Here is a 71,255-nt window from a genome sequence, read left to right on the forward strand (position 1 = left end):
TTGTACACACTGGGCGGAAGTACGCACTGGGGGAATGTTCGCACTGGGGGGATGTGCACACTGGATAGTTGTACACACTGGGGGGAAGTACGCACTGGGGGGAAGTGAGCACTGGGGGAATGTGCGCACTGGGGGGATGTGCATGCTGGGGGGATGTGCACGCTGGGGGATGTACACACTGGTGGCATGTGTGCACTGGGGGGGATGTTTACACTGGGGACATGTGAGCACTGGGGAGAATTTTTCACTGGGGGCATGTGCACACTAAGGGAATGTGCACACTGTGGGGATGTGCACACTGGAGGAACCATGAGTATGTACATGCTGGGGACATGAACACTCAGTTAATCACACCTGAGATGTGCACACTGGCCAAGGCACTTGCGTTCACTGTGACACCCATAGAGCAATGGCATTAGCAGACCTCGATCACCCTCCATGGAAGGGCACCCTTCAAATCTGCGTACCTAGAAAGCCATCATCGGTTGTGGGGTGGTGAGATTGAGATTGCTGAACCACAGAGGCTGGAATGCCCTGTCCTCCTCCTCAGCCTGCTTTGAAATCTCTATTACGTCTTTCCTGCTGCCCCTGCTGCCAGATGATTCCAGCAGAATCTTTTGCTTTTTAGAATTTGAGTGTTTTGTTTTGCACAGTTGAGTGTTCATTGCCTTTTCAGGCAACAGTGAACCCAACCTGGGGCATGCTCTCAGCAAAGCCTCAATGACCAAAATCCACACTGAAGTGCATTTTGCCCCTCTGCTTCTGGGCAGTCAGCATTCCAGCCGCGGCTGCCTCACCATCTTCTATGTTCTCTGCGCTAGAAAAACAGTATTTCAAGAAAACTTCTCGGTGAGCTTTCCAATTTTAATTCAGCCTATTGCTTAACAAGCAGTCATATAGAATAAATACCGGTGCTGAACCCATGCTGAGGCTGCCATAAAGAATGCACAAAGAATTGACATTGTTCTTCTAGACTAAAGTTAAAAAGCACAATTTTATTCAGGGGAGATCTTTATAAGCCATTCATCCAGCAGAGCTTGCACTACTGGATGTAGAGGTGCACACAGAGATACATCCATACATTTTTTGGGGCAGCTTCTTGACAGAAATGCAATGCTAGCAGCTGCCTGCTTCTGTTCCTTCAATGTCTTAATTCCTACAGTGAAGCAACAGGAAGTAGTGCCCTTTGTGCAGCATCCATATTATGGTGTCTTCAAGAGCCACTGCATGCCACAGACAGAATTACATGGACTGTGCCCACACTGGTCATCATCAAATTCTATCCAAAGTGTTTTCTTCTAGATTTCCCTTTTGTAACACAGAGTGTCAAAGTAGTATAAATCTTTTAAGAAAAATTATATAGCACATAACATCTTTTTGTTGTTGTTGTTGTTGTTGAGACAGAGTCTTGCTCTGTCACCAGACTGGAGTGCAGTGGCGTGATCTCAGCCCACTGCAAACTCCACCTCCCAGGTTCAGGCAATTCCCCCGCCTCAGCCTCCCAAGTAGCTGGGACTACAGGTGCGCGCCACCACACTCGGCTAATTTTTTTTGTATTTTAGTAGAGATAGGGTTTCACCACGTTGGCCAGGATGGTCTTGATCTCCTGACCTTGTGATCCGCCCACCTTGGCCTCCTTAAGTGTTGGGATCACAGGCGTGAGCCACCACACCCGGCCCACATAAAATGATATTTAAAAAATTCAATCTCTTGACAATGGTAGGAACCTTTCCATTTGAGAGGAATTCTCTTTCTGTGCTTTCTGTGTCCATTTGCTAGGGCTGCCATAACAAACTGTCACAGACTGAGTGGCTTATACAGCAGAAATTTATTCCAGAAGCCAGAAGTCTGAGATCAAGGCATCGGCAGGGTTGGTTTCTGAGGCTGAGAGGGAGAATCTGACCCAGGCCTCTTTCTAAGCATCTGGTGGTTTGCTGGCCATCATTAGTGTTCCTTAGCTTGTAGATCTCTGCCTGCATGTTCAAATGAAATTCTTCCTGTGTGCCTGTGTCTCAAAATTGCCTTTTTTATAAGGACACCTGAACCAGTCATTTAGGATTAGGGTACACCCTCATGATCTCATTTTACCTTGACTGTGTCTGCAAAGACTCTGTTTCCAAATAAGTACCCAAGAGTTGTCATCAACATCACCAGCATCTCCACCATCTCGATCACCACCACCACCATCACCACCATCATTACCACCATCACCACCATCATCATCACCATCATCACCACCATCTCCACAACCACCACCGCCACCACCACCACCATCATCACGACCATCACCATCATCACCACCATCTCCATCACCACCACCATCACCACCATCATTACCACCATCATCGCCATCATCTCCACCATCTCCACCACCACCACCATCACCACCATCATCACCACCATCATTGCCATCATCATCACTATCTCCACCATCACCACCATCTCCATCACCACCACCACCATCACCACCACCCCCATCACCACCATCATCACCACCAACACCACCATCACCACCATCACCATCACCACCATCATTACCCCATCACCACCATCATCTCCACCATCTCCATCACCATCACCACCATCACCACCATCATCACCACCATCATCACCACCATCTCCATCACCACCACCATCATCACCACAATCATCACCACAATCACCATCATCACCACCATCACCATCATCACCACCATCTCCATCACCACCACCACGATCACCACCATCATCACCACCAAGACCACCATCTTCACCATCTCCACCACCACCATCACCACCATCATTACCACCATCACCACCATCATCTCCACCGCCTCCATCACCATCACCACCATCACCACAATCATTACCACCATCATCACCATCGTGACCACCATCTCCAGCACCACCACCATCATTACCACCATCACCATCATCACCACCATCTCCATCACCACCACCACCATCACCACCATCATTACCACCATCATCACAATCATTACCACCATCTCCACCACCACCACTGTCTCCACCATCATCACCACCATCACCACCATCACCACCATCTCCACCACCACCACCACCATCTCCACCATCATCACCACCATCTCCACCACCACCACTGTCTCCACCATCATCACCACCATCACCACCATCTCCACCACCACCACCACCGTCTCCACCATCATCACCACCATCACCATCATCACCACCATCTCCACCACCACCACTGTCTCCACCATCATCACCACCATCACCACCATCACCACCATCTCCACCACCACCACCACCATCTCCACCATCATCACCACCATCACCATCATCACCACCATCTCCACCACTACCACTGTCTCCACCATCATCACCACCATCACCACCATCACCACTATCATGACTACCACCATTACCATCATTATATCTAAACTTTAAACTAATCCTGTGTGAGGTACCATGTTAAATGCTTTATCTGAATTCACTCTCTTAGTCCTCCTTAGAGCCACCTGGTGCATGTGGTATCATTATCTGCATTTTAAAAAGGATGACTCTGGACCATAGAAGGCCACACAGGCAGGTGCTGGGAGGCAGAATTTGAATCACAGCAGTCACGCTTAGGGACCTGTGCCCTTAAGGGAATATTCAGGTGGCCATTGTTTGCAGTAGCAAAAGCTGTAAACCCTTTGAATAATCCCTACAAGGGAGCACTGTGAAATGATTGACCAGCAGGTATAAGCCTCAACATGCATGCATCTCATGAGCAGAAAAAAGCAAGTCACCAAATTTGTACTGTATAACTTTATTGACAAATGTTCAAAAACAGATAAAGTTTAGCCATCTATTGCTTGACGACTCACACACTTACAGTAAAACTTTAAACAAGACAAGGTAATGATTAACACATAATCCGGGTCAGTGGTTACTGCAATGAAAGTGGAAAAAAAAAGAAGAATGTTATGGGACCATTTAGAGATCTGTGTAACGTTCAAACTGCTAATCTGGGTGTGTCTTCATTTATTATTGCTATTTTCTATGTATATGTAAGTTACAGATACTCTTTTGTGTGTATAGTTCATTTCAGAATTATTTTTCTTTTTCTTTTTTTTTTTTAATTTCCAACTAGGCAAAAAAAAAAAAAAAATCCCAGAAGGGATGATGAGAAGCATCTCTAGAGGCTACTCTGACCAGGGGCTCCTGCCTGTGGCCATCTGCCATCCACAAGTCTGGCCCTAGGTACCTCTGTCTCCACAGAAGGCCTAAAGTGGTGGACGTAGTGATTATAAATCTTAGGCCAAATACATCACATTTTGTTATTCCTGTTTAATTTGATTAAAGCTAAATCTAGAGCTCTTTCTTCCAGGCAGATAGGAAACCCAATCTCAGATTTAGGAGAGCCTTGAGCAGCCCTAACCCTGGAGGCTCCCCTCAGGACTGTAGGTGGGACGATGGATCCCCATAGCCCCGCACACGCAGGATGCAGGACAGCTGGCGCCAGCGTTCTTAGTGACAGGACTCACAGAGCCCTCACATCTGTGGCCTTCTTACCTGCCGGGGTGCTGTGGAGGGAGGCTCCCCTTCTCACCTTCCCCCTTTGCCCCTGTCCCTGAACATGGGCTGCTTGGCCCAGGTCCAGCCTCTACTGGGTCCACTGGGACAAAAGGCAGTGTGACATGGGACAAAGGAGCCACCCCTCTCTTACCCCAGAGCACTTACTGGGCCAAGCAGATGAACTCTTAAGTACTTGGTGCCCACATCAGAGCCACTTTTTTTTTTTTTTTTTCAGACAGAGACTTGCTCTGTCGCCCAGGTTGAAGTGCAGTGGTGCAATCTCAGCTCACTAAGACCTCCTCCTCCCAGGTTCAAGCAACTCCTGCCTCAGCCTCCTGAGTAGCTGGGATTACAGGCGCATGCCACCATGCTTGGCTACTTTTTGTATTTTTTTAATAGAGACAGGAGTTTCACCATGTTGGCCAGATTGGTCTCGAACTCCTGACCTTGTGATCCTCCCACCTCAGCCTCCCAAAGTGCTGGGATTACATGCCTGTGCCACTGTGCCCAGCCCAGAGCCACTTGTCTCTGGTCATTCCTTTGGCTGTCCTGGCTGTTGCCCCCACCCAACCTTCCTGGGGGCTCCAGACTATCCAAGGGGTGATTCACCTCAGCAGAGGCTAGACCTGCTCATCCTCAGGTCGCTCCTGCCCCAGGTCTCTTCCCAGTAGCATCTACCTCTGGTGCTGGCCTTTAGGTCCCCTACCCTGCCCCTGCTTGAGGGCACAGGGCCTATCTGCAAGCAGAGCCAAGTCCTGTGGCCAAGAAGGGGCCTGACTTTTGGGTCAACTGGGTTTGTTCGGTCAACTGAGTTTGTTGACTTTTGCAGGTCTGAAATTGCTAAGCAGTCACTCAAAACCCAATGAACTTTGAGAACTGACCATTATTCCATAATCATTTGGAGGCCAAGCTTGACCTGAATGTCCATGAGTCTTTATTTGCCTGACTTGGTTTCACTGTGAAACACTAACCCATTTACTTACAGGGTGCTCCCCACACCTTGAGGGGTGGTGTAGGGTATGTGGTATCCACACCATAATCCAAAAAATTCCCAGGTCCAAATGCAGTTTTGCTCCAAAGGTGCAGGTGAAGGTCTGTGGGCACAGAAAGTGGGCACAACACCATCCTCAAGGAAGGCTGGGGTCTCCATGAGGCTCCACTGCTCGGCGACCATTGCCAGGGTCTGCTGTCACTGGATGGTGCAAGGAGTTGCCAACACACACAGGAACACATCAAGTTTCATGTGCTCCCATCTCTCAAACTGGAATAGATGTGTCTACAGCTTAACAAAGCTCCTAGAAGACCCAGAGGGAGGCCTCCAAATGCCTCTCAGAGCCAGGCTAGGTCCTATGAATCCTGCCTGCCCACTGCCTGCTGCAAAGGGCTTCTGGGGGCCTGTCTGTCCTCTTCCTACCCCTCTTATGACCCTCCCCAGACACATGAACAGGCATGCACACCCATGCAACACAAACACACAGTTGTACACACATGCTGACAACACACGTACACATGTGGGCACATATACACACAGCACTTAGGCACACATGCACACACGCACCCTCCCTATCCAAGTTTTTCTCAGGACAACAGTCCACGGGACTCCACAGCAACCAGCTGCAGCACGCACTCATGGTTTCCAACTCAGAATAATCCAGAATGTGCACATGGAGTGACCCTGAGCCTGATGTCTCCCCACAGAACCACCAGAACTTACACAACCAAAGTCACGTTGTCTGGGGATGGCCATCCACTTCTTTCCAGGATTTTATTCCAGATAGCTTTGGGTCCCCTCTTCCAGAATTCTTCTCAAAGCTAATTTCAGAATCAACAAAGAAACATGACCCATTGCACACCTGCCATGAGGAAACGGAAGCAGTTGCCCAAGTCAAACGACTACTTCAGATCGGTCCGCTCCCTGGTGCACATCAAAGGCTTTGCCTCTCAAAGGGGGATCCCCAAACCCAACTCAGCTGCCACATGGAAAGCCACAGGGCCTCTGTGAGAAGGTGGGAGGGCATCCTACTGGATGGAGGCAGAAGGGCTTCAGGGAAATGCTTTTAAGTGTTCTAAACCTGGAAAAGGGGAATTAGGAATTTACCCTCGTCATATTCAAAGAGGTCACAGCTCAGTGGTGGTGCCTATTTCATACACACAGTTTCCAGAGTCCTCAAGAAGTGGCTCTGGGCTCCTTTATGTTTTCCTCCCACAATATTGAGACGAACCCAAGGAATCGACCCCAATCTTGGGATCCACAGGCCTCCTGGCTGCCTGCCGGGCAGTGGCAGCCTCCTTCCTCTCTTCCCATCTGACATCTTATCTCCTGTGTCAACACACATTTCCCAGTACTACTGAATGTCCTGAAAGCAAACACTCGGCCACCTCCAGGAACTGGCTGGATGTGATATTCTAAACGGAGCAGGTGCCTCGGCCAGGACAGACTCAGCAACAAATTTCCAGGCAAGTTTGACAGAGGGAGAGACAGAGCCAGGGCTCCCTGGCCTAGGGGATCCAGCCCAGCGCCTGCAGAGCAGAGCAGCAAGGGCATGGTGAGCCTTGGGCAGACCATCTTTCCAAAGGCGGGGGCTCTGTGGAGGGAGGCTGGGCTCTAGGGCCATTCCATCAGCAACTTGTATATGAATGCTAGAATCAAACAGCACCTTTAATCATGAATAATTTTAACATTCTCTGTACTATCCTGAAATGAAACTTTTGGATAATATAATGTGTCTATAACGTGATAGACAGATGATGTTACAGATGGATAGATGATAGAAAAATAAAGATGATATAGATAGATTAGATAGATGATAAGATGATGTAACAGATGATACATAGATAAATAGATAGATCATATATGTAATGCTTTAACGGTAATACAAAAACAACGGAAATAGATGCAATACACAATAACATCTGATAGTAAATGTTTAGGCACAACTACCCTAGATGACAAGTCAAGTCCTCAGATGCGTGCATTGGGGTAAAGTTTCTGAGGATTCCGCCGGACAGTGGGCCTTGCTTTGGTAATTCCAGCATTCACTAGGCCTGTGGTTTTCTGAAATGATGAACAAAGCTTGGCAAAGCTTGGAGCAAAACAAAGTCTGGATCCTCCCTTAGTCTGTGCCATAGCTGCAGCACTGGGAGATCCAGTATCTATCACAGCCATGAGAGAAGTGGGTGGTGTTGACAGAACACAGGCATGGGACTAGACCAGACCCCCAAACACAGATCTGCCACCCAAATGAGAAGCCAAGGGAGTGATGATAGCCACAGTGCCGTCTGTCTATGTGGGGCTTTCTCTGCCTGGCAGAACCTCGAGCGTCCTCAGTCCTGGACCACAAAGCCAGTAGTCCCTATGGTCATCGTTTCCACCAAAAAATGCCCCCACAAATTTCCAGCATGCCCCTTTGAGACCCACTCCCACAGTGAGAGCTGACGCAGGCAGCAGAACCCAGCCCTGCAGTGAGGGTAAGCGAGGGCCAGCCCTTTGCCACCGTCCGTGCCCAACCATGATTCCTAAACTCCATCCTCAGCACAGGCATAGAGCCTTTGGTGGCCCCTCCGAGTCCCCTTTGTCAGCCCCTGGACTATGTGGTCAAACCCGTGCAGAAGCACAAAACCCAGGCCATGCACCAAAAAAAGTCAGCCCTTTTCTGAGTGCCGGGAGGGGGTCCAAGCAGGCAGCTGGTTAGCTCTGCCTCTGACACGCCAGCCTCCCACAGCCAGCAGCGTGGGCCCTAGGCCAGCTCAAAAGCACTGGAGAGTCCCTCACATGTTAGCCCAAACCTGTAAATTACCCATCAACCCTGCATCCACATGTTTTGGATTCTAAAGAGTTGCACTTGGATGACCGGATTCTGAACCAGGAAGCCTCCTCCTCTCCCAGTGGCCCCAGACCTGCTCCCTACACATTGCACCTTTTTTTCTCATTTCTTGCCCACTTTGCTTAGTCCTGAACATCTTCGTTCTAGAGGCCCCTTGGCTTCCAGAATGTCAGTATGCAAATGGGATACGGTGCCCCTGCCCTGTTGGTAATCAACCAACCCACTCTTGCTCCTCTCCTCGGGTGTTCCTCCGTCTAGGTCCCACAGAGAAGACCACAGCTGTGTGGGAAGGTTAGGGAAGCTATGGGGCCAATGATCTTGTGGACAGCCAAAGTCAGCACCTTTGCAAACCAGGATTCATAACTAAATATGCTGGCATTTCTGGCCTTATTCAAACCACTTCCCAACTAAGATCAGCACATAGACAGAATATCAGGTTCTGAACATAAACGTGGGTCTCCTTCCAAACATGAAACAAGCTAATGAACCAGCGAGAGCCCAGTCTTTGACTGGCTCATGAACTCAGTATTTAAAACAGTAACACTAGGCTTTTGTGGGAACTATTGATGCACATTTAAGTCTTTTAATAAGATTAAGTATGAAGAACTCATTCTAAAAATGACTCTGGGGATGTTTTCTAGGCTAGTACTAAAGCGCATGGCCAGAGCTTGCTAACTCGATGCCCAAATCTGGTGTCTGCTGACAGCTATCCTCAATAGTGAGCAAATGTCTTGGGATCTGGTTTTCTCAGTCTTTTAATGAGGCCAGGTGTGGTGGTGCACACCTGTAACCCCAGCACTTTGGGAGGCTGAGGGAGGCAGATCACTTGAGCTCAGGCATTCAAGACCAGCCATGGGCAACATGGAGAAACCCTATCTCTACCAAAAAATGCAAAAAATTAGCTGGTCATCGTGGTGTGTACCTGTGGTCCCAGCTACTCAGGAGGCTGAGGTGGGAGGATCACTTGAGCTCCCAGAGGTGGAGGTTGCAGTGAGCCGAGATGGTGCCACTGCACTCCAGCCTGGGTGATGGAGTGAGACCCTGTCTCAAAAATAAATAAATAAATGAGGCTAGGAATGGTGTGGACACACCTATCCAGGAGATAATGAGGACAGTGATGGTCAGGGGCTAGGTGATGTGACAGCAGGAGGCTCCAGAGCTGCCGAGAGCCCCTCAGGTTGGGAGGCACGATGGGCACAGCAGCCTAGATGCTGCTGCAGGGCCACCCCAGTGTGCTATGCTGGGCAGGGCCCTCCCAGGTCTCAGCAGCAGGGAGGAAGCAGCAGTGGGGTGTTCATGGACCAGCTCTGTTCTCCTGAGCCGGGCTGGCTCCCGTCATCTGGACCTAAAGTGGTCAAACAGGTTTTCCCGGTGGCAGCTGAGCTCCTGCAGTGCCGGGAACACTTTGTTCCTAGTAGTGTCCAGGACGGCTGTGTTCACAAGCCAGGTTCAACGTGCGCGATGGGAGCCTGACAAGGAGGGCGTATCCTTCATGTGTCCCCAAGCGTGACCCGGAGCACTCCAGAGAAGAAAGTCACCCTCTGTCGGGTTAAACAGGGCTGTGTTTTTAGAGCAAAGGACAGAGGGAAAGGCCAGAGGCTCTCTCCTTCGTGCCCTTCTCAGGAGGACTCTGAGCTCCCACCAAAGAAGAGACCTAGACAGGTGACACATCTCTAGCAGGGCCCCAGAAAATTACATTTTGGAGAAAAGAATGCCTTACCTCATTCTTTGCTTAATTGTCTATGGTAGTGGTTCCAAATCTGGGGAGGTATTTTTATACAGATTCCCAGGCTCCAACTCAACTAGAATCTCTGCAAGGTGAACCTGGGAATCCATGATTCTGATGTTAAGGTGTACGGGACTAATGTTCGGGTGCTGTGACCCACACTCCCAAGATTTCTGGGATACTCACTCCCCAGTGCTGAGATGACAAAGCCTGAGGCATTTCTAAAAATATCAGTCAACTGGTTGAATTTCATCTCTGGTCATGACCACTAAAATTCAACTGAGTCCTAGAGCAAAATTCAGAGATAGCGCATTTTTCATTGTTTTCTTGCCAGAAACTTTGGCTCCATATTCCGATGACATCCATTACCATTAGCTGTGTGCTCACCTGCCAGGGCCGGCCCTGCATTCGGGGGGCTCACACACCCTCCAGCCCTGGACTTCTGGGCCTGGCCAGGGGCACCTATAGTCAATAAGCCACTCACATTGGTAAACCTGGTTTAACTCAACTCTCCTGGTTTCTGTGTTTCAAAATCAGAAATTGGCCAAATGTCACTCCCAACCTGGATGGCCAGATCTGGAGGAAGGGCTGTCAGGTCTGGGTGTCTGCAGCTCAGCTCGGCACCCGAGGGTGCCAGGAAGAAGCCAGTGGGTACATGAAGGACAGCTTGTTTCTCTTTCTTACTGCTGGCCCTCAGCCAGGGTCCGAGGATTCTCATAGCCCCTACTGCCTCTCCTCTTCTAGGCCTCCACTCCCTCTCCTCTTCTCCAAGCTGCCATTTCTGAAGACTGCTTTCATCTGCCTTCCTTCTTCAATAAGGGAGAAAGGAACTAATAGCAGTTGAATTGTACTGTGCCCGGTGCTTTCATTCTATGTTATCTCTGAAAGCATCCCATTTCTCAAGCAGCCCTTTTGTAATATTATCCTGATAAGAAAGTAAGGCCCAGAGAACTTAAGGACTTTTTGCAAGGTCACACAGCAGGTAGCAGAGCGAACATTCAGGCTCCAGCCTGCATAAGGCAAAGTTGGCCCTTGAGCCAACCTCCCTGGAATTCAGAGGAAATGCTCTTGTTTCAGAAATTGTCATCTCTACAGGGCCAAGTGCCACGAGGTAGAAGAACAGTCCTGTGCCCATCAAGGCCCACACGCAGAGCCCGGGGCAGGAAACCCACACAGGAGAGCCATGGCACCCACAGAAGCCACTCCCATCAGCCCTGCAGGACCTGACAACACCCGGCCACTGCTCCCACCCTGGGGAGCCAGTGGAATAGAACATTCAGGGAGAAGGGGGTGCTGATGGGAATCCTGGGGCTTCCCCAAGGTGCCCAGATGGCCCACAGAAGCACCAGGAGGGTGAGCCACAGCAATTGCTGGTGACCAGCAAGGGGACAGTGTGAATGTCAGAGTCCAGTTCTGGGGATTCTTGGGCCCATTTTCTTTGTGCACCGTCTGGGGGCAGTGGAGGGGTCAGTTCCTCTTAGATCCTTTCAAAAGTCTTCTCAAGGACGCCATCCGAGTATTGTTCTTCTTCTCATCCCCCACTCCTAACACCCCCGGCGACACCTCAGGGGGACGTTTGTGCTTGGACTTGTCGTCTTAGTCCAAGCAATGACCTCCCACTGGACGTCTCAAGCATCAACCGCGGCACTGAAAGTGTGTGCTTTGCCACACAGGGGCAGATTCCTGAGGTCCTGCTGTCACTCCTTGGTCAGCTGAAGAACGGTGTGGGAGCAGGGAGCAGGAAGCAACTCCGGCAGCCTCCATCCAGCAACTGCGCCCTGAGCTCTGCGAGCAGAAGGAAGACAACGGGAGGGCCTGGCTGACCCAGTCACCATGCAGCCCACCGGACACCTTGCTTAACTGCCTCGCACAGAACAGCAGCCGCTGCTGACCTTCATCACAGCCTCGGCTACAGGCCAGGGCAGCCATGGGCAGGGCGACAATCGGCAGCCACCCAGCTGCTCTCCCATCTGTAAAATGAGAGAGAACGTGCTGCTGAAACTATAGGACACAGCACAGGCGCCTGCCCGGTAGAGTACCCCAGGTGGCTGCTAATCACTGCATGCTGACCCCCCGCACCCCCCCATGCGCCCTTGGCAGATGGAGAAACTGAGGCTGGCAGCAGCAGTGACATTGGTGGTGTCCGGATAGCACCCCCAAGGCTGGCGTACACACCCGGAGCCCTCGGGCCCTGACGGTGGCTTCCAGATGGCCTCTTCGCACAGTCAGCTGCCTCTGTTTTCTTAGGAATCTTCAGCAAAGGGGACAGATGACCCGGTTGTGTTGTGCAATTTATGTAGTGCTCCGGGCCTGCCTCTCTGGGGTCACTGTCTGCTGCCGTGGCCAAAACAGCATGTGCTGATTTGTAAATAAACACAGTGAGGAGCTCCCTGAGCCCGCAGGAGATGATGATGGCGCTGGGGGCTGAATTTCACAACGGCGTCCCTTTTTGTTTTCAATTAGCTGGGGAGGTGGCTGCCTGCAGGAGGGCAGGAGGCGAGGAGGACAGGCTGTTTTCCCTCCTGTTCTCGGGGTTGCCCCCAGGAAGAAGCCATTCCACAGACAGGCAGGGCGTCCCTCCACTAAGATCTCGCTCCTCCTGGGCTGCCCTCCGGATTGGTGGATCGGTGGATTGGTCGCTCCAGGCCCAGCCCAGTTGCACTTGGCAGGAGCCCAGCAAGAAGCGTCGTCCTAGAGCCAGGCAGAAGCAGGTTCCTCTGTTGAATGCAAAGGGCAGCTCTGCATTAGCAGGCTATTCAGACGTGCAGATGCAATTTTAAGAGCCCTTTAGTAATGACAAACATCGTGGGTAGCACAACGAAAGATAAACAGGGATCATGACAGGGAGAGGCCCTTAGATCTCAGTGTTCCACGCTCCAGAGCAGGAGTGGCCCAGCCCAGAATGAAGGCAGCAGCCGCTGAGTCCTATTGCAGGGCTCGTGTGTAGAGAAAAAGAGAATGGTCGGAAAGAAAGATGACTTCTTTCTGCACTATGGGCCGTCTCCCCAAGAGGTGGCCTGATCTTTGCATGCTCGCCCTGAACAGCACACTGCACTACTCTTCTGCCTGTCACATATCCACCTGGGGCGTGTCCCCTCGTCCCCGCTAACTATGGAATGCTGTGTGCAAAGCTCCCTGGCATGCACCACGGAGAAGAACATTTGGTGGCCATACCGGAGTGGCAGATGCTCGCAGAAGACAAAAGGCATGCAGGATCTGTTCTCCACAGCCATGAAGGCCTGGACAAAGCTGCCCAGGGAGGGCTCAGCTGGTAAGAAATCAGCCAGCCTCCTGCAGGTTCCGCAGCTTCCTTCTTTCTGCCCCTCCCCCAGTGCATGGGCAGAGTATGGCCCCTCTTGCTAAAGAAGAAAAGTATTACCTTTTAGAAGTTTTTCTTCTTGCAAATTCAAATTAGCTATGTACTTTGATTCCCAAATATCATCACTAAACACTACAGAAAGCATTAAGAAAACAATGCAGAGAGAGCATTAATGCTCCCAAAATTGTCCTTCTAGAGAGCACAAGACTTTGCTGAGACATGATGCTTCCTAAGTGATATCCCATCATTGTTGGATGATTCCATTCAAGAATAAGTAACAGGGTTTTTCTAAAACCCTGGTGGACATGTGACAGGGTTGTCTATCAAATACGTGAAAGAGTCTGGGGGCCACACATGTCTTGGTACAAGAGGAGCGAGTCTGCAAAGCATTCCAGTACTGCACCTTCAGCTTCTTGTCCCGAGGCTTTGCTTCTCCCATCCCGACACGGCACTCACGGGCTCCCCTCGCCCTCTGGAGGTCACCCAGCTTTCTCCTCCCTGTGCCCAGCACCTCAAGAACATGGAGGGCCCAGAATGCAGAGGAAGGAAAGAGCCTGCACCCCACAACCCCCGTCCCCACCCCTCCAACGCCGCCCTGCTGAGGAACACAGAGGGTTTGAAAGAGGCATAGATGGTGAAGTGACAGCACTGATGCCAACGGGAGTCTGAATTTGGCCAGAAGACCTGAAGGAGGCCTAGGGGCATGCCGGGGACCCAGTCTTTTGGCGCAGGGAGAGACAACAGCCCTGAGTATGGCCGTGAGGAGCTCTTGTTCTCAGGAAGTGGTCAGTCCCATGTGGGTTGCAGGCCAGAGTTGCCTGGTCTGGGCAGACAAACTCCTTGCCCACAGCCTCATGTGACCTCAGATGTCTTTTCCAGTGTTAGGGGCATGACATAGCACGAGGCCAAAGTTTCTCTGCTGCATTTTCACAGTGGAGTTCTACATGGAGCTGCCTGGGGATATGGTGTCAAGGGGAGAGCGGCCTCCAGGGTGAGCAATGGCCCTTCATTTGTCAGATACTTGGAGAAGTAGAAACTGCTAAGAAGAGGAACCAAAGCCTTTCAATGTCATGGCCTGAAGAGAAGAGACACTTATAGGGATGACATGGATGGAGGCAGCAAGGCCAGCCAGGTCCACCGGCTCCTGGGCCATGCAGCCTTGGGTCAGGGCACTGTCAGAGAAGGTGCCCTCAAGTAGAACCAGTCAATATAACGATTTATTCATTTCCAAGAAGGAAGCCCGCGCTTCCCCTAGAAGGAAGTGGTTCTGCATCTGTTCTCACTACGAAGCCACTTTTCCTCCTCCTTAGCTTCCCTCCCTTCACCGTGATGCCTCTGAATTAGACCCACTGGTCCCGGGGCTTGCCTCCCCTGCCCCTGCACCCCACTTCAGTATTGCAGACTAAGGAGGTCCAAGTCAGCCCTTCACCTTGCATGGCCCAGCTTCAGTGAGCGGTGGGGGGCAGGGATGGGCTCATGTGAACGTCCTGGTGTAAAGGTCACAGCAGTAGCAGAAACCCGGAGGGGCATTTGCAGACATGAGGAGCAGGAGGAGCTGCAAGGAAGAATGCTCATTCCTTCCTTCTTGGTTCATCTTCCCACCCCCTGGGTTTCCCCACATTCCAGGATACTCTCCAGCCTGCCTCCCCTACCCCGCATCTCTGCATCCATCAGGGTCTCAGTGAGGAGCTCAGTGGGCACAGCCTGGCCCGGGGCTCACTGGAGCTCCAGACCGGCCTTGTCTCTCCTGGGCCAGCCAAGGGCTCTGGGTACAAGACATAACACCCCCGTCTCCATTTCCTCACTGTACACTTGAGGTGCTCACAGCCACATGACCCTGCTGGCAGGCTGCAGTGAGGATCAAATCAGAAGCATCAGTGCTGCCTTCTGAATACAGGCGTGAAGGAACCCAGGCACCTCAAACTCTCCCCAAACGCAGTGTGCACTCAGCCTCACCACCCTCACCACCCACACCCAACATAGGACTCAGAATTCTGTGTTTTTCTTCAAGAAAATATGAGGGCAAGCCCCGTGAGCCCGGGCCCTCTCACCCACCCTCCTGAAGCAACAGGATCACAGAGGGGAGCTGGCATTTATTAACCACCAAGAGTATGCTGAAGTCTCCTCTTCTGGGGGCTGCCCAGTGGAATCGCTTTCTGCAGATAGCAGGCATCTCGAGATGGGGGGAGCGCGTCTCACATGTGGCCTTCTGCTACCGCCTGCAGGCCACACCCCATGCCATGCCTCCCAAGGTGGATGGAGGGTGCCCAATGCACCCAGGAGACAAGCCAAGCGGAGTGCCTCACGCTACCTGGGCAGCAGGGCAGACGTATGATCTCCTGCTGGAGATCAGGGGTTCTCCCGGGCCTGGTATCTGTAAGGTGGAGCAAACACTTCTGCATAAGTGAGGTGGAGCAAACACTTCTGCATATTGTCAGTTCCAGAAGAGCCTTGATAACCCCTCAGACACTCCAAAGAAGGAAAATCTTCCAAGTTACTTTTTAGTATGTATCATTTTATTACAAATTGATCATGTAATTTTTGTCATTTTTTTATTGTAAAAATATGATTAATTCTTTTTGAACATGCCTTTGGGGTCAGGCCCATGTTGAAAACAGATGGCACGGGCACAGGGTTGACAGAAGAGGGACTCAGGAAGGGAGGTGTGCACAAGGGCAGTGCAGCAGGTATGGCCTAGGGGCAGGGGTGAGGAGCAAGGGAGAGGAAGATGTTGTTGCTAAGGGCCAGCCTTGAGGGCCATGGAGTTGGCAGAGAGGCCACAGAGCAATGCGGAGGGGCCTGGCAGAGAAGCAAGCACATAGGCTCAACCCTGCCTCCTCAGCGGGAAGGGCTGGTTCTCCCTTCTCCACGGCACACTGCACTCATCTCAGGGCCCGTCAGTCTGTACAGATGAAGGGTGGCTGCAAAGCCTCTGCTCCTGCTCTCATGGAGAAGTGGAGCCAGTTCCCAGTCCCATGAATCTGGGCTAGCTCCATTGACTTTTCCAGGGGACGTACCAGGAGAGACACACATTGGAGGCTCACTCACAGAAGCCTGGCAGCTTCTACCTCCTCTCTTGCAACCTTCTCCCTCTGGGAGAAAGTCCACAGACCCCAACACAATTGAGATGGAGACACGTGTGGGTGCTCTGGTCAATGGCCCCTGCCAAGCTCAGCCTCTTGGCCACCCCCATAGAGGCCCCAGCATGGGAGTGAATCTGTCTTGGACTTCTCCGAACAACCCGTGTGCCAGATGTGGTATCACAAGTAACCTCCGTCAGCTCTGTGGGGCAGGGAACAACTGTTCAAATTCCTGATCCACACAATTAGGTGATACAATAAAGTGATGGTTGTTCTCAGTGTCTACATGGGGGTGGTGTGTATGCAGCAACATTACCAGGACCCGAGTCTCTGTTTCACTTTCAGTCCCCTCTATGAGCTCATTCCATGTCTCCTGCAGCACCAACCAGTCACAGCAGTGACATGGCACGGTCGTGGGCTCTCTGTGCTGCATCCTGGTGCATGCAACCTGGTCAAAGCAACACTACCTGGTTTTGACAGTAGTGACATATCGGTGTGCAAATGCACTTTCACACACACCTCAATACATGCAGGACTCATGCTTGGGTTAATGTGCTTGGACAAAGAGGCATTATTAGCAAAGACAAGCATTTAACTGATTTTTTAAAATTTCAGTGAATACCTACTGAGGCTTTAATAGATCCCAGGTACTGTTTCTGGGATGCCAGTGATGGAAAACTGCTTTCCACTCAAGGAGATCGTCTGTCTTCATTATAGGAAGCACATGTGGATGCCTGGAAACCTGATCTCGCTCAGCGTGGTCCCAAGAGTGTGACATTCTGAAGCAGAAATGCATTGTCAGCCCTATGGGTGATGGAGCCAGTGACTGATACTCTACAACTCCGGTTCTGATGGAAATAAAGAGAACAGCTGGCCCTGCTCCTGCTTGCATCACCAACTGTGGACACTTGAGCCAGCCTCAGTGTTTTCAGGTAGAAGCAGGCACAGCCTCCCTCATGTGGGCTTCTCCCTGGAGGCTGGAGGACCACACGGGGAATGCATATGATCACATGCATAGTGCGCCACGTGCTGTGAGCAAAATCAGCTCCTCACAGCCATGCTTGTTAGAACCTGTAACATCAGCCACCTACACAATCCCTCAGCGGGAGCCCCAGAATGCGGTGTCCTCAAGCTGCGCATGTGCCCCCCACCAGTCCACAGGGCCCAGTGGCCCACAAGGCATGCCTTGGAATGCTGTGCTGCACACGGATGGGGTGTCGTTCACCTTCTCTGTGCTTCTGTGTCCTCATCCTCTGTATCAGTTCATTCTCACACGGCTATAAGGAAATACCCGAGACTAAGTAATTGATAAAGGGAGGTTGAATTCGTTCATGGTTCCACAGGCTGCACCAGAAGCATGGGGAGGCCTCAGGAAGCTTTCAGTCATGGCGGAAGGCAAGGGGCAAGCGAGCAGGAGGAAGCAAGGGTGGGGGCAGGGGTTACACAGTTTTAAACAACCAGATCTCGTGAGCACTCACTGTCACAAGAGCAGCACCAAGAAGCACTATCACAAGAAGCATCCCCATGATCCAGTCCCTCCTACCAGGTCCCACCTTCAATATTGGGGATTACAAAGGGATTTGGGTGGAGAGACAGAACCAAACCATGCCATCCTCCAAATAAGAGAGTTGAACTAGAAGCCCCACGGCGCCCCTGACCCCATTGCCAACCATCTGTGATGATCACTGTGGACATGGTCAGGGTTTTCCCTCGAGCTACTACAGGCACCTTCAGAGGTGTCTCATCACTGCCCCGGCAGCACACACGGTCTGCAGTGCTCATTTCACATGGTGGTTCTCCTCCAGTGGAGAACCTCAGAAGGATTCTGAGGCTATGTTCAGACACAGCCTGTGGTGAGTTCATGGTGGCTGCCCAAGAGGAAGGAAGTGGTGGCAACTTACATATTGATGCTTTGCCAACCCAGGTTTAAAGGAAGTCCGGTGGGGAGAGGACTGCATGTCACGTACATGGACTGACAGAGAAGGGACAGCTAAACTCTCCTCATCAGGGGCAGGGTCTGCACCCCACTGCTAGCCAACTTCTGAGGCTGAAAAGCAGCTGGTCCTCCTCAGTCACTCCGTGCTGAGACGACGAAAGGCCAAGGTGACCCAGCCTGTGACCAGACCTGAGCTCCAGCCAGGTCAGAGTGTGTGCTTGGACGCAGCAGCCAGCCCTCCAGATGACTCCACACTCAGGGCCTGGAAAGCCTCTTGCTGAAGGCAGTGGAGGGCAGCATCGCTTTCACTCCAGGGGCTTTAGGGAAGTGCGTCCAGTGGTGTGTGTGCCCACACAGGCAGGGCCCGCCTGACCCCGCGGGAGATCCCAGTTCCAAGACGTCTTTGCAGTCATCACTCCCTCTGAGGGGTGTTGGGGGCCTTGTGCACAGCAGGGTAGTTCTACGAGGACTGGGTGAGGCTTTGGAATGTGAAGAACAAAATGTGTGCTTTTAAAAAGAAGTTTCGAGTAAACTGGGCAGGCTCCCAGCCGTGGACCCTCCCTGTTGTGACGCTGCAGCTGAATGGACAGACAGGGCCGTGCAGGCCTGAGCTCCCACAGCAGTGCGTGGGGTGGCTGGCTACTTACTCTTGCTGCCAAGGCCCACCTGACCTATACAGGGACAGCCCCTGCCCTCCTCGCCTTCCAAGACCATCTGTTTCACAGCTTTATTCTCATCAGGGCCCCGCCACTGCGAGGCACCAGGCACTGGGAGCCGAGGGCGGGAGGACTGGGGCTCTGGCCTCCAGGAGCTCAAGGTCTCATCGACAACTGACAGTGAGTTGGCACGCCAGAGCCTCAGGCCAAGCTCGGCGTGCGCAGGCTCTGCCGGATTGTGAAGTGGCAGAGAGGAAGGCCCAGTCACTTGGCAGGTCAGGGGATATTGCAGAGGGTGTAGATTAAACTGGGCTGCAAGGAAACAGGCATTTGCCAGAAAGGGAGCTGGAGGAAGAGTTCTGCACAGAAGACATGGCCCCTGCAAAGCCACGGAGCTATGGGGTGTCAGGATGCCAGAAGCGCAGGCAGCTCCATGGTCTGGAGCAGGAGTCCTTGAGTAGGAAGAAGCTGGAAGGTCACTGGAAACAAGGTCTAGGCTGGGAGGAGGGATCGTCTGGGTCAGCCATATGGCCAGAGTGGAGGGGACCTGTCGTGATGAGAGGGGAAGACAGAAGTGCCTAGGGTCTGTCGGTGAGGGGATGAGAAAGAGGCAGGTGTCCAGAGAGGGGAGGTGTGTGGGCACCTGCAGGGGGCTAGCCAGCGGCATACAGACCACAGTGGCTGACAGGAGACAGAGGCATGAAACCAGCTCTGGGGCTCCTGGGGAGGGCTCTCCAGCTAGGCTGGAGGAAGGGTAATGAAGCAAGCGGGGAGCCAAGGAGGATCTTGGAAGAAGCAGTTGCAGCAGAAGGATGGAAATCAGGGTCGGGGGCCTCTGTTGAAACCCAGGAAGGAACTGCGAGAAAGGAGCGGGCATCGCAGCCAGCAGCCTCACAGGCAAGGCAAGGGAGCAGGAAACACAACCCTGAGATCCGGTCCCTCAGAGGCCAGCAGTGTCCTAGTGACAAGGGATTCAGCAGGGTGAAGAGAGCTGCCCCGAAACTCCCACACCCTCGCAATGTACATGAAAACAGATGCCAGTTGGGTTAAATATATCAATACGCTTTAAAAACTATCAACTTAATAGAAACATGTGGAAGGAGATGTCATAACCTTGGCACAGGACAACCCCCCTAAGCAAAACATGAAAATCCAGAAGCTCTCAGAATATTGCTACCTGGAAACACATAAAGCCGAAACATGTGTGTAGGGCGAAAGAGAACACAGAGTTTTAAAACAAACAATAAAGTGGGAGGAAATATTTAAGCCCCCCATGACAAAACTAAGGGTTATGGTCCATCATACATCAAAAGCCTTTACAAATTAGTAAAAGAAAAAGACAAACCAATAAAAACACTGGCAAAGCAAAACTTTGCCAAACATTGCCAAACTTTGCAAAACTTTGCAAAACAAAGACAAACTTTGGTGACAGCAAGAGTTTCTCAACTTCCCTGGCAGGGGACAGACCCACCAGTCTGGCGAAGGAGACAGGGCATCAGGTGACAAGAACCCCGGCAGAGCTGAGGCAGACTGGGTGCGTGGACTCCTGTGCCCCTCCCTTCCCTGCTTCAGCCACCCTGAGTCCAAGGGCAGGGCTTCAGACAGAGTAAGCTAGAAAATACAACCTGATCGTGTTAGCTCATTCGATCATGGAGTCTGTCTACTGTAAGAGTTAGCATTCATTTGGGTTGAATTAAGTTGGGTTAAATGTATGAGGATTAAAGCAACTTTGAACTACTGTACTACTTTTGACCCATCCTCAATATTTTTAAAATATTGCTAGCATCCGGCATTGGAGAAGGCATGAGGAAAGAGGCCTTCCAGTACTCTCTTGGTGGAAGTGTACATTCGTGCAATGTTATTGGAGCTTGGCAACAACGACAGAACATTTAAAATACATACCTACCAATTCTACTTCTAAGGATCTATTCTACAAACATATTGCTGGTGATGTAAATATATATGTATATATTTCTACTGATTTCTTTCTATATTTATGTATATTTCATTGCAGCACTCTTTGTATAAGCAAAAAAAGTTCAAAAACTTAAATAGCCACCAAAAAGGCGTGAAGTTAATAAAAGAGGACTCATTCTAAGGAATATAATGGAACTGACAAAATCAGTGGGAAAAAAAAATCTCTATGTGTTAACATGGAGGACGTCCATAATTTATCACATAAGGAGCCAAATACTGATTGAGCATCCTAAATCTGAGAATCCAAAGTGCTCCAAAATCCAAAACTTTTTGAGTGCTGACATGATGCTCAAAGGAAATGCTCACTGGAGCATTTTGGATTTTGGATTTTCAGATTAGGAATGCTCAACCCCTGAGTATAATGACAATATTCCAAAATCCAAAAGAATTCAAAATCTGAAATACTTCTGGTCCCAAGCATTTCATATAAGGGATACTCAACCTGTAGCGGGATATTTATATTGTGATTCTAAATATGGGTTTTATTCAAAGCACACTATGTGACTATAAGATAGATTATAAGCAGTTATTTTGTATGTATACATGAACCCCCCCAACACACACACAGATACACACACATAATTTAAAAATACCTGGAGGATAAATCAGAACACCTGAGGGAGAATAATCCAGTAAGACAGGGATAAATTGGGACTTTCTCTTTGATTTCATTTTTTCTGCATTATATTACTTTTGTAATACAAAAGAAAAAATAAGAAGAAGGTAGTTAATAAAATGGAATAAGACAGTGCATGTAAAAACTGGGTGTGAGAAGAGAAAGAACAGGTGGCCCGTGTACCTGTGGACCTTTCAGGTTAACTGGAAAATCTCACATATGTATGCATACATTCCTTTTTCATTTCTAAAAGATGTTCTGTCACTTTTATCAATTCTTAAGAGCGATCCACCAGGCACAGTGGCTCAGGCCTGTAATCCCAGCACTTTGGGAGGCCTAGGGGGGCAGATCACAAGGTCAGGAGTTCAAACCAGCCTGGTGAAACACCATCTCTACTAAAATTACAAAAATTAGCTGGGCGTGGTGGCACATGCCAGTAGTCCCAGCTACCCTGGAGGCTGAGGCAGAAGAATTGCTTGAACCCAGGAGGCGGAGGTTGCAGTGAGCCAAGATCCTGCCATTGCACTCCAGCCCGGGCGACAGTGCTAGACTGTGTCCAAAAAAAAAAAAAAAAAAAGAGGTCCAAAAAAGTTAGAAGCACTGATGTATACTATGTTTTTGAGAAGTTTGACCATAAAGGAAAACAGACATGGGAGCCACTTGGAGGGAAAAGCATGTCAGGAAGGTAGCTGTAAATTTGGGATAAACACCATACCAGATGAGGCTGCAGAGCTTTCAGAATCTTCTGAAAGATTCTGTGTGAATCTAAACCAAGGAAAATGTGGACACTTTCATAAGCAAACAGTCAAATTTTCTAGCAGCAAATTCACTCATTGAGCTTTGCACCTTACTGAAAGTTTGTCTGAGTATGAAATTCTAGGATGCATGTCATTTCCCCTCAGGGTGTGGAAGGCATCCTTCCACTGGTGTTCGATTCCCATGGCTGTTGAGCAGGAGTCTGAGGTCAAGTTCATCTTAAACCCTTTGCATAGGATCGATTCTCTCTCGCTGTCTCTCAGTCTCTCTCTCTCTCTCTCTCTCTCTCTCTCTCTCTCCCTTCCTTCTTTTTTCCCACCCCTCCACAACATGCCTTTAATATCTTCTCATTATCCCTGGTGTCCTGAGTTTCATGATGATATGCATTGATGTGGGGGGTTTTTTGTCCACCATTGTGCTAAGCACTTCATGGTTCTTCAAGCCTAAAATATTCCCCTCCTTTCATTTTGGTAAATGTCTGTAATGATTTCCTCTCTCTGTGTTTTCTATTTCTGGAACTCCTCTTTTGTCAGATGTATCTCCTTGATTAGTCCTTGAATTTTCTTCTTGTATGTCTCTTTGGTTTTCTGTTCCATTTTCTGGAAGATTTCCTCAACACTGTTTCCCAAACTCATATTGAGTTTTTTACTTCTGCCACATTTTTTTTTTTATTTTCTAAGAGCTCTTTCACATACCCTAAAAGTTCTCTTTTTAACATCTCACCATTGGCTATTTCTTGCATTGTCTTTGAGTTGTCTTTGTTTTTCTAATGTATTGTACTTCTTTCCCTGAGTTCCTTTTTTCTGTTTGTTGCTGTTTCATTTGTTTGTGTGTTTGTGTCTTCCCAACAGCGGTTTTCCCCAGCTGCTCAGGTCTAGGGCCATCTCTTTCACTAATTAAGGCCCCAGTCGGCTGGCTGGAAGCTCAGTGCGGATGAGTGGAGCTTGTCATAGGATCACTTCACTGTAGGTTTATCAGGTGGGTGCCTGGTGGTCTTATGTCAATTAATAGATCATTTTTCTTTGGTTTCTCAGTTTCACCAAAGAAGAATCCTTTGACATTCTGGGTAACGGGCATAATCCTGGTGGCAATGTTCCCAAAACTGAATGGAGGGCTGAGTGGGAGGGGTCTGACTCTTCAGAAAGCAAGTTTTCACTTAATTCATCTGTTCTCCATCTGGGTTCTGTGTCCTCAACTCTGACCGGAATCTCCAAGTTCAGAGCCTCCCTGGTCAGTGTCTCCAAGGAGTAACTTTCCTGCCTTCTGCAGCATGGCTGTGCCACATCCCGGCCTTTGGTGCTTCTGATTGCAAGTCTCCTGGGGTTCTGTGTGACCATTGTTGCAGTTGTAAAACATGGTTCCACAGTTCTCTGCTACTCTCCTTTTGAGAGGTAGGGGTCTACAGACCCTTCAATCTGGTAGGCTTGTGACTGCTTCAAACAATTGATTGTGGTTAAAAGAAGGGCAATGTGACATCTGCAACTAAGTCAGAAAAGGCCAAGCAGCTGTCACCTAGAGACTTGGAATGTGCCCACTGTGCACTTAGCCACCATGCTGTGAGGAAGCCCTGCACATAAGAGGCCACGTGGAGGTGCTCCCTTGACAGCTCCAGCTGAGTCCAGCTTTTGAGTATTCCCAGCCAGGGCTCCTGACACAGTGGATCAGACATAAGGTAGCCTTGCTCTGCTCTGTCTGAATTCCTGACCCACAGAATCTGTGGGGATGACAAAACGACCTTTGTGTACTCTCATTTGGGTTAGTTTGTTGTGCACCAACAGTAACTGGAACAACCATAAGTTTTCTTTTTTGTTATACTAGTACCTCTCTCACACACACACATACACACACACACATACACAAACTTGCTAGTACATAGGTTTTAGTTAATACCTGTGTATTAACTAAATACACAGGTATTAACTAAGCTAAGCCATATATTTTCCGTTTTCCAAAATTGTGTTGACATGTCTGATCTGCTGGTATCCACACCCCTTTGGATTGATATCTTTTCCTATTCATTTACTATAATTTTGTGATGATTCAGAGGGAATGCAGAAAAACACACATGATTGATGGGCCAATTTTAACCAGAAATTGCAGCAAACCTTTCCTTAGTGCTTCTAAGTGAGTAAACCCAGAGCCAAATTAAAATCACTTCAGGTAAACTGAGGCAGTAACTTGGGAAACAGGTGTGCCCCACGGTCACCCTCAGCCACAGCAAAATCACTGCCATATCTGTACAGTCATTCTGAGCCCAGGCAGGGTTCACCTTCCATTGCTTCGTGTACATGTAAAATATCAAGAACAAAGGGGGAAGCTTCCTGCATTGATCTCCACGATGCTTAGAGCTCACCACTAATTTAAAATAAAAGCTTGATCCAAAACGAGGCAAGAAATCTCCCCAAAGAAAAAATATCTCTCAGTGGAAAGTAGCTGAATGTCCCGTGAGTTGGGCTGGGTCTTACTGTAGGGGAGGGATGGCTGGGTTCCCACAGAAACACAGGCTTGACATTGGAAAGAGTGAGGTCCCCTCGGCCACTGGAGCAGTCACAGTGCAACCCCCACTCCCCCAATGAGTGTGTGGCATTGACAGTGACTTAACCACAAATGGTAAATCTGGTTGACCGACTTTAATTGTGAGCTCCAGCTAGGAACAGGTGGAGTCTCAGGTTTAATACTACTTAGATCAGTAACTTTAGATTTAAAAACATCGTTTCAAGGTCACAGGCTGCATCCATAAACCCGGCAGCCCTATCAGATACTTCTCTGTTGTGTGTGAATCAGCAGGACCTGTCACCGTTCCTGGAAAAACAACTCCAAACATGCACCACCCCGCCTCCCCCATAGTTTCATGAACTTGAAGAGAAAGCACGGCCATGGTGATTTTCAGTACATTCAGTGGTACCCAGAGCAGAGAACTGCTACCATTCCCTAAACGACTGGCTCAAGCACCACTTGGTTTTATAAGAAGAAAGAGAATGAACAAAGAGTCCAACCAGGGACTCAGGCTCCCAGGATCTAGGTTGCAGCGGCCACTCCCATGCTGTGTACCCTCCCCAGGGCAGGCTGCCCTCCCTGGGCCTTCCAGGCCTAGACTAGTGCTTGTCGACCTGGGGTGGTACTGCCTCATCTGCCCTGTCTGGCCTTGTCTCAGTGACTGAGGGCTTCTCCCAGGAGTCAGTGCCTGGGGCCAGGGCTGCTGACTGGCCTGCAGGAGGCAGCTTGTCCTCCACCACAGGGTACCCTTCCCAAGAATACATGCACTACCAAAGGGCAGATGTCCCATCTCCAGTACTGTGCTCTGACAGTGCGATCAATGCAGAATAGAGACATGAGTGGGTGACCCTAAGGGGCCTCATCACTCTGAGATCACCCAGTGTTTCACTGTGAACATTTCTAATCTCTAGAAAAGTGGAAAGAATTGCACCCTCAACCCCACGGTGTGCATGCACCATGAACATTTTGCCATACCTGCTTTCTCTCAAATCTGTCCACCCACTCCTCAGTCCATCGTGCTGTGTACCTACGTCAAAGACAAGGGCAGGCATCCGGACCTTTGCCCTAAGCACATGGTGTAAGTGTCATGAACTCAGCTCGACGTTTGCTTGATTTTTTTTTTTTTTTTTTTGTAACATGTGGGTAGTGCAGCAGGAACACGTGCTCCTCCGTTCCTAGACAGAGAAGGGAAACATCCGGCCAGACTCATTTTGGAAGGAGTGATTAGCTCACCATACAAAGAACTTTGTTAAAAGTTCGCTTCAAGGAGATGGCTGCGGGCACTGGGTCCCACACAGCAAGGAAAGTAGCCCCCCAGTGCTGACTCTCCCAAAACTATCCCTCCAGCTCTCCACAGCCCCACTCCACTACCCAGACAGAGTTTCACACCAGCAACCACACTCACAAAGGTACAGCATGAAGGACCCACAGCACAGACAAGGGGGACCCAGCGATGGAAAGTGGGGCCTCCCGGATACTTCTATCAGGGAGTCTCAACCAGCAAGAGTTCTGTTCCCAACCCTGTATTTGCACAGGACGGTCCATCCTGCTCTGGCCTCACACCCAAGTTCTGCCTTGGTGTGTCCCCGACTAGACGCCTTCTCAGACTCAGGGCTATGATAGGTCACTTCCCCGTGACTGGAGTTGAGTCTCCTGGTTTCTCTCACGTGTGAGGACAGTTTGCTCGCTTCTTCCAAACAGACAGCCTTGCTCTCCGTGTTACCATATCCCATGAAAACAGACACTGAGCTGGAGGCCACCCAGAGCCCTGAACTCGGTGCCTCCTTTTCCTTAGAGGAAGCTCCAGAGCCCCCAACCCTGCAGCCACTCCATGTTTCCCAGCCTGCAACAGCAGCAGTGGCCCCAGGCTCGCATCGCAAACACAGAGTCACAAATTCCCAAGCAAAAGGCATTTGTCAGACCACCTCCCTACACAAGAGACGGATGAGCTTCCAGGAGCTGAGCCACCCAGGAAAAGAAAACACTGTGGGGTTTGCAACTCCGTCTGGCTGTGTTGTCCACAAACACAGACAGAAGGAGTCCTAGGTGGGGATGCTTGGCTGGGTCTGGGGTGGGCGGCTCTCTACTCAGTGTCCTTTCCTCCTGACTTCCCATGTCTCTTCCTTCCCTCACCTGAGAACTGTCCATCTGATGTTTATACCCCTAATGACAGAGAGAAACCTCAGCCTCCCAGCAGGACAAGGCTTTAACCAAGGAGATGATTCCAGGTCAGAGTCACGAGAGCCACGGACCAAGCCGGGCCTCAGCCCACTCTCCCTGTGCTTGGCTGCTGTGGAGTCATGGGGTTACCAACCGTGAAGGGCTTAGAGAGGGGGACCCCATCTCTCAACTGGAGGAGTATCACAGAATTCAGGCTATGTTTTAAAGCCACAACCCACCACACGTGTCCCTGAAATCAGTCCCTGTGGGTGCGCACCCCAGTGACGTCTCAGGACCTTTGCTCTGAGGCATCTTGCCTAGGCCGTGAGGTTTTGCATTTTTGCTCAGTTTAACTCAGGTTTTATGACTCCCACATCTTGGGAGGAGACAGGGAGGAGGAAAAGTTGGGACAACACAACCCCTCTAGCATCATCACCACTACCCCCGCCTCCCAAACCTCAGAAAAACAAGTCTATCCACCAGAAAGGGTAACGCATTCCCCCACAGGCAAATCTGCCCCACAAATGCGGAAGGCGCTAATAAACACGATCATAAACTTGGAATCCACAATCCACAACATGTCAAAGGATTTGGAAGAAAACCTTAACTCCTGTGAACTACATTAAATTCTAATCTCCGAGACATTCAGAATGAAAATGCAGCTTGCTACAGCTGGGCTTCCGCTCTGTCCTTTGCAGACTCAAACATCCACAGCATGGTGTTTGTGCAATAAAAACTTTAAGTCGAAGCCTGTACACTGACCAGATGGAAGGACATGACCAAGATTGTGCTGGTAGTTCAAAATAAATACACATGCATGCTTTTGGACTCCATCCATAGGGGATTTTAGCCCTATTTTTCAAAGAGCCTTGTAATCTACTCATGAAAATTGGGTGTTTGTAGCCACTAAATGTAGTAAAATCCATCCAAGGGTAGGCAAGTACAAATGTGTTGACCACAGCACATAGCCAGGTCTGCAATGAAGGAAAATGTAATAACCTATGGAAGTAATTGAGCCTATCAATGTCTCCGTTTAAAACTCCCTCTTTGACATGAAGATCCATAATAAAGTTATTTAAGGAGTCGAAAATCTACTTGGTATGTTCTAATAAGAAACACACGAGTTTCTAAAAACATATTCCAGTCCTTGCGTACCATGGGGCATTTTGCATGTTTCTCTTCCTATATTTTTTCAGTAAAGCATGGTGGTTGTTGGCTGTCCATGAAAGCCACCTGTGATGTGTGGAGTTGAAGATGGAGGATGTTCGTGGGTTGTATGATTCTGAGCAGGCTCATGTAGGCTGGAGGTGAAAGTACCTGGAGTTACATTTTTATGCATGGGAGAGGGACAATTCAGTACCTTTTTGGAAATATACACACAAAATATTCAATGATATGTGATATGGTTTGACTGTGTCCCCACCCAAATCTCATCATGAATTGTAGCTCCCATAATTCCCAAGTGTCATGAGAGGGACATTGAATCATGGGAGGTAATTAAATGATGGAGGCACGTCTTTCCCGCGCTATTCTTGTGACAGTGAATAAGTCTCCTGAGATCTGATGGTTTTATTAAGGGGAGTTTCCCTGCACATGCTTTCTTGCCTGCTGCTATGTAAGACATGACTTTGCTCCTCACTCACTTTCTGCCATGATTGTGAGGCCTCTCCAACCATGTGGAATGTGAGTTAATTAAACCACTTTCCTTTATAAATTACCCAGACTTGGATATGTCTTTATTAGTAATGTGAGAACAGACTAACACAATATGCTTGTGTTCGCCTCAAGTTTGCAAATTTAACACTAATGTGGAATTTCGTTTTGACCTAGGCTCTTTCCCGGTGTAATAGGATTTTTGTCTGCAATTCTGAACAACCAGAGTTTCCAAGAACACAGTCAACTAAAGGACATTATTATATAAAACTTTCTGACTCAGTTATTCTTTTCCTACTAAATATGATTATTTATGAAAACAATTAGGCATAACTGTTAAGATGATACCACTCTGACCATCAGATGCATCTACAGGATAGATTTGAAGAAAGGTAAACATAAGGAAAACAAGTTCCTGTTCTCTTGGTCCCTCCAGGGCAGTGCTGGCATCAATAACTCTTGATGACTTTATTCTTCTGTAAACAAGTAAGAAGAAGCTAAGAGCTAGGAAGTTTCCGTGTTTTCTATTTAGAGTGCTGTATTAGTCCATTTAGGCTGCTATTACAAAATACCATCAACTAGGTGATTCTTAAATAATAGAAATGTATTTCTCACAGTTCTGGAGGCTGGGAAGTCCCACAGCAAGGCACTGATAGATTCAGTGACTGGTGAAGGCCCTTTCCTCATAGACCATGACTTCTCACTGTGTCTTCACATGGTAGAGTGGGGAAGGCAGTGCTGTGGCCTCTTTCACAAGGGCACTAATCCCATGCATAAGGGCATCATCCCCCATGACTTCATCACTTCCGAAATGCCCTACCTCCTAACACCATCACTTTGGGGGTTAGAATTTCATCATATAAATTTTAGGGTGCACACCATCAGACCATAGCAATGTTTGACCTCAGCACTTTCTTCTTCCATCATCTTGTGAAAACAAAAGGAAAGAAAAGCAGAGCACCATGCTGCCCTAAGTAAAAATACATTTATCTCTCACTTATTCATTCCGTAAACATCCTTGTGCCGGTTACCAGCTAGACTCTGCAAAGACAAGGAGCACTAACAAGTGTCCCTGTCCCCAAGGTGTTTGTAGGTATATTAGCCAAGATGAGTTAACACCTATGAAAATGACTCTTAACTCTCAGTGACCTAGTAAGCTATAAGTTTGTTTATCCCTTTGTCCCAGTCTACCATAGATTGGGGGAAATAGTACTCCACACAAACCTTCAGGGACCCAGGCTTTCCCTCCTCAGTGGCCCTATCACCACCCTGGCCTCGGAGGTCTCCAGACCCTCTTTGTCTGTCCAGCAAATGAGAGGAGAGAACGCGAAGGAGACACAGAGAATTTAAAAAGCTGCCACATCCACCCACATCCCCTGTGCAGGACTCCATCCCAGAGCCACGATGGCCTTCAGCAGAAGCTGGAAGTGTGGTGCCCATGAGGAAGAGGGTAAAGAGTGAACACACGCTCTGGTACTATGGATGAACACACACTCACCATGGTCAAGTCACCCCAAATCAGGAAATAGAAGTCCCTTTTCCACCTGCACTTAGCACCAAACTCCTTTCTGCCCAGAGATGTGCAAGCAACTGGAAGTTTGCATCTAGCACTTACATTCTTTTGTTGGAGCTCCAAATCCAAGAACATCCTTCCTTTTCAACCCCTTCGTTTTCTTCTGACAATTTCCTTTAACAAGCATAAGTGTTCCTTTCTACCACATTTAACCAGAGCAGAGCAAAGTTTAAAGTAGAAATATAAAATACTTTCTCAGCAGAGAATTACTGTTTTTCAGTCTAGTGAACCTAATCATTTATTAATTGAAGCTCTCCATAGCAAATGTGTAATCTCCTATAGATCAAGTGTAAATATTTAAAATTGTTTTCCAAATGTCCAGGCAACCCTGTGGGTCTCGGTCCCCTTCTTCTTATTTACAGAGCTTTCTGGTTGGAAGGGGAAAGAAATAAACAAGAAGTCCAGGTGCCCAGGTATACTGAGCAATAGGTGAAGAGCCATGTTTTTTGTCTCCGTTTTACTTCCAATTATATCAGAGCCAGGAGAGCCACATTCAAAAACCTTAGAAGTTCAGCCTGGCCAACATGGTGAAACCCCATCTCTACTAAAAATACAAAAATTAACCAGACATGGCAGTGCCGCCTGTAATCCCAGCTACTCGGGAGGCTGACGCAGGAGAACTGCTTGAACCCAGGAGGTGGAGGTTGCAGTGAGCTATGATGAAGCCACTGCACTCCAGCCTGGGTGACAGAGCAAGACTTGGTCTCAGAAGAAAACAAAACAAAACAAAACAAGAAAAAACCCTTAGAAGTTGATACCTAAATGGTCAATGGGCACAACAGAAATTTTATTCATAAATTAAAGCATGAGGCTTGGCAATTGAGCTAGCAAGTTTCTGTCTGCCTGCAATCTAAAATCCAGTAAGGCAATAATGATTTCTTCTTATTGCCATGGACCTGTTCAGGGCATCATACTAAGTAAAAAAACAAAACAAAAAAAAATTCAGTGGCTGAAGACAACAACAATGGCTTATCATCTCTATGGTTTCTGTGGGTCTTGGCTCACTCAGGCATTTCTGGCTGGAATCCCCTGAGGGCTGGGCTGTGGTCCCTCATCCTGGGTGTCGGCCATTCCTCAGGGCTGCTTGAGTGTCCTTGCAATATGTCAGCTGGTTTCCCACAGAGTGAGCAAACCAAGAGAGTGCGGGCCAGGCACCGTCTGTGATCTGTATCACCTGTTATGACACAGCTTCGAGTCACATAAGGTGACCTCCATCAGAGTCTACTGAGGGAAGCAGGTCTTAGGGAAGGGGACAGAGAGCTCACCTCCCAGTGGAGGGGTGTCAAGCCATACTGCAAGAAAAGCTGATGAAAGAGTTTTTAGGTTGATGTGTCTACCTTTTGAAAATGCAGTCTTTTTTAGGGCCTAGCATGCAAACTTTGGCTTCTAAAACTAACCCTGAGATAATTTGATCTAGCTAAACCCACATAGCCAGGAAGTGAGGGAGGGGTGAGAACAGAGGCTGTGGACTCCGGAGCCCCTTCCCCAGCACTCTGAGAGGTCTCCACCAAGTGGGAGATTTTGCTTTTTGTTTGGAAACAGAGTCTTACTCTATCGCCTGGGCTGGAGTACGGTAGCACAATCACAGCTCACGGCGGTCTCGGCTTTCTGTGGCTCAAACGATACTCCCACCTCAGCCTTTTGAGTAGATGAACTACAGGCATGTGCCACCACGCCTGGCTAATTTTTTTTTTTTTTTTTTTTTGTAGAGGCACGATCCCACTATGTTGCCCAGGCTGGTCTTAAACTGAGCTCATGTGAACCTCCCACCTCAGCTTCCCAAAATGCTGGAATTACAAGCATGAGCCATAGTGCCTGGCCAAGATATGATTTAATACAGCACTCTTGCTGGATACTCAATGTTAGCCCTCACTGAGCAGGTGGTGGACAATCCCAGCCCTATCAGAGTAACAAGAAAGGAGATAAACTCTGTGAAAGCCTTCAGGGCAAGGCTGTTATCCGTAGCATCAATAACAATGATAAATCCTGACCTGGCCTGAACTCCTCCCAGGACCCACCAAACGCCCTCCATCCCACATCCAGCTGGGTCAAACAGCTGATGCATAATGCTGGGTGCCCTTCTGGGTGCCATTAAAGGAAGAGAAAAAATTAACTGTGAGAGTTTTAGAGACCTAAAAATGTGCAGGGCAGAAGCTGCAAAATGGCAGCAGGCCCAGCGCCGACTGGAAGCAAGTGTGACTTTCCATGGGCCCACAAGCAGCTCTGAGGTCCTAGGCCTGGCTGGTCAGCGACTGTGGAACAGTAAGATTCAGGGTTCCAGGAGTGTGATGGCCAAGAACCCACGCCACCCTTGCCCCAGGCAAAGGACTCAGCTTTCAGCTGCAAGAACTCCACAGAAACCTATGGTCTTGGAAAACAGGAGGGCATCTGCCAACAGAGTCCTGTCTCTCTCTTCTTCTCCCTCTCACTCCTCTCTCTGCTGCTTCACTAGACTTTGAAAAATATCATGGACGGAGCCATTGGGTCTAGGGCCAAGAAAGGGGCTAAAAACCTCCAACCTGGGTAACTATCATTAACACTAAGATCGTGAAAGTCAAGATAAGCCCTCTGCTCTCTGATCCCCACCCCACCACAAGATTTGCAGGGGGAATTCTGGCAGGGAAAAGAACCAAGTCCTGATAAATGTAAATTGACAGGCGCTCCTGTTCACAATCTGTTCTAGATAAAATTCCACGTGGCTCCCCCAAGACAAAGATGTTCCCCTTTGATGGTTCTGCTGTCTTGGGGAGAGGCTCAGGCACATTCTGACTGGCCAGTTCTTGCTCCCTAAAATAGCCTGTGGACTGTGCCCTCCTTGGGGTCAGGGAGGCAGGACAAACAGCTCCTCTCCAGCCCACCCTCATGCTCCTGCTCTGTTCTCCTCGCAGACCTGGCCACAGGCTCTCCCACCCCAAAGGAACCCATAGTATCTCCGGAGCTCTGCCCTGAGCAGCCCTCTGCTAGGGAGGAGGGCTGGGAAACAGGCCCTCACCACCAGAGCATGCGACACAGCCTGTGAGATGGTGACAGTGGGTCTTGCTTTTTCGTACAAGTTGACCAGGGCTTATGCTCCTGCAATGCCAGATCAAAAGCACAGCCACCAAGTTCTCCTCCAAAAGCTTGACTCCTTTGGAACCCACTTCCTGGGGGGGCCAGAGCAGAGTGTACCCCTACCCCGAGTCCTGGCACAGGGATACGGCCATATAACCTGGAGACTCTTTCTGCTACAGCCAGGAAGGCACCTCCTGCCACCAGGAGCCGGGGCTGGAGAGGGCTGGGCTGCCTGCCCGGCTCACACCGGGAGTGGTGTGGCTAGGACTGAAGAGGGGACTCTCAGGCCTGTCTGGAGCACCTTGGGGGTGGAGTCATGGGGAAGGGTCTAGACAGTGGCTATTCATTGCTTCTCCTTCCGCAGCTGCAGAAACTTCCTCCTCAGTCTGAGTTGGGCAGGGCCCACTTGCATCTGCCTTCAAATCCCTTTCCTGCTGGTCAAAGGCAACCCCTCTGACTCTATCAGAGAGGGCCGGAAATCCAGCTGCCCACAACATATGCTGCCATGACCTCACAGAGAGGGCATGGGACCCGGGGAGGCTGAACAGGAAAGGCAGAAAGGGGATCCCATCCATCAGGACAGCAGATTCGGTGCCTTGCATGATGGCAGCTGACTGTGGTGGGTGCCGCCATTTCAGGGACCCCCAATGGGCCTTTGGTGCCTCCCAGGAGCCTGAGGTGGCAGGGACGGCACACAGCCAGCTAGGAACGTGTCTGTCCGTGATGTGGTGAGGGAGGCAAGGAGCAGGCCCAGATTCCTCAGCAGGGCTGAAAATACCCATTCGTGACGATTGGGCAGGAATCTGGGGCTGAGGCACAGTCTCTGCTCCTCTGTGCAGGGGTGCGACTGCCTGGTAGGTGTGTTCTCCCACTGCCCCCACTCTCGCCAACAGCCCAGAGAGGGGAAGTCAGACATCCCTCATCCGCCACGGATGGCAGTAGCCAGAAGACAGGGGCCCTGAGGCCACCAGAAGCAAAAGTCCACCAATGGGCCCTTGGTTATGATGAGGATCGAGTGGAGCGCATCTTACCAGTGTGTCCGAGACCCAAGCTCCTCCCCAGATAACAGCCAGACTGAGCGCCCACTTCACCTACCCCAGCTTCTGCTCAGGGCCTCCAATCTTGGGCTCTTGGGGTTGGGAAGCTGCATCTTCTGTTGTGGTGGGCCCAGGCTTGGGTCTCACAGGTGCTCCAGACCCATCCTCCTTCCCCCCAGAGCCAGGATGAGGATCAAAAAAGCCAGGAAAGCCAGGATAGCAGGAACAGGGAAGCCACTGGGAGGAGGAAGGAAAGACAGAGAGGCGGAGACCAGCAGCTGCTCTTTGAATGAAGAGAAAGCATTTCAGGCAGCCAAACAGAATGTCAGCAAACCTCAGAAGCAATTCGCTCCCCCACACCCAGCCCTATGGGGTTCCCACTGGTGCACCAGGCGCGGGCCACGCCGACCCGGAACATTCAGTACAAATGCTGGGCGGCCAGCTCGTCCCTAAAATAAGACTCCAGCTGTTGGCCACAGAACTGCTTGGAAAGTAGAGCTCCCTGGGACAGGAAAGGAGCCCTGCAGGGCAGAGAAGCAAAGCTGGGGGAAGCGAGGCCTGCTTCCATGTGGCGGAGGTTGGATGCGAGAGCTGTGTGACTGCTGCCAAGAGCTACTGGGGTGGGGCCCCAGGGGAGCTGCCGACGCTGGAGCCATCCTGCCACTCCCACGATGGTTTCTTCTGAAATCAACATCCTTCTTTTTCTGCACTTTGACCCCCCCCCCGGTCTTGGCAAGGGTCCTTGGGCCACACAGGGCAGGCTAGCATAGGGGTCCTTTTTCCCATTCTTCAACATCCTGGCCCTTGAAGGAGTGAAGCTGGGGCCCCAGGAGCCACACTGCAGGGACCAGTCCCTAAGCAGGCAGGCAGGCTAATTCACGTGGGCTGCAGAGGAAGGTGAGGGAGGCAAGGAGCAGGCCCAGATTCCTCAGCAGGGCTGAAATTACCCATTAGTGACGATGCTGCTGCAGGGAGAACCAAGCTCACACTTCCGGGCGAGTGTGAGTGCAGGGCTATTAAATGACACAAGACGCTTTGAAACGAAAAACAAGTTAACTTGAGACTTCCTCCTCTGTGTCGCCATCCATGTACAGAGGAAGTAAGACACTAGCAGGTCCTCCGAGAGAGTGTCTGCCTGTACATCATTCCTCCATCCCACACTATTGGGTGAATATGTAACAAGCGCACTTCTTGCTCTCATCAATGAAACAATGAATATTTGTGAGTCTTTCCTACAAGGCCAGCACTGTCCTAAGCACTTTCTCTGCATTTCCTTCTTTAAAGGAACCCTAAGAGGTAAGCACTGTTATTATCCTCGCTGTGCAGACGAAGAAACTGAGGCAGGGAGAAGTAACATAGCTTGTACCAGGCCAGGCAGCTGGTGATAGGGGCCTGGCTGGAGACTGTGTCCTCTACCTTGCCCATGTTACCCCAGGTGGTGGCAGCTGCTCAGAGCCGTCCACATCGTGCACACTTGCCAGTTCATTCTATGGAGCCCACACTTCTCCATAAGGAATGAAGAGGGATATTGTAAGGAGGAGCAGGGGGAGGTCATAACTGGTATAGATGAGTCTTCAGAAAGTCCCTAGGCACATCCCAGGCTACCTGCTCCTCCTCTTCCAGAGCCACCGTGTGGTCTTGGACAGGTTGGCAAGAGCTCAGGGACTGGGGCTCCTCGCCTTTAAGATGGAGCAAGGTGAGCCCAGGCCACGTGGCTGTGACTTGTGTTGGATTCACTCCTACAGTGCAAGAATGCCTCCAGGACAAAACAAGAGCCTGCCCCTGGAGTCTGCATTTTAGCAGAGCGGGGAGTGCTGGATCACCAGGACACCATACAGAAGTGAGTCCTGCAGAGATGCAGTCTGGAACAAGGCTGTGAAGAGCCAGCAAGCCCAGTGGTGTCCAGAGCAGGTGGCGGGTCTCAGGGGGAGCCTGCCCAGAGGTCCTGGGGAGCTGAGCGGCCCAGATGGAGGCGGGAGGCGGGGCAGAGGGGCAGGTCTTGATCACGAGCTCCAGACCCTTGGAGAGGTTAAGTGAGTCACCCGAGGCTGGATTACCACACACAGAGTTCGGCCAGTGAGGTGCAGCCCACAGGAAGAGATATGAGGGGAAGCCCCACCTGGTGCACACGCCTGCATGGACAAGGCCGCTAGTCCCACATCCCAGAGCCCCCTGGTACCTGCCCGTCAATGGGCCATGGTTCTGGACTGACTTGGATTCATGATGCCCACGTAGTTCAGATTTAGAGGATGGCAGGTCCATACACCTTCACTGGCTGGGCCCAAAGGCAGGAAGCCCATGTGGACAATAGGGAGGGGTGGGGTGCTCAGAAAACTGGAGGCTGTGGGCCCAGCAGAACACAGGTTTGAAACACAGGATTCTGTTGTTAAACTTGTCTGGGACCTGGCCAGGTGTGGTGGCTCAGGTCTGTAATCCCAGCACTTTGGGAGGTAGAGGCAGGCGGATCACGAGGTCAGGAGATGGAGACCATCCTGGTTAACACAGTGAAACCCTGTCTCTACTAAAAAATACAAAAAATTAGCCAGGCGAGGTGGCGGGCACCTGTAGTCCCAGCTACTCGGGAGGCTGAGGCAGGAGAATGGTGTGAACCCGGGAGGCGGAGCTTGCAGTGAGCAGAGATAGCACCACTGCACTCCAGCTTGGGCTACAGAGCAAGACTCCATCTCAAAAAAAAAAAACTTGTCTGGGACCTGAGTCGTGTCCCTCAGCCCCTGGCAGCTTCATGGAAGATCAATTTTAACCTAGTTCAAACCACCTCTACTGAGATAACTGAAAAAAAGACTTGAGGCCAGGGACAGGACACATGTGGAGATGAGCTTCTGGTGCAGATGATAGGCCTGGCCACAGAAAGGAGTCCTGCGAGGCTGCTGTTAACCTGGGAGAGGATGAGGCAAACACCTGCTCCACATGAAAAGACATCCAGACACACAGGCCCAGACACACAGCTCTATAGACACATAGTCCCCAGACACACAGCTCTATAGACACACAGTCCCCAGACACACAGCTCTATAGACACATAGTCCCCAGACACACAGCTCTATAGACACATAGTCCCCAGACACACAGCTCTATAGACACACAGCTCTATAGACACATAGTCCCCAGACACACAGCCTCCAGACACACAACTCTACAGACACCCAGCCCCCAGACACACAGTCCCCAGACACACAGCCTCCAGACACACAACTCTACAGACACCCAGCCCCCTAGACACACAGTCCCCAGACACACAGTCCCCAGACACACAGCCCCCAGACACACAGCCCTACAGACAACCAGGCCCCCAGGCACACAGTCCTCAGACACACAACTCTGCAGACACCCAGCCCCCTAGACACACAGTCCCCAGACACACAGCCCCCAGGCACACAGCTCTACAGACACACAACCCTACAGACACACAGCCTCCAGATACACAGCCGCCTAGACACACAGTCCCCAGACACACAGCCCTACAGATAACCAGGCCCCCAGACACACAGCCCTACAGATAACCAGGCCCCCAAACACACAGCCCTACAGACAACCAGGCCCCCAGATACACAGCTCTACAGACACACAACCCTACAGACACACAGCCTCCAGACACACAGCCGCCTAGACACACAGTCCCCAGACACACAGTCCCCAGACACACAGTCCCCAGACACAGTCCCCAGATACACTGCCCCCAGACACACAGTCCCCAGACACACAGTCCCCAGACACACAGTCCCCAGACATACTGCCCCCAGACACACAGTCCCCAGACATACTGCCCCCAGACACACAGCCCCCAGACATACTGCCCCCAGACACACAGTCCCCAGACACACAGTCCCCAGACATACTGCCCCCAGACACACAGTCCCCAGACACACAGTCCCCAGACATACTGCCCCCAGACACACAGTCCCCAGACACACAGCCCTACAGACACCCAGGCCCCCAGACACACAGCCCCTAGAACACGTGATGCTCAGCGGTGAGAGACAGGGAAGGAAGCCCGCAGCCAGCTCTTGGAAAATCACGCATTTGGGATAGTCATTAAAATCTCCTGAAGCTTCCGCTCTTCTTAGGGCTGCTGCAAAGTACAATAGAGCTCACACGTGATAGAGAACAAGCACCTGCAAGTGCAGAACTGACTTCCTTTAATTTCCTTAAACTCAGGTCAATTCTTTTTAGTGTATTCTGTTTTTGATGAAGTCTTGCACTGTTACTTAGGCTGGAGTGCAACGGCGCAATCTTGGCTTACTCTTGTCTCTATCTCCTGGGTTCAAGTGACACTTCTGCCTCAGCCTCCCAAGTAGCTGGGATTACAGGTGCCCACCACTATGCCCCTTTACTTTTGTTTTGTTTTGTTTTGTATTTTTAGTAAAGACAGGGTTTCACCATGTTGGCCAAGCTGGTCTCAAACTCCTGGCCTCAAGTGATTCGCCCACCTTGGCCTCCCAAAGTGCTGGGATTACAGGCATGAGCCACGGCGCCTGGCCTATTTTTTTAGTGTATTTTTAAATTTGTGGAAAAGGTCTATGTTTTCTTTAATGATGAGTATCTGTCACAAACTGGGGATTAAAAAAATAAATCTATCTCACAGACTTATTTCTATTAGGAAGCTAATCAGTATAAAAGTAGCAGCTAGATAGATACCTGACCATAAGGCGGAGGCATCCTATAACTCAGCGAAGAGATCTTTGATTCCAGGAGCCTACACTTGGGGTGGGCCTACTGCATCTCTCATGAGGGAGCCGGGGCCTCCTGGAGCCCTGGAGAGGTGGGCTCCCAGAGGCCAGGCAGGACGGACCCTCAGCCCTTTGCTCAGGAGGGTTTTGGCAAGTGTCTTGTGGAATGGGAGATTTTTACATGTGGCAAAGATGGTAGCAGATGTGGCACCGTTTCCGGAAGATCCAGTCCCTGCTAGGTGGGTTTTCGAGCTCCAGTAAGGTGTTAGGGCTCCGTCAAGCGGACTGTGACTGCCAAGACCAGACGGCCAGGTGGAAAGGAATCTATCAGCATCTTGCAGTTTGTGTTCCTTTCATTCTTGGTCCCAAATGTGTACTGCTTGTTATCTATGGTCATCAGAGATTAGTTTGTGGTTGATTCTCAAGGGAGGCCATACAAGGATGGAGAAGCATGTTGAATTCCTCTACCTGGGTGAGTCAGATGAAAGAACTCTGAGTGGACCCTGGGCCATGCATCCAGGAACCATGGCTCACCCTTGAGCAGCCTGTGTGAATTTCAGGCATATCTCTGCAGCTGCTAGGGGAAGAGCAATCTATGTGAAGCACTGGCCATGCATATCTACTGTCTCTACATGAATGACAGCTGGCACGGTTGGAGGACTGCCCTGGTTCATACATGGGGCAGCTGGAGCTATCTACAGAGCCACCCAAGGTGAACAGTGGTTGGCCAACGTTAGCAACCCAGCCACAACGGCTTTTGGAGCTTCTCTGGGCACACATGGTTAGCACCCTTAATGGCTTAGCAGAGTGAGGGTGCTGCGGGGGGGGACTTGAGCCATGGCCTGCAGCCTGAAATGCACAGCATTGACCAAAATCCCAGAACCTTCTTGATTGTGTTTTTCTTAAAAGATGCCACCCACAAACACTAGGTCCTTCCACCCTCGGGTGATCTGCTGGGCTGGCTGCTGTTCAAGTGGCACCCTGGGCTGGTCGCCAGGGGAAAGCAATGCAGAGCACCCCTGGCCACCTGGAGACACTCTCAGTCTGGCTTAAGCCACCTGCACTTTACCTTACCAAAATGGCAGGTAGACTAGATGGCTGGGTACATCCCAGGCTATGGGTTGGTGTGTCTGAGCTGGCTTGTTCAAGGCCATTTGGACTGTCACCCCCTAGCTAACCCAGGCCAGCAACGATCCTCCAGCTCCTGCAAAGGGCTCTGGGTGGCTCTGGTCCTGCTTCTCCACACAAAGTTGCCCTTGCAGGGTTGCCTTCTGAAGAACGTTCTTTCTGTTTTCAGCAAGGTACTATCTAAAGACTGACCACAGCAACTCCCACACACCTCCTTTCCACAACAAACAGTAACAAAGGAAAAAATTTTCTCCTGAGCTGACAATGGAAAAGAAAGATCTTGCCTCCTGCACTTGCTTAAACTGACTCATTCTGTTCTATTCAGAACATGCCAAGTGACTAATGGACACAGTAGAGGCACAGCTTTAATGGGAAAAAAGGTGGGGCAGGAGAGTTTCTCAACTATAATTGTGGGATTTAGGTATTACATGGCTTTTAAAGAAACTAGGGTTACTGGAAAGTGTGTTGCTATTTTGGTAGATGGCTTCATGGCCTGGCTTTCACTATGGAATACTGCTCACACCCTCCGTGAATATCATTCCCAAGCTTGCCCAGGAACACCCTGGGCTTTGTCCTCCCACTTTTTAGCATTGGATCAAAGTAATCCTTGACTTTGAGTTTACAAACCCATTGTTAATATTAGAGCTCAGCTTTAGGTTCTGTCTTTGGAAACTTGCCCCAGAGATACGGATATACAAAAATGTATTGTTTCGTTTTGCTGCTGGTACATTTTAATTTATGTATGATTCAACCCATTTTTCCTACTGGAAATGTTGTAAAAGATGAATTTGGAAACGTGTGCCTTGTCTACTTATCTTGATGAGCAGAGTGTAGGAGCCAAGAGGTTGGATACTAGAGTATTTAATTTTGTCTTAAAGATTATTTTTTAATCTTGTGTATTCATAGAGAAAGTAAAAAGAGGGTATAAACGTAAGAAAACTGGGTAAATCACATTGCACAGAAGACTGCGCAGTCCTGGGCAGTTCTACGAACCTGTCGCTAAGCTGCCTCCGAGCCTCAGTTTCTTCTTCTGCATGGTGGGGATGATGATGCCGCCCAGCCTGTCATTGTGAAGATGAGCTAAGTGATGCAGGTGGCTGGACCGCATGGAGTGAAAGCACTCGGCTTCTGGGTTTAACTTCATCCAGTGACCTGCCGAGCACAGGAAGAGAAGTGCTGATAGTGTGGCCGTGACAGCGGGTATAACCGTGGCACAGGAGAGCACAAGGATGTGTCGTATCATGGGGTGTGTGTGGTGTGCTGGGGCTGCCATAACAACATGTCACACACGGGGCAGCTCAAACCGCAGAAACGGATTGTCTCACGGTCCTGGAGGCCTGGAGTCAGACACTCAGGGGCCGCGGGGCCACACTCCCTCTGAGATTCCACGTGGAGCCCTTCTGTGCCTCCTCCTAGCTCCTGCCCCTGTCATCCGTTCCTGGTGTTCCTTGGCTTGTCCATGTACCCTCCAGTCTCTGGCCCATCTGCACTTGGCTGTTTTCCCTGTACATCTGTCTCTTTGTTTTCTTATAAGGATACCAATCATTAGATTAGGGCCCACCTGAATGACCTCTGATGACATCTGCTAAGACCCTATTTCCAAGTTAGGTCACCTTCACGAGAACTGGATCTCAACAACTCTTTGTGGGGAGTGGATGCACAATTCATAGCAACAGGGAGCACCTGGCACTGGCTGGCCAAGGGGTCAGTTGGCTTCCAAGCCCCCCAGCTGGCCTGGGTCCACACCAGCCTCTGAGACTGAGGATGTGATGGAAAGCAGGCATCAAAGTGTCCCACCAAAGGGCCTCTCAGCCCTGTCCTGTGGATGCAACTCCATGCAGAAGGGAAGCCCTCAAAAGCACCCTCACCTGCCATCCCATGGAGGGCCCCCAGGGCTGAGCCTGCTCCAAGGCCTCCCAGGGAATCAGGTGTGGCCCTGGAGAGGTGGGGTGGCCCCATCCTCGTGGCTATCCTGGTCACCTTCAGCCCCAGATCAGAGGAGGAGAGAAAGCTGATTAGGGACATGCTATTGAGTACCTGGAGCTGTGGGCAACTGGAGCTCCAGCCTTGAGGAGCTCGGGGTAGGGATGTAGTCCCAGTGTCATGTCATGGAGGGGCAAGACGAGGGGATTTATGCAGCAACCCGCAGCTCTCCTGACTGAAACTGTTCTCAAGGATATGACTCCCATGGCCAGGCATGGCCAAGTTGGGCCAGGACGTTTCTGCCAGACAGAGAGCTGCAGAGGTGGCAGGTGGATCCCCGGGAGGCATGGGCAAGGAGGTCTTGCCTAGTCCCTTACTGCACCCCAAAGCAACATTGCATTACTGGGGTGCAAATGCTCCAGGCAAGCCCAGGTTACAGGTTCATTTGGGGTGCAGCCAAGGCTTAGCCAAGCACCTCAAAGAGCACCCTTAAGGAATAGAGGACTTACACCCCAGCTGCTGGAACCACTTCCTGGCCCTCCAGGGACAGCCTCACTGAAGCGCACTGCCTCCTCCCAGGCGACCTGCTCCTGGGACCGGCCACCTTGGGGTACAAAGGCCTGTCCTCTCGGCCTGACTCAGGACACCTCTGCAGGACCACCCGACCGAAGGTTCCAGTGCCCTTGCAGGTTCGGCTGAAGCTTCCCGTCTCCTTCCTTCTACAGGCATTAATCCCAAGAGTGCCCCAGAAGTCTCCTCCTCAGTAAGTGTCCCTGGGAAGGCCGTCCACAAGACACTGCTGCATTTGTCCTCCAAGCCAGAGTACTCTTCAAGCGTTTTACTTCTTAGGATCTCTGATAAGAGCCGGAGCTGGATCTGGAGCCTCTCGCCTCCCCGCAGCCCTTTCTGTGATGGCAGTTTACACAAATCTTTAAACAAACTTTGGTGGGATCAACACGGTCGGAATGCTTTCAACATCTGCTGGCGTTCCGCATGCCAGTCCTGAAAGATTTCTAGCATCAAGCATCCCATTTCCTTGTAAAACAAAAAGATTTCCCTCTCTACGAGCTGCTAATAAGCAGATGCAGACCAGCATGTCAGCCCAGTAAGCTCAGGAGAACAGAGGCTCCCAGCTGGGCCCTGGACACCGGCATGCTCTGCATGGCTCCCAAGCTTGGACTCGTGAAGACCTTAAAAGCAAATGCCACCACTATCGCTTAAAACCAGCGGTCACATCCTGAAGGAACGAGGAGTCCAGACTGCCCAAAGGTTGCATGTCCAATCAGGCCCCATACCAGATGCACTAGGCGGAAGATCTGTGAGGGGTCACCCACTGCAAGTCAGGCACTGCCCTGTTCTCACTTGACTCCTCTGTGCCAATCCAGGAGATGCTTTCAGAGCAAGCCTCCAGAAGTTCCAGCCACGGGCCACATGGCCCAGCAGCCTCACCTGGGAACTTGGAGATTCTGGCATATTAACTATGCCGCAACCCCCTCCAGAGGGTGGTGATCCAGGGACCCCAGAGCCAGGAGGTCAGGCCATCAGCTGTACCCATTAAAGCGGGTCACGTCAGAATGTGGCCTGCAGCTGCTCAGAGAAAGCAATCATCGTTCCCTTAGTTCAAGCTCACTTACACTGGGTCCACAACAAACCTTGACTACAAGCTTCCAGGTTTGATACCCTGTTTATTTTTAAAGGTAAAGACAAGGAGCATGCAGAAGGACCCCAGTCATTCAGGGAATAGCCCTACCCCTCAGTGCAATTTGTATTTATCCACTTTGGGGTGAATGTTCCCCAAATTTATAAAGATGTGAAAATGAACAGATACAGTTCTTAGGGGGAAAGGCAAAACCAAGGGACCATTCATGTGGCCTATCATGCTTGTAGCAGGCTGCTGAAATGTCCCACGCCTCACTTGGCATCACCCTGACAGCCCAGAAACATTGTAAACACCAGAAGGAGGCTGAAGGCAGCTCCTCCTGCCATGACTCAGAGCCGTGGCTTATTTCCCACAGCCCGCAGACACATGGAGCTATTGACAGGAACACTCACTCAGAGGCTGAAGAACACGGTGGAAGGCATGTGCTCCTGGCCAGGTATCTCCTCCCTGTCCTGCAGGTAGCTGGGCAATTGGTCCTTACCTCAGAAGAGCCAAAGGGCCCTAGTGGACCAGAGCAATATTGTTTCCAAGATCTAGCACATAGGGTGAAGATCTTCACAGAACACGATCAGAAGCTGCGTTTTATACCCAGTTTGGAGTTTGGAGTTTGCCAGGCCAACACTTCAGAGACATTTCTCTTTCTAGTAAGACACTGTAACTTGGGACAGTAGCACCAAACCAATGGCCATTTCTGCAGACCAGGCACAGGATCCAGCAAGTTAGAGCTTTTGCAGAGGGCCCTACACAACCTGGCTGCCCAAGGATGCTCTGAATAAGAGAAGTGCTGAGTACAAATAGCAGTGCCTCAACACTGCCATGTGCTGGAAGGAAAGTCACCATGGGTCCATTTCACACCTTGCTCATTGTCTGGGTCCATTAATACAGATACAACAAAATCGCATAGACTGGGTGGCTTACACACAACAGAAATGTATTTCTCACAGTTCAAAAGGCTGGAAAGTTGAAGAGCAAGGCTCTGGCGCTGCGCTTCCGTGATGGCTCCCTGTTGCTGCATCCTCTGGAGGAGACAGAGAGGCTCTGTGAATCCTCTTTGAAAAGGCCTAATCCCATTCATGAAGGAGACACCCTCATCACTTCATTGTCTCCTAAAGGCCACACCTGTTAATACTATTGCATTGAGATTTAGAATTCAACATGAATGTGGAAGGGGACACAAACATTCAGACCACAGCATTCCACTAGGGAATGCCTAGCACAGCCGTGGAGTCAGGGCTACTGCAGAGTCCTCATTAGGGAATGTTCGGTGCAGCCCTGAGGGCAGGGCCACCTTCAAAACCCCAAAACTATGAGAAAATAAATGTGTGTTCTAAATTACCCAGTCTCCAGTACTTTCTCATAGCAGCATAATCGGACTAAGATACTCACCAAACATCCATTTTTTTTTCAGCCATTGCCTGGTCTGCCCCTGTATTTGTTCTGGCCTCAGGAAAGCTTTTATCCTGAGATTTTTTCAACCTGGTAAACTTTACCTGCTTGTACCTACTGATGGGGAAAGTGGGAAATTCTGCCTTGGGCCCTCCTGCTCTGAGTGCAAGGAGCCACTGGGTCCCTCCTCACTGCCCATGAATACCAGAAACCAGAGCTTGTCTGCAAGAATGTGACTGCTTCTGGAAAAGGAGGAGGCATGGGTTCCATGCACAGAATAGTGACTATTTGTTCTCCTTTGCCAAACAGGAATGTTAGAGCTTTCTTCCTCTCTTCTACGATCCGGCTTAGAAGAATATTGTTATTAAACACACACACACACACACACACACACAGGACTCAAAAGATGAAATTGCATGCTAGCCACCATCAGCAGGCACACTGCTCTTTCCAAATGGACAGTGTCATTGTTTTTGAGGAACTGAGACTTCCAAACCTGATTTTGTAGAAGGAAACTTTTTAAACTACTGCATGGTTGGTGGTTTTTCTAGAACTAGGAGCTTGGAGGGAATAAAATAGAAATGGAGCCAAATCCAAGGAAACTTCAGCATAAGACATCTCAGAGGCTCATCGAAGGCACGTTGCCTGCAACCAGCTGGGTTTTATTGTTGACTCTTTTAATACTACAAAAATAGTGCATGTTGCTGGAACAAGTGACATAGTACACTTGCATGAGGGAGCACTTCTTAGTCCTCTGCTCACCCTCCTCCCCACCTCCAAGACCCAAAGCCATGGCCCTGACCTGTCCTGCAGCACCCTGCCTTCCTGCACCATGTGCACACACACAACCCAGAGCCCCACTCGGGGCAGGCCACCCTGGGCACTGTCTGGACACTTGCTGCTTTTCTGTAATTTAACATTTCCTGGGCATTCCTCCAGATTAATACTCACAGATCTATCTTCTTCCTCTTGAAAGCTACCTAATATTCCACTGAATGGATGTCCTGTCATTTATTCCTCTATTCTCCTCCCCAGGAACATTCAAGCTGTCCTGTTTTGTGCTATCTTTGTATAAAGCTACAGTACACATCCTGTGCATATATTCTTATACATCAGTTCACTTATTTCTGAAGGATAACTTCCTAAAAAGGAGACTGCTGAGTCAAAGTGTCCAGGCACTTTACAGTGTAACGAAAACTGCCATGGTGGCTTCTTCTTGCCTTCTCTGTAGTTCACCATCCCGGCAATAATGTAAAGGAAGTGTGCCCACTTCCTTGCAACCGGCCACCATTGAGGTTGTCCATTTTTAAACGTGCCAACCTTAGAGGTGGAAAATATACATCATTGTGACTGTTATCTTCATTTTGCTGATTACTAGTGAAATTGAGCATCTTTTTATGTAATCTTGGCAACCAAGGTGGCCTCTTCTTCCATTTTTAAAACCTTTGCCCATTTTTGATTTGCGTCTAATCGTAAAGCTCTTTGCATATTGTGAACACTAACCTTTTATCTTTCACAGAAATTGCCAAACATTTTCCCAGGTTCTTCTTAGTCATTTTACTTCTTGCCAAACAGAAATGTTTAACTTTTATGCAGCAAGTTTGTCTTTTCCAAGATCATCCTGTCAGCCTTCAGGATGTCCTTTCTATTTTCTGGTCCTGCGTGTTTTAAAGGGCAACTCCTACCCCGAATCAGACAAAGGTATGCCTAACATTTCATCTGTCGTTGTCAGAGTCGCCTGTTTTTACAAGTGATTCCCCTGGCTTTCTAAGACTTTCTGCCCCGCTGGAAGCAGTTGCCACATGACTGTCCATAGGCAAGGTTTCAGACCACCAAGGTGCCCAGGCCAGGGACTCAGCATTTTCCTTTTTCCTGATGTTAATTACCATGCACAGAGAACACTCTATCGGAGTCCAGAGATTCCTAGGGATACCTCTTTTATCTCTGGAAAATTTCTGAGTTTTCCAGAAAGAAATGCTTGAAAGCACACAGCTAAGCCTGGGGACACTCAGTCACCAAGGAAAGCTGCCAGGGACACTGGGGAAGTCAGGGTGCTAGTGAGTGCCTGCGTGGGTGATTTGGTACAAGTCCCACCCTGCTTGACCCCGCCCAGTGCTCCCAAAGACCCCACAGGACACCCCACAGGAGAGCAGCTCTGCAGGGTGTAGAACAGGAACCAGGGGTGCAGAATGAAGTTCGCATAGATAGACTGTGCTCCGTCTGTGCCACGGCATGGGCCACAGTAAGATGTTTCACTGGTGTCTCATGCCTGTAATCCCAGCACTTTGGGAGGCCAAGGCGGATGGATCATGAGGTCAGGAGTTCGAGACCAGCCTGGCCAACATGGTGAAATCCCGTCTCTACTAAAAATACAAAAATTAGCTGGGTGTGGTGGCTGGTACCTATAATCCCAGCTACTCAGGAGGCTGAGGCAGGAGAATTGTTTGAACCTAGGAGGCGGAGGTTGCAGTGAGCCGAGATTGTGCCACTGCACTGTAGTCTGGGTGACAAGAGTGAAACTCCATCTCAAAAAAAAAAAAAAAAGATGTTCCCCTTAGTTGTTCTCAGAATAGCCCAATATCCAAGTGACTTTGCCCCAATGTCACAAGTGAGAAACAGGGTTGGTAAGCTCACCTAGCTGGTTAGCAGGGCGATAGAGACCCCAGGTTTACCCTGACCCCAAGGTCCTGGTACTTGGCCCCTCACACCCCAGCCCCCTGACCTGGTCTTTTCCTCTCCTTGGTGCACTGGGTGTCATTTAGACCCATGGAAGGACTTGCCCAGGCCAGTGAGCTCAGAGGAGCAGAGGGGAACCCTTGTCCAATGCCTGCCCCCAGGGAAGGCAGAGCAGGGCCAGTGGGGCAGGTGCCACACAGTGAGCCATGCCTATGATCGGCCAGCCCAGCACTCCTTTCCGGGTTTCTTACTGTTCCAAGGTGTGGGGCGCAAAGGCTGATCCTCTCCCAGCTCTGAGTCTCCTTCAGGACAGCTCGCCCCAAGGAGCTCAGCACATGTCACTAAAACCTTCCATCTGATGGCATCTCAGCGCCTCATGGCAGTGGAGCCCTCAACCTGCCTCAGAGCAACTGAATCTAGGTTCCTAAGTGCATCCCCTCCCAGGCTGAGCTCAGTGCCTCCTCCTTAGGGGAGCTGTTCCTGCCTCTGAGAGTGTGTTCTTGCACCGCTGTCGGGCTTTCTTCCCCACACTCCTCTCACTTTGTCACTGCGTGCTTACTTCTGTGATCGCTGGCTGGCGTGCTGTTCTCCACCTACAGGTCCATCTGCCTGAGGGCAGGCTCTGCCCCCTGCAGTGGGCATAAGAAACATGGTGGGTAAATAGCACAACACCAGGAACCCCTTCACTGAAACCCCAGCCTGCACCATCTCCCAGCCCTGCGCTATTCACACCAAGGTCAGTGGGGCCTTAAATGGCCAAGGCCCCAGCCTGACACAGCACTGGACACTCATCAGATCCCCTGTCCATGCTGAGAAATGATGGGAAGGAGGACAGTTTCCCTTTCAGGGTTCCAAGACCTGCAGTTGATCCGGCAAAATAACACCAGGAGCTGTGTTCACTCCCTGAGGTGTGTCAAAGCTCTCTTTATCTCCCCCTGGAAGTTCTGACATCAGGTGGCTCTCCTTCCATCTCAGTCAGAGCGGGGACACCAGCTCTGCTTCTCCTTCTCCTCAGAGAGGTTTTGTTGGGCTGTAGGTCACACCCTGTGGCCACAGGCAACTCCACACCCACCTGAGTGGAATGTTCCCTGATTTTCACAAGAAATGGGAGCAAGCTGAGAACTCAGCTTGGCGGTATAACTCCGACTTGCATTCACCACAGATCACACAGGTATCTGGGGCCTCTCTGCCTGCACTGAGTGCCAGCCCACTGAGTTAGGCTGTGGGAAGAGCCTTTGCAAGATAGGAGCCCCTCCTGCGAGCAGGAATGCCCCAGCAGGGCGGGGACCAGGTCAGTGGGGGAGTCAGTGGCCGCAGCTTGCCTGCTGCTGGCCTCTCCGTAGCCATCGGCTTCTCAGGGTTCCTGTCTCCTCGAGCCAGGGGCCTCTCTGACTCAGCTTGCACCCATTTCTTAGGTGCTTGGCAGTTCCACAGCATGACCTCAGCAGGGTCGCATGCTTCTCAGATCCAGCTGGGCTCTGCTCAAAGCCAGGAGGGGCTGCAGCCCAACATTTAAGACACGTGTGCTAACAAAAAGCTGCCTGTTTTTGAAGAACGAAGAAAAACTTAGTGTCCCAGTGGAAAGGATTAGGCAGAAAAGCTAGCATTTTGCTTTAAGCTAAAACAACACCTATTATTAACAACCTTACAAAGGTCAATGTATTATCCTACTGCTCTGGGCCCCTGTTTCAACAATAGTGGAAAGTGCCTGGAGAAGGGAGAAAGCCCATAGAACACACATTGCTCAGTGCTCTGTGGCGTCACTGCAGACTCACCGGGCACTGAGGGTGGTGGTCTCATCCCTGTCTCCACAGCGTGGGGGAACCCACAGCCATTTTACACACAGATTGCCTCTACCTGCAGGCCTGGCTGTGGTGGCCACGTGACTGTCTCAGCTAAAATGACCATGAAGTGAGCACTGCAGCAGACCCCCTCTCCATGCACCCAAGCTAGGAGAGTGGCCTGCTGCAGACGACCAGTGGTTGCTGTTCCGAAGCAGAGTCTGCAGCCAACCACAGGCAAGCCTTGACCCTGCATGCTGCCTGTGGGCGTACCTGGTGCCCTCCCCTCCATCCTGGACCACCGGCTTCTCACCTGGACTCTCAGTTCCCTGAGGGTGGAAGTCCTGGCCAGCCCATCTGAGATCCCACACTGCCCTGCCATCTCTAACACACAATGAGAGCTCACTAACAATCTGCATGGTACCTGCATCAGGCCCTCTGCGGCCATCAGAAGGACCCCCAGAAAACAAGTCTGAGTCAACCTTGAGAATAATCAGAAGCCAAGAGCCAGACGGTGAGGCCTCTTCTGTGCACTCCAGTATGCTCTGTGGAGGCTGTCCCTGTTCCCAGCCACTATAAAGGGAAGGCCTGGCTGGGCACAGTGGCTCATACCTATAATCCCAGCACTTTGGGAGGCTGAGGTGGGAGGATGGTTTGAGGCCAGGAGTTCAAGACTAGCCTGGGCAACATAGCGAGAAACAAATAAACAAAATTATTCGGGCATGGTGGCAAGCACCCACAGTTCCAGCTACTCAGGAGGCTGAAGTGGGAGGATCGCTTGAGCCTGAGAGGTCGAGGCTACAGTGAGCCATGATCGTGGTTATGCACCCCAACCTGGGTGACAGAGCAAGACTTAAATAAATAAATAAATAAATAAGCCTTCTGAATGACTGCAAATGAGCACAGATGCACAGGAGTCCAACAGCACCTCCTGGAAACAGGCTTGCTGCGCCCAAGGGTGTGGTCCACCAGCGGCAGGGTGGAGTGCTCCAGCCCGGTGTCCCAGCCACTACCCCCTGCCTCTGCTCTCCTTGGGCATAACTTCTCCAGCAGAGGCACTAGGGGAGGTGACACTCAGATGCATCCTGTTCAGCCTGGGAAACCTTCACAACATCCAAGAGACAAAAAGTTAGAATGAGATTTCTGCATTGCCCTTTTGGGGATTTTTATTTGCCTCCATAAATATGTTGGGGACTGAGTTCTGAACTCACCTTCACAGAGTATGTCACATGGAGCGGGGCATAGCCATGGCCCACAGGGGTTCACAATCCCAGATGAAGAAATGCCAAGGGCCATCAGGACCCAAGTTATAAAAGACACCAGGTGGGTTTTCTCGAAGTGCCCATTCGGAAGTCACAGGAAATGAGAGCTGAACACTGGAGATCCTCAGGCTATGGCTGCTATTCTGGGTAGAGATGGGGGCCAGGTGAGCTCTGAAGGACCCTCTGAACCCCAAATCCACAGTCCTCAGGAGCCGTGCCCACGGGATCCTTTGTGCCCCCACAACTGACAATTCTGAGCCTTGAGCAAGGCGCCCGGGGCCTCAGGACAAACCCAGAGTGGTTCTCACTACGCTCAGCACCTTTCCACCAAACTGCTGAGCCCAGCCGCTTCCTCCTTGGCATAGTCAGCCCCCAAACCCAGGTCTCCCAAGAAAGTAAGATGCCCTCCAATAATCAACGTCACTAGCAGGGCAGCAGCCCGGAGGAAGCTCCCGCCGGCCGTGGACTCAGCACCGCCTTACTGGGAGAGGCACCCTCTCACTTTACTTTTCTGAAGGGTGGGCAGGGCACCCAGAGAAAGGGAAGCTGGTAGATAGAGCTGCCCTTAAAACTGCCACAGGCTGCCGGCAGCACACTTTGTTCAGAAGTAATAACAGCTATTAGGCTGCATAATTAACCCGCAGAGGGAAGTCATCACCAGGAAGAAACAAAGGGCACTCAGTGCTTCTGGCCGCAGACCAGCTGGCGGGGGCGCCAGGGCCTCCTCACCTCAAAGCAGCAGCAGCCCTCAGTGGGGGTTTCTGGCCTGCTCCCCTCCTGGGTTCCCGTGTGTTGGGCTGTGCACACTCCCCCTTGCTGAGCAGAACCGAGCCACTCTGGAGACGCAGGCCGAGGAGCTAAGAGCCCAAGAGCCTCACTTGGTTTTCTTGCACTTTCTCAGTGCAGCCCATGGCTGCAAAGAGCCTGCTGGTGTTCCTGAGCCTGCCAGAAAGATCTGAAATGCAGGCAGGTGTACGTCTTAAATGCCAAGAAAGGAGACAGCAAGGGAAGCCCACAAGCTGTGTTTATGGGAAAGCAGAACAAAAAGGTAAACTCCAGCCCGGCACAGAGATAAAAATAACAGCGGTACAGGAGGTCCTGCCAGAAGCAGGCTGTGCTCACAGCTCCTCATTGCCGCTGGGCCTGGGGCCGGCACCCGAACAGCGAGGACAGCAGGCAGTTCACCCCCAGCAGCCGTGGGGGCTGGCTCCCTCCTCATTCTAGCTTGTACAATTTCTCTCCCTCTCATTGGCTCCCTGCTTCTGCAGACATCTGAGAAGCTCAGCTGGGATACCCAACTTCTAACAGACTTTCAATCAGGCCTTGTAAACAGTTCCAGACAGGCTTCAGGATGGCTGCGAAGCACTCCCCTGGGCATGTTCCCAATGCCTGGAGTCAGCCACTCGCTGGTGACCTTGAGCCAGTCACTTCACTGCAGGCGGCTCGGGGTCTCCCCTTCCCAGGATGGAAAATGATACCCAGCCTTGGAGGTCATGGCAAGCGAGGACCATCAGCAGCAGGGCTTTAAATGCTGAGCTCTGCTTAGTGAGAAGCCCTTTGTTTACAGAGGCGCTCAGGGTGCGAATCTCGGCGTAATCCCCGTCTGCACAGTTCAGAACATCCCACCCCAGCCAGGGAGCGTGTCCTGGTGTGGACCTCCCCAGCTAATGCCGGTGCCCTTGCAAAGGCTAGGTCAGCTGCCCTCGGGCGGTGCTGAGCCTGGGCCATGATTTCTCAATCTAGTTGCCAGCATTGGTTCTGTCTGAGGACTTAGCAGAAGTATGATATATAAACATGTACACAGGCACACACATATACATATATACATATACTTGCTTTCTGGTTTATGACACACAGGGTTTGCAAACGTATTTGTAACTAACTGAAGAGAAATTCCATTGCTGTTCACTCTGCCAGAATAATAGCCAGGGAGGCCCCATGGCTACTTGGGGGATCTTCTCTCCTTCTGTTTTTCAGTTGGAAAAAAAATGGTACCTTGCCATGCACCAGAAAAGCTTTAATCCCACAAAAGATGGATTCACCTTCCCCTGGCTGACGCTGGCCGCGGCTCTGCTTCCTTGCTCACCGCAGCACGCTGCTCCTGGGGTTACCTTGGTGCACCCTGAGTTCGTTCACTGTGCTTTCTGGAAACCCCAACAGACCTTCCTGTCCTGAAACTTCCAGGGTGAATGTATTCAGAAATGCACATTCCTCTGAAGGCAAGTAAAGAAATAGGGGGCAAGAACAGTTTCCCAGATCTCCACCTCCTGGCATCACAGGCCTGGGGTGGTCAGTATGCATGAATCGGAAATAAAACCCAAGGCCAGACTGCCCCAAGGGGACTGTCAACCTCTGTGACTTGTAGAGAACACAGACAGGAACTGCACAGGGGATGAAAAGGGGAAATCTTTGGGTGAAGTTGCAGCTGCAGGCACAGTCGAGTGGTAGGAAAAAGAACATGGTTCACATTCCAAGTGTGGGAAGGAAACTCACTTTCACTACGCATCCACTCCAGGCAAGGCCCTCTCCTGGGCACACACCCTTCATGCGTCTTGTCTCAGTCTTTGCAACAATGATAGCAAATTGTCTGAGTGGAGTTGTTGGATAGAACAGGAGACTGGGAGAGGCTGGGACCACATTAGTGGGCAGGAGAGGGTGTGGAGGTGCCAGGGATCTGCCTTCCAGCAGGTGTGAACTGGAGGGCCGGTCCCTTCTCCACCAGGCCAGATCCCAGCCAGAGAGGTCTCCTCCTGCCCAACTGCTGGCAGATATGCTCATGGCAGCGTTGGTGCTGAGGCCCAGAGCTTTGTCAGCCAGGGAACAGAACCTCTCGGAATCTGCTGTCTGCTGCCAAATCCTGGCCCTGGGACAAACAAGACAGGCTCCAGGAGAACCCTGCAAGCTGAAGTCGTTCTTCACTAATTGTTAATCTGTGCAAGACTAAGCAAGAGAATCAAAGCAACCAACTTCCAGCTCAGAACAGAACATACTGTGCACCAGCTGCTTGTCCATCACCTCACCCGGGGATTCCACAAGGTGCAATGTTCCCATAATATGATCGTTTAATAGAAACCAAGCGTTCTGGCCATTGCTTTTTCTGTGCTAGCTTGTTTATTTGAAGTAATTTGCAGCCCTGAAAATAAATAAATAAATAAATAAATAGGGCAAGTGCTAGGTAGAGAGGACACTTGTAGAAAAAATGATTTTGTTCCATTTTACCCTGTGGAAAAAGGCAAAAAGTATCACTGAGCTTTGAAAGAGGGCCTTCTTCTTTCATGTTTATGAGATGGATGTCAGCCTCCACAGAAAGGAGCGGAAGCAAGCGAAAGAGGCCACAGCCTCATCCAGCACGTGGCTGGATGGTGACAACGTCAAAACCAGAGGGAAAAGGCAGAGCCGGCCTGCACCAGGTAACACCCAGACATCCCCACAGACCCTCAGGTGGCCTCAAGAAAGAATCCGAGCGAATGAAAAACAGCAAGAGAATCACTGTGTTTATTTTCTAGTGCTCACTCTTTAAGAACGAGCTGCCAGCCCACGTGGGAGGCTCATGGGGAATGTTGCAGGCCATTGAGCACGGCATGCTGGCCCTCCTCACCGGCACCTTTGCCGCTCTCTGCAGGGGCAAAGCAGCTCTTTACTTTTCACTCATCCTTGACCATCTGAGGTTGGTAAAGCTACCACTGTTGACCTAATTTAATAGCTGGGGAGTCCAGCGAGGTTGAATGATTGAGCTTCACAATAGACAGGTATGGACTATAGGCACATGTGCCTGTGTATGCGCATGCATGTGCATGCATGTGTAGGAGGAAGCAGCTAACAGAACAGGTGATTATGGAACCTGGGGAAATTGGTGGCCTATAACTGAGAGAGCCTTTAAGAGCCCATTGGCTTTAATCCTTAGTTCACAAGCAGAAAGGCCTCTGGCCGTTTCTGAAGATACTGAGCACTGAGGCGGGGAAGGCCAGCAACCTGCCCCAAGGTCAGATCCCGAGTCAATTGGTGCATTGGGCACCTCTGAGCACACAGGTACTGTGTGAGATCAGACGTCTTAAAAATGTGGACATTAAATCTCAGAGAGGTACCAAAGAGTCTGAAGTCACAACTGGGAAGCTGGGAAGATCAGGAATTCAAAATGCAGTCCACAGCCCCTCGTTGGCTCCTAGCCCAGCGCTCTGGCCCCGTGGCCAATAAGGGCCCAGGCAGGACAGCGTCCTGTCTCATCGTGTGGCAGCACAGCGCTCCTCCCGTTTCTCCACCAACGCTGCATGGGATCAGATCAGCAGAGGACAGCCCCTATCCCAGGATCAGCCTGGAACTGGAGCCTGAGCTCCTGTTCAGGTTCAATGTAGGTTCAGACTTGGCCCCATTGAGCCAGAAATTTCCCCACAGAGCTCTACCTAAGTGGAAATGCAAATCCACCCCATGGAGTGGAGGGCTCCTCTGTCCTCTCGATGCCCAGAGCGTGCTCAGTGAACCAGCAGCAGCAGCAGCACAGTCCCCAGAAGCGTTTTTGGAAAAGCTGCCCTCCTGAGTGTGCAGGAAATCCCAGGGGACTGACAGGCAAGTTAAAGACCAAGACAGGCTGCTCTTCCCAAACCCAAGGAGACCCTGAGGTCAAGGAGCAGCCAGCCAGAGCCTGGGGGAAGCCAGCCAGCGCATGCCCTAGGGAAGCTGGCCTACCTCAGAGTGCCCTGGCTTTCTCTCTGGCAACTTCTTCCCCAGCCCCTGAAGGAATCCCTGGCAGACTGGCCTTGCCTCATCCCTGGCCACAGTTGGCCCTGGTCTCACCCGGTGAAGCTGCCATGCTGCAGTGAAAGGCACCTTCCAGCACCCCTGCAGGGAAGAAAAGCCCTCTCTGGTCTGGAGAGCAGCTTGGCTGGCTGCAGGGAACCACCCCTTGCAGGTGGCCTGAGCCTTGGGGCTCGTGTGACTTTTATAGCTTGTTATTTAGTGCCCAACACCTCAACTCTTGATAGAGGGGATACTTAGCAGGGGCTCTCCAACACTTCAGTTGTACTCCTTTGGAGAAAGGGAGCATTTTTATATCTTTCTCTCACAACCACCTAATGAGATAAGGCCTGCCTTCCAGATGGAAGCAGCTTGAACCAAGTTATGCAGCTAGTGGGGGATGGGATTCACCCCAGTCTCAGCTCCAAAGAAAGCTCCCAGCAGGCAAATGCCGCTCTCCTCCCCGCTGGTGCAGTCCCTGCTTCCTCCCGCAGTGGTGAGGGGTTTAGTCGTTGTTATTTACCATGGTCTTCTATGGCTGCGTCACACTTTCCCACAGAACAAAAGGTATATACCACAAGATGCACCGTAAGTCTTATTTTCCTTCGGGGATATTGGATTTTGTCTTAGCGCATTTGGGCTAGTACCACAGAATACCACATACAGAGTGGCTGATAAATAACAAACATTTATGTCTCACAGTTTTGGAGACTGGGAAATAGAAGATCAAGGCACCGGCAGATTCGGTGGCTTCCTGCTTCATACACGGGGCCTCCTCACTGTGTCCCCACATGGTGGAAGGGGCGATGGGTCTCTCTGGGGGTGTCTTTTGTAAGGACATTAATCCCAGTCACGACAGCTCCACCCCATGACTTCATCAACTCCCAAAGACCCCACCTCCTAACACCGTCACCGTGGGGGTTAGAATTTCAACAGATGTATTTGGGGCGGGCCACAGTCAAACCATAGCAGATTGACTTTCTAGCAATAGAAGGAAGGCAGGATTTTAAGTAAGACAGGCCTCCCTTTGGGTCTTGGCTTCTCCTATTGCTGGCTTTGTAACTCTGAAACAGTTTCTGCCTCAGACTGGGTTCCCCAGAGGCTGGGATGGAGACCTGTCTTCCAGTGATGGATGGGGGTGCCCTCAGGGGAAGGGGTGTGAGGAAGGAAAGCTCAGCCAGGACGTGGCCTGGGCCTGAGCCCCCAGGGTCTCTGGAGTGTGAACTGTACCCAGAGCTGGTGCCACTTGGAGGCAGCAGGCTGGCCTTTCCTATCTCCTTTGCCTGCTGGTCTTTGGCTGAGGTCTAGAGAGGGAAAGCCCCCACGGCTCCCTGCGTGCCATTCTGCAGAGAAGGAGGGGCAGGAATTGGTTAGCAGTGACGCTCTCAGGGGCTGAGGGATGGGCACACCTGTTGCCAAAGGGAGTCTGAGGGGGCACCCATGTCACTGGCAGCCAAGCCTCAGTGTGGGTCCTGGCACCACTCATAAACCTCCTGCTCCCCTCCTTCCAGGCACCTGGGGGTTGTACTGCTTTGCTCTCTGGTTAGGCACAATCCCATGCCTTGCTCTGGCCGGTGATGTGGGAGAGGCAGGGACAGGACAGGTACGTGGGACTGAAGCCAAGTGCTCTGCCAAGAGCAAGCCAGCCCCCGACCTGACCCGTTCAGGGTCATGGTTCCACTCAACTCCTCCGCGTGCACACCAGCCAGGGCCAAGCAGAAGGAGGTGTCGCCCCAAGCTCCTACGGAGAAAGGAAGGCTCACGTTCTCAGATGTGTGGTGGCTCAGAGAGCCAAGAGGATGGAGCTGATGTATTCCCGGGGACTGGGGGATTGTCATCAGCCCTGGGCTGAGGGCTGAGGGCAGCAGATGCCCACACCAGTGCTGTGGGGCAGGGATTCCTGGCAGGAGGTAAAGTGCAGAGGAACAACGCACCCCCGGGTACTCGGCCGAAAGCAGGAGCAAGAGAGAAGACACACCTCTGCTTTCCTCCCCACAGCCCTCTCATCTCCCACCCACACCTGTCATTGGCCAAATCCAATGAGAAGCCAGCAGGCAGGGCCCATGCCGTGAGCTCCTGGGACACGCAGTCCTGCAGCACAGACACGCAGTCCCCCCGGCCACAAAGAAGGCATGGGGGAAGGGGAACACGTGTTGGAGAATGATGAGTGGAACTTGGACCTCTACGCTGGATCAGGGTTTAAAGCTCAGTGTATTAATTGATATTGTCATTATTCGGACTTAACTCATAGCATGAAATGATATTGTTATTTTTCCCATAGATGAGGGAAGAGTGGTGAGTTAACAGGGGAAGCTTGGACTTGATTGGAAGCCCCTTCCTCACAGGCACCCAGGCCCACCCGCACTGCACCCCACCCAGCTGATGTACTCCCTGGAGATGAGTGAGGACCCCTGGCCCTGCTGAGAAGCTTCTCTTTGCAGAAAGAACTTCCAAAACACATCCACCCACCCTATGGTGTAACAGATATTCCACCTTCCAGAGGTTTCCAATGAAGTGCAGAGTATCTGATGGGGTGGGGGCACAGGGAAAACGAGTCCCAGGGGGTTTACTTCCCAGGGCACAGGAGGCTGGGTGGAAGATGTGCTGAGACACAAGCCTTGTCCCCATCAGCTCCAAGAAGCGGGGGTGGGTGCAGGTCCAGTTACAAGAGGAGGCAGACACCACAGTGCGCAGGCAGCAGTGTTCTTGTGTGGAGCCTAGTACCGTCAGGTGCCTGTGGAGAGTTCAGGGGCTGATGATGTGCCCTCGCTAAGTTGCTGAATTAACCCTTGGGCTAAGCTGAGGCATGAGCATCTCTGCCTTGGAATTCATCTCAGCAATTCCTACTGTCTCTAAAAATCCCTTTCCTAGCAGAAAGCAGTAACTCTTCCCCAAAACTGCAATGGCACAAACGATAACATTTTGTACTTTGAAGTTATTTCCCCTTAAATGAGTTATGTAAGCTAAATAAGCCTCACACCTGATTCAGGAAAATGAGTCACAGCAAATCTCCAAAGATGGCCCCTTGGCCACTCTCCCAGGATTCCCGCTCTCAGGTGATCTTCTCCACTGTGTAACCCAGGCCGGTGGCTCCCATTAACCCACAAAATGCAGCGGGAGTGGAACATCCCTGTGCAGGACGCTCTGGAGGGAGACCCCATGATGAGACCACATGGACAGGCCCCACCGGAGGGGAACAGCAGGGATGTCTAGCTTCCCGGCCAAGACCAGCCTTGCAGCCCCACCCCGTGCCTTCCATGGCACTTCCTGAGCCTCTCAGCCAGTCCAGCCCCCAAACGACCACCAGGCAGCCTTGGGCAGCCTCAGGTAGAGCAAGGGAACTGCCGAGCCCAGGCCAGCTGGTCACAGGAGCTGAGAAACATCGCAATATGTGTGTGGGGGTGGTTTGTTATGCAGAGAGACATGGAGAGAAGCGCCAGATTCCCTCCAGAAGCTGAGCAGTTCCTGTCCCCACCTTCAGGTCAACAGATACTGCAGGGTCACCCCAGGGCCCTAAGTACCTCAGACACGTTGGGACTGTTAGAAGCCCACTCTGCCCCCATGGGCAGCCCACATCTAACACAGACCCCACTCCCTGGGCTGCCATGCTCTCCACCGTGGGCCATCTTACTCCTGCTTAGCCTCTAAGAATCTCTTTCTTTCTCTCTCTCTCTCCTTCCACACAAACACACATACACCTTCCCTCTCTCCCTCTCCGTTCACCCATCGGAAAAGTGTACCCTTGGGTCCTGGAATCTCTCCTACTGCAAGAGTGTGAGCCTAGATCCCTGAGCTAGGAAAAGCAAAGGTAACACAAGCAAGCCCAGCGTCTGCTCTCCAAGCGTGGGCTCCCTGCAGACCCAGACTTAGGAGAGGACTGAGGGGTGACCGGGAGCAAACCTAGAGGATGTCCCCACGACAGTGACCGTCCTCAGTTCTGTGCATGAGCTCTGCCTGCCTGAGTTCTGCCTCACTTTTAAAGCTCTGCCCCAGCCCATCACCCCCACCTGGTCTGTCCCCCAGGACACTCAAGACCTAAACACTAAACATGGTGTGTACATCTGTTTGTGCTACTATAACCAAATACCTGAGACTGGGTAATTTATATTTTTAAAAAATTATTTCTGAAAGTTCTGGAGGCTGGAAATCCAAGATCAAGGCACCAGCACGTTCAATGTCTGGTGAGGGCTGCTCTCTGCTTCCAAAATGGTACCTCTTTGCTGCATTTTCTGGGGCGAGGAACACTACATCCTCACATGGCAAGAGGGTTAGAGAGATAAAAAAGAACCAAATTCCTTCCATCAAGCTCTTTTATAGGGCACTAATCCATTCACCAGGGCAGAGCCCTCATGCCCTAAACTCTTCCCGTTAGGCCCACCTCCCAACGCCATTGCACTGGGGACTTACGTTTCCAACACATGAATTTTAGAGGACACATTCAGACTGTGGCACATGGCCTCATCCAGTGGGCTTCAGCAGCTGTCCTCTGAGCCTGCAGTGACCACTGAGAAGTGCTTATGATGGTAGTCCCTTGGAGGATGCAGCTGGGGGTGTACCCCTGGGCTCCTAGTTTAATCCCTGTAACCCCTACCTGATTTCATTTGGGCCTCTTGCCACACTGTTGACCTCATATGGGCACTGCAGGAGCCTGGCGACCAGAGGAAGCCAGCAAGGTCTGCTCAGGCCTCACTTTAGCAGCCGGGGCCCCCTCGGGGGTCTCTGAAGGTGGAATGGCCCCTTTGCCTTGGAATAGGCTTCCCAGTTGTGGGGTGGTCTGCTTCTCTACCAACATAATCAAGATCAAGGCCAGGGAACCCAGTGTGGACAGGCAGCTCCAGATGGCTGAGCTCCTTCCCCAGCAGAGACTGCTGCCCGGGGACCCCCAGCTCCTGCAGCCCCTCTGGGTGGGCAGTTGTTTCTCCTGAGTCTTCTCCGAGCTCTTGGAGAGACAGCATATCCAGGGGCTTAGGGGCCACATAGAAGGAGAGCAGCTGCTTGCCCCTGCTCATGACGGTGAAAGCAGAAGTTCGCTCACTCTCCCCTGCATGGGAGCCGTGGGCACCCACACAGCCTGGCAGGACCCCAAACCCTCAGTCAGCCCAGGTGGATCATTTGGTGACATGTGGGCCAACTACCAACTCCCTGGACTTTACCTTGGTCATTGTTTCGACCTTGCGGGGCTAGAACTTGAATGATTTGCAGACACGTGAAGACACCATGGTTTTAACTGGTCTTCTGAGAGCTGAGCCTAACCCACAGTTGCATCCTCCTTCCTGGAATGTTAGCATCAGATTCTTGCTCAATGCAGGAGTTCCACGAATTGCTTTGCTGCCGTGAATCACTCTAGGGAAGTTTAATCTTGCTGCAAAAGAGGGTACTTTCTCCACAGTGTATCTGTTCCTTTCCTTTCCTTTCGATTTTGCTTTTTACTGTTGTTTCACTGTTGTTCCTTAGAATTCTATCTGTCTGAACTTTATCATAATGAAAATGCAACACATTTTAATCATTCTCCTGAATTTTCCCACTTGCAGAAGAGAGGCCATAAATGAGTGACCCCAAGCCACCATTGCAGGGTAGGGATAGCGCAAGTGTCAAACATCGGAATCAATTCTAATGACCGTGTTTCATCACTGACAGGCGTGTAAACCTCAAACCAAAGCAAACTCTGAAAGCTGAAAAATGAATCATGAAACTCACTCAGTAGCAAATCCCACCTCCCCTGGAGGTGGTGAAGTAAAACCACATCAGTGGCTCAGTATGAGATCAAGATGGTCGGTGGTTACAGGGCGAGAGACCCACTTTGGGGGGAAAAATAAAAGCTTTGACATCCTTTTAACAAGTGTTCCCATAACTGAGTGACTTTGTTCTGTCATTCTCAGCTTTCCCACAGCAAGACACAAATTTTTCCTGGATCTCATTGATCTGCCTATCCCACATCCAGAGGCTAGACAGACAGACAAATGCGTCAGCTCCTCGTAATGGGAAGCCACGAGCAACAACAAAATGAGAGATACTTTAACCAAAAGACTGTAGTACAAGAAAATTAGGTCAGGCAGGTAGAGACCCCACTTTCCCATCTGCTTCCTTGTCTGGAGCACCGTGAATTCCGTAGCCATACTGCTTGTGTTCAGCCTATCATCTAGGCCTTGGATGGCAGCCCAGAGGGGCTGCTGAAAGGCCCATGTTTCAACTTTGGACCAAAAGGGCCTGGGTCAACAAAGCCCAGACCTGGTGAGGAGACCTGGACCTCCCTGCAACAATGGGCTCACCTCTCTGAGCCCGTTTCTTTGTCTGTGAAATGAAGAATAAATAACTTCACTTCCTGCCAACACTAATAATATGTGATTTGACAGCACTTGGGAAATTTCATATAAGGGAAAGGATTTAGGGATGAAAATCAATGAATCAGTGGCCCTTGGGTCTTTTAATCCCCTGCTGCAGGTGAGCAATAGAGGGTTGCCAATATTCTGCAGGAATGAGCGTGGTCCAATCACAGCCAGAAAGTGGACCACAGGCACAGGCCTGCCCACCATTCCCATGGTGACGTTGGAAGGACCCCCACGTCCTGACACTGCCACCTGCTCTGTGTAGGCCACCTCCTTAAATGCTAAGGTGGAACCCAGCCTTGGTAGGGCCAGGGTCCACAGGCTGACTCCTCTGTTACCTCCATGCCCAGCCCCCACATCTCCTCTCTAGGCAGATGCCCGTGCACTCCACGCATTCCACCTGCAAGCAGAGCCTCCGTTCAAGAAAACATGCCGTTCACGCAGCAGGACCAGCACGTCCAAGGCCCCAGGGTATGAGAGGGCATGATATGTCTGGAGAGAGGGAGGAGCCCTGTGGGACACAGGGAGGGGTGAGAGTGGGGGAGGTAGTGCAGGACACGAGTACAAAAGCTGTAAGACAAGGTCCAGGTAGACCCAACTGCCGCATGAGAGGCGGGGGGAGGCAAGGAGGGGACCCTGATGTTCCTGGGATGTATTCTTTCCCTATTGCTGAGAAACAAATTAGCGCAAACTCCACCGTTTGAAACAGTCCCTGTTTATGGGCTCACAGTTCCATGGATCTGAAGTCAGGCAGGCTCAACTCACTTTTCTGCTCAGCATCTCACAAGGCTTGAACCAAGCTGTCAGCCAGACTGGGGTGGTCTCTAAGGCTCTGGGGAAGTTTGCTTCCAGCTCAGCCACGTTGTTGACAGAATTCAGTTCCATGTGTCTATAGGAATCAGGTCCCCATTCTCTTGCTAGCTGTCAGCCGAGCACCACTCTCAGTTTCTACAGGCCACCCTCAAATCTTGCTCCATGACCCCCTTCCTCTTCAAAGCCAGCAATGGTGTGTCCAATTCTTCAAACATCTGCAAAGTCTCTGGCTCCCTCTTCCCCAACCAGCCAGTCTCTACTTTTAACATATTCCTGTATTAGGTTTGGCCCATACAGACCCGGTTTTCAGGTCATCTGATCAGTAACCTTGATTACATCTGCAAGATTCCTTAATCCCACAACTGTGGGAATAACATAGGAGGCGGTGGTTGGGGGTGTGTGGTAGAATTCTGCCTTCTGGTGAGATATCAGCTGGGATATCGCTAAGATAAGTAAGACAGTTTCGTCTGTCAGTCACTGGGCATCCAGGTGAGAAGCAGGTGGACGGCAGCGGAGCAAGTCTGAGCAGCTCCCCATAAGCCCTACTCAGAGGGAGTTGCTTGTGCTGGATCTGGATGGGAAAGGGACTCGGGGGCTTTGGGGGGTCCTTCTGAGATGTTTACTGAATTTCTAAAAACAGAAAATTGCTCATCTCCGGCAGGTTTTGTGGAATCCCATGCTCCCCAGTAGCCAACCACTCTTCCTGTGACCTTCGCTGATTTGCAGCCTGACACTGTCGACTCAATCTCAAGGAGTCACCCATCCCTTCTTTCTGCTCCAAAGGCAGCTCTGCTGAATGAGCCTGTACTCCATGAGAGGCATAGAAACCATGCAGGCTGTCTGCTTTCCACAGCACCTTCTTCCACCCATTTTGGTTGGGTTGTATTTCCTAGGATGATGCCACTTCTAAGATGTCCATTCTAATGCATTTTCCTCCATGTGACAAAGAGCCGAGGAGGGCTCAGCCCACTCTGTTCTCCCAGAAGCACTGTTCTATTCTGAAGCTCAGAGGGGAGTCTGCGGGACAATTGTCTTATTGATTGTTATCAGGCTGTGCTTTCAGGCTTGCACAGTCATCCACCAGCCTTCTGCCTGTACCACTTGCCTGATTATGGTCTCAGGAATGGTGGCAGGTGGCCTTCATCCTCCCCAGCAAGCTAGCCAGCCCCCAGACTCTCTTCCCTTCCACCCAAGATGAACAACTTCTGGACTCTCTCAGATGCTCTGAGGGATTTAGGGAGAGTCAAGAAGATAGAAAAGGAAGCCCAGGTGAGATCCCTCTGGCCATGGCCCAGGACACAGATGCCGGTTGGGCTGGACCCAAAGGAGTCACATGCTTTCCCCTATACCAGCAGCTCCTCTGACCAGGTGCCTTCCTACTACCCCCAAGCCTACACCAGCATCCCTAAAAGTATGGGACTCAGGTAGGTGAAAGTGAAGAGCTGGACCCTGAGGACAGGGATGGAAGGGGCAGAAGCAGAGCGTGGACAGTGCATGGAGAAACCTAGAAGAGAGAGAGCACTGCACCCTGGGCACGCTGGGATACGTGGATCCCACCCATGTTTGCACAGGCTGTGACACTCTCTTCACTGGGGAACTTCACCTCCTCATCACCGTTATCATAGCCCCAGTCATCCATCCACAGGCCCACCTCAAAGGTCAGGACTTTGGCCCCCAGGGAAAAGCATGGAACGAGCGAGGGTGTGCATGGCTCTTTGCACCAGGCCAGACCCTGGGCAGAGACTGACTTGGGCTCAGTCAGACAAGGTGTCCGCTGGACCTCTACACAGGGTCGGGGCCTGGCAAGTGTGAGGGGATGGATCTGGGATACTAAGTGGATGGAAGGGAACTGGAGAGAGCCCCAGGCCAGGCCCAGCTCCTGGGGGCACAGCAGGAGCTCCATAATGGAAGTGAAGGTGGAGGGGGAAGGGAGAAAGAAAGGGGAAGGAAGGGAAGGATGGGAGGAAAAATGGACGAGGGGGAAGAGCGGAAGCGGAGGTGGAGGCAAAAGAAAGGAAGAAGGAGAGAAGGCTGTGGGGAGGGAAGTAGAATTGGAAAGCAGTCTTTGGAAGCCACTAGCAGTGCTCAGGAGGGAAGCACAAGGCCCAGCTTGGGCAGGCTTGCACTGGAGAAAAATCAAAGGGATAGAAATAAATGGTAGATGATGAGAAGGAAAGAAGCAGAGGGTGCTTTTGATGCCAAAAGGTAATGGAACGCCAACTGTGACATATTTTTCAGTTGTCCGGTGAGAGTCTCATAAAATTAGCAATTGGTATGGGAAGCGGTGTCCCCACACTCACCTTTCTCATTCCTGTCCTCGCCGTGTTTTCTAGGCAGGATGAATAAGAGACATGGGCTTGGGAATGCGGAGCCATGGGCTCAACCCAATGCTGTCAGGACCTTCCAGGCAGGCAAGGATCAGTGGGGAGGCCATGCCTAGCACTGTGCCTGGCACAGCACGTGTGTTCAGGAAATACCAGCTGAATTAATGAGGGGATGAATGAATGAATGCTTGAACCACACAGTGGACAGCCTATATCCCACCCTTGAAGCTCAGCAGCCCAAGGCAGTGCCTGTCTTACCAGCATGAGGAGCTCACAGAGGTTTGAAAGGCCTCTGCTGCATCAGTAGGCAAGAAGCCACGCATCTTCGTGGTGCAGCCACCTGCTCCCAGTATCTAGACTCTGCCACGCTGTGTGGGTGGACTTTACTCACACACTATTAGTTGATGAAAGAAGTGAAATTATTGGGCAATTTTATTCTAGTTGATAAAGAAGGAAAGTTTGAGCTTGACCTAAAAACCAAATGTAAGTTTGCGCTAGGACAGAATCCAAAGCCGTGTGGTCATTCCAGACACCCCGAGGCTTCCAGCTGGCCCTTCACACAAACTTGGCCACTCCTCCGGCGGCAGCTCGCAGCTCGGGTGCACCACGCAGGATCACGTCTCATTTCCCCCAGTTAAATCATAAACTCTCCGTTGTGACCGTGGAAAGACAATTCCCTTTTGATGTTTTGGAGGGCGGACTCAAATGAAGAGTACAGGGGTTGGCATCTTAGAAAAGCAACTGAAAAACACAAGAATCTTGAAAAAGCAAAATTGAGTATCTGTTTACTGTGCTGACCCTACACGTCTTGCCAACATCCTTGCTTTTCCTCTGAAAAATTCATTTTTTATTTTTTCTCAAGTGGCTTCAAAACCAATACACAGTGTACTATTGAGGCTAATGGTTTAATAAAATATATAACACAGAGAATTAGAGCCCTTAAAAATAAAATAAATCTGAGATCATTTTGTCCTATCATCTTGCCAGGAGAGGAACAAGGAGACCTCAGCTCCCTGTGTGGGCAATGCTGGGTGTGGGCAAGGAATGGCTGACTCTCCAAGCTGCTCCTGTTGTCATTCTGTATCCATTTCATCTTCATGACAGGTGCTTTGCCAGCACCAATTTTTACAGTGATAATATGCAAAACTTAAAAAAAATTAAAAATAAGCATGCTTTACTTTCATTTCTCTGGGGGTGGCAAAGCTTTTTAGACATGAGACACTTACAATCCTGCAAACAGCAGTCATCTTTCTAGTTTAGTGAGGCTGCAAGGTAAAGAAGATGCTCCAGCTGGATCTCAGGCTGGAATGTGTATTTTCACCCAGGCACTGGGGCCTGCTAAAGCAAAGACAAGCCCTGTCCCAAGGTCATGTGGATATATGTGGGCTGTAATAGCATGTTAATGAAAAGGAGATGGTAACTAAATCCAATGCAGACTGAGCCAAATACAGCTTCTTAAAAACTGTTGGGTGTGCTTATGTATGTTACAGGATATGTAAGAGGAAAAATAGAAGTTCAGAAGGAAATATTAATACACCAAAACTTGCTGATGGTCAATTACAGGTGCTTTTACTTATTTCTTTAATGGTTATGTATTTTACAATTTTCCTCCAATGAATACATATAACTTATAAAGGTAGAAAGTTATCTAATGAAAATAGTCTTCTTTTCAAAATAAACCTGCCGCAAGTGCTCCAGCACCTGGAAGTTCATGACATCTGGTCCTGAAACCAGATGGTTGGTCCAAAACCCACTAGTTCACTTGGAGTTCTGTGCTCTGAGACAAATGTCTTCATTAGCTTTTAAGTATTACTGTCATTAACATTCATTCAGTGATTTCCAGATGCCAGGTATTGTGCTTGTCTCTCTGGGTCACCTCAACACATATGTAGTGACAATTACCATGCATCGAGGGCTTATATATGCATGATCACTTAGGGTTGTTGGAAGTATTAAACGCAATTATGTGTTTATAAACACTGGACATTTTATTATCTGCCTTCTGGGTTAGCTCATGTTAATAGCATTAAACACCAGTTCATCAAAAAAAAAAAAAAAGTTTAGCACAACTTTTGGGCACGGCACTGCGTTCCATCACGCATTTTTTTTTTCCCTGCAAATTCTGGAGCTCTAACAGGTGGCCTCACAACAAGTTCTAATCAAAAAACCAAGGGCTTGCAACCTCATGTTCTGCAAGGCTTGCTTGGCCAACAGGAGGGTCTGCCTACCTGATCTGTACAATGTTCTGCTGAATTTACTCATTTAAGGGTCCATTTTAAAGTAATCATGTTTACTTTGTGTTTACAATAGCATGTTCTGGTCATTTTGCTGCAACACAGACTGGTAGACAGGCCCACCCCAAGACTACCTCAACAAGAAAACCTTAAGATTTCAAGCAGCAAATAGGTAAAATAGTCATGAAAATTGGGCACAAACACAACTGAACTTTTTATCTGGGCTTTTGTCCCGTTGAGCAGCAGATGTTTTTAGGAGCTGATAAATGGAAAACAGGATGCTTTCATCACAAGAAGAGTAATTCAGTACAGTTTTCCTGTTACCTCAAGAATGCTCCTGTAATTCGGAGAGAATTTTAGGAAGTGGCACTCAACAAGGTAAATCAGCCACCCCAAGGACTGAAGACAGCACACCACACCTCCTTTTCCCAGAAGGCTCAGCCTGCTTGGCAGCCTAGCTGAGAGCACAAGGCCCTCACATGTATTTCCCCTGCTAAAGCAGCTAGTTAGACACAGAACCAACTCAAGCCATATTGTCTCATAAAAAAGATTGATTCGATCAGGACATTTCCCCCTCTTTCCTTCTTAAAGAAAGTCTTGGCTTAAAATATTTAATTTTTTTTTTCCTATGAGTCTTTAAACGGAATTGTGAATAGCAGCAATCCTCGTAACTCTGATGTGGGCAGAGAACACTCAAAATAGTAGATAGCAGATGCCAGGCCCCCTCAGAATTGCTCATGCCTATTTATATAGATGCTGCCTTCCAATTTTTTCTCAGATCTTCCAAGTTCGATCACAGCCATGACAAAGTAATGACTCATACTTAAATGCAGTCATCAATGTCATATTTGGTATTAATATCTTTGTAGCATTGCTTTGTGTCAGAGCATCTAAGAGGAAAAAGTCCCCAAGAGCAGGAGCAGCCTGCCACCGTCCTCAGGGACCACAAAGGGCAGGGCCTGCAGAAGGCAATGCTCATTGTGCAGGAAAGCCTGCGGCCTCCAGCAAGCTGTTCCGATAAGCAGCTGTGGGAGGGAGGGGGAGGAGGGCCGAGGGAGGGGGAGGGGAGGCAGAGGTCACTGTTATCGCCTTGGAAGGCAAGACTTCAGCTGCTGCACTGATGTCTTTTCTCAAGTATGCTCCTATTTTGCAAGTTTAGAATCTTCCTAAAAGGAGAAAAGTAGGAGCCAGGCTCAAGTTGTACCCTAGCACTGGGCAGCATGCCCTCCCTCTGCCAGCGCGTAGGAGCCTGTCATTCTTGCCCGACAGGAAGACGGAACAGGTGCCATCAGTTCCACGGAGTTCCAGCAATCCTCTGAAACCCGGCACACCACCTCCCCCGACACAAAGATCCCCTACCCTCAATAAAGAGCATAAGTTTGTTTCAAAAAGTTTATTGTAAAATTCAAAGCTTCAACAGCAGCATCCTTTAGAAAACGAAGCATTGCCCGGATCCGTTTTGAAAAAGCAGCGCAGTTGGCTAAGTCCTTCACGCTCCTGCAACTGTACCAAGTCCAGGGCGCCGCTCCTTCCTGCCGAGCGCAGGCTGCTGAGTCACGCCTGCCCGGCCAGTCTGTCCTTCCTGGCCCTGAGGCCAACGTCCTAGCCTAGGCCTTCCTGGGCGAGCAGCCGCTCCAGACACTTGCAGAGTCCTCAGCTCGGGCCAGCCTGGCCCTGCCGCCGCCGGGCCCCTCCTCGGGAGGCCGCGCCTCCTCACTCTCCAGGCGCCCCCCCCGCCTGCCAGTCTCCACGCCGAACTCGGGCACCCTCGGAGGGCCCCTCCACAGAGCCAGCCGCGCTCTAGGCGCCCCGGGGCGTCACCACGTCGATCAGACCAAGGTCCCCGCCGGGCTGTCACTCGGGGAGGGTGATGCTGGGCACCCAGTCGTTAACGCTGCGGCTCTCCTCGCAAAACAGGCTGAGCTTCTCCAAGGCAGGATCCTTCCAGGCGTCCTCGTTGGGGTTCTGCGGAGAGAGAGCAGGGTCAGCCTGGCTGGCCGCGAGCCGAGGGGGGAACTGCACCGGGGCGGGGACCGGACGGGGCTATACTCACCGAAATGAGGATGCAGTGCAGGTCGCCCGGCGCGCCCGCCTCCTCGCCGGCGCCCACGATAGCCGCCAGCCGCTGCACATCGCCCACGCGCACTATGTCGATGTCGTTCTCGCAGCAGAAAGCCTGGATCAGCGTAAAATGGATCTGCAGCGCGATGTCGCCCTCGTCCTCCTCATCGGCAGCCAGCACGCAGAAGGTCACATTGTCGGGGTCCCTGCGAGGGCAAGACCGGGACCAAGGTCAGAAGCGGCGAGCCAAGTTCTCCCGCCGCCACCCCTCCCATCCGCAGGTCTCTTCGCCATTCATCCCCGCCCCTGTCTCCCAGCCTGGGCCGCGTCTACACTTACACGTTCAGGACTTTGGCTGACTCGTAGACGCCGGCAGTGAGGCAGCCCTGACGCTGCGCGGACAGCAGCAACTCGTGCAGCGCTTTCCCGGCACCCTGCATCCTGCGGAGGAGCCAGCCAGTGAGCGGGAGACGGCCGTGGGGCGCGGCGGAATCCCGAGCCCCGGCCACGGGGACTCACCCTTGGCTCCCCAACTCCAACCACACTCCAATCCCGGCTCGGCGCCCGCACTCCGGCTCTCCAACCCGGATCTGACGCCCGCACCCCCGGGCTCGGCTCCTATCCCGCGGATTCCCTCCCTGGAGAACCCTGACGGTCGCCGACTGACCAGCCGCTTTCTCAGCGCCCTGAAACCCACCTGTCTGTGCTTTCTGGAACTGTGTCCTGGCCGCGGACTTCTTCCAGAGTCATAGTGCGATCAAACAGCAGCAAGTTATCCACAAGCGGAGAGCGCGGAGGGGACGCGGGCGAACACCCTGAGACCAAGAGCTCAGCACGGCGCGCCCACCACCAGCGAGTGCGCCCGGGCTTCGCTGCGCGTCCTTATATAGGCTGGTGGGTGCGGCGCCGCCAGCTGGCGCGAGGCTGCGCGCCTATTGGCCGGCACCCGCTTTCTGATGTAAATGAGACGGCGAGCCCGCGGCTCGTGCCAGAAGGCCACGTGGGGAGGGGTGCGGGGGATGACAATGCCTCAAATCTGCCGCTTTTGTTGGGGTGTTACCAGGCAGACTGGAGCCTGCAGATTTCATCTCGCCTGGCTTTTTTTTTTTTTTTTTTTGAAGTCCTTAAAAGGAAAAAGTAAAAAAAAAAAAAAAAAAAATCCACAAAAACCTTGTTTGCTAATATGATGCTGCAATTTGCGAAAAGCACCTTTATAGAATCAAAAGGAATTTTATTTCCATTTTTTATTGCTATCTATTTGTTTCTTTTCTTTAATTTGAAGTTTATGAGACTTTTGCATTGGAGCAGGAAATAAAGGTAAAAACAGCGCCAGTTAAAGGCTTGCAAAAGGCAGTAAGCACAGCCCCCTGCAGCTGACCACTAGCGTCCGGAGCACGCTGGTAATGCCTGCCAGGCATACTCAATGTGTACATTGAGTAGTAGCTGGAAGATCCTACCCCACCTCCCCGCCCTTGGCCGAGAGCAGCGGGGCGCCGGAGAGGGGGGCGGGCGGGGGCGAGCAGATTGCGGCCGGCGCACGCCGCTCGTTTGCATTTCTATGGAGGGCGCACAATAGCAGAGGTCTGGCGTGTGGCGGTTTGCAGTAGGGACAATCGAGGCTTTCTCTTCATAGCAACACTGTCCACCTGCCGCCGGGTGGGGTGGGCAGCCCCCGCCGCGCGTGGGGGTCGCCGGGCTGCCTGGCGCGTGGGGTCGAGGCTGAGTGCCACTCCGTGGTCCCTGAGTGCGCGCCGCCTGTACTGGCCCTGCTACATGTAATTCCCTTCCACCCGTTCCTCGCAGGGGTGCCGAGCAGCCGCGCGAGTTGGGAAGAACGGAGAGCTGCTGCGCAGTCTTAGCGACTGGACGCCCTCTGGCCGG

General features: G+C 51.0%; 1 protein-coding gene and 1 long non-coding RNA gene across 2 annotated transcripts; both read right to left on the bottom strand.

Moving 5' to 3' along the window:
- Positions 1 to 15,936: 15,936 nt before the first annotated feature.
- LOC117098361 lies at positions 15,937 to 35,005 on the bottom strand. The gene is made up of 3 exons (XR_004443378.1): positions 34,440 to 35,005; positions 17,097 to 18,875; positions 15,937 to 16,918 (listed from the first exon to the last, which is right to left on the bottom strand). It is a non-coding gene; the product is annotated as an uncharacterized LOC117098361 (long non-coding RNA).
- Positions 35,006 to 68,691: 33,686 nt separating this feature from the next.
- On the bottom strand, positions 68,692 to 70,252 carry GADD45G (growth arrest and DNA damage inducible gamma). The gene is made up of 4 exons (XM_033236838.1): positions 70,072 to 70,252; positions 69,714 to 69,815; positions 69,367 to 69,580; positions 68,692 to 69,278 (listed from the first exon to the last, which is right to left on the bottom strand). The coding sequence occupies exons 1-4, from the start codon at positions 70,122 to 70,124 to the stop codon at positions 69,168 to 69,170; spliced, it is 480 nt and encodes a 159-aa protein (XP_033092729.1). The 5' UTR covers positions 70,125 to 70,252; the 3' UTR covers positions 68,692 to 69,167.
- Between the last annotated feature and the right edge of the window lie 1,003 nt (positions 70,253 to 71,255).

The sequence above is a fragment of the Trachypithecus francoisi genome, unplaced genomic scaffold (assembly GCF_009764315.1).
Source record: "Trachypithecus francoisi isolate TF-2019V2 unplaced genomic scaffold, Tfra_2.0 Lachesis_group16, whole genome shotgun sequence".
Lineage (NCBI taxonomy): Eukaryota > Metazoa > Chordata > Mammalia > Primates > Cercopithecidae > Trachypithecus > Trachypithecus francoisi.

Coding starts and splice junctions, on each gene's coding strand:
- GADD45G (XM_033236838.1), bottom strand. CDS start 70,124: ATGACTCTGGAAGAAGTCCGCGGCCAGGACACAGTTCCAGAAAGCACA. Junction 69,816..70,071: donor GTTCCAGAAAGCACAGACAG/GTGGGTTTCAGG, acceptor GCTCCTCCGCAG/GATGCAGGGTGCCGGGAAAG. Junction 69,581..69,713: donor TCAGCCAAAGTCCTGAACGT/GTAAGTGTAGAC, acceptor TTGCCCTCGCAG/GGACCCCGACAATGTGACCT.